At 36.5% G+C, this 72,089-nt stretch overlaps 1 protein-coding gene and 1 long non-coding RNA gene across 4 annotated transcripts; both read right to left on the reverse strand.

The window, feature by feature from the left end:
• Positions 1-119: 119 nt before the first annotated feature.
• LOC310893261 (uncharacterized protein) lies at positions 120-18,160 on the reverse strand. Of its 3 annotated transcripts, none has more exons than XM_083821945.1 (5): positions 17,084-18,160; positions 15,661-15,713; positions 9,108-9,155; positions 3,222-3,339; positions 120-1,003 (listed from the first exon to the last, which is right to left on the reverse strand). In XM_083821945.1, exons 1-5 carry the CDS (start codon positions 17,150-17,152, stop codon positions 983-985), a joined length of 309 nt encoding a protein of 102 aa, XP_083678071.1. In that variant the 5' UTR covers positions 17,153-18,160; the 3' UTR covers positions 120-982. The 3 variants fall into 3 exon arrangements, 2 of the variants coding, with proteins under 2 accessions (XP_083678071.1, XP_083678070.1); XM_083821944.1 differs by lacking the exon at positions 120-1,003 and adding an exon at positions 1,015-1,207 and having other exon boundaries at positions 3,217-3,339; XR_014578853.1 differs by lacking the exons at positions 120-1,003; positions 15,661-15,713 and having other exon boundaries at positions 3,050-3,339.
• A 21,321-nt stretch (positions 18,161-39,481) lies between these two features.
• On the reverse strand, positions 39,482-54,151 carry LOC310895740. The gene is made up of 3 exons (XR_014580920.1): positions 53,495-54,151; positions 42,319-42,479; positions 39,482-41,183 (listed from the first exon to the last, which is right to left on the reverse strand). It is a non-coding gene; the product is annotated as an uncharacterized lncRNA (long non-coding RNA).
• Positions 54,152-72,089: the final 17,938 nt, after the last annotated feature.

A 72,089-nucleotide genomic window follows, 5' to 3' on the forward strand; every position in this document is an offset into this window, starting at 1 on the left:
TGTTCCACCCTCCTGCAGCTGAAAAGTCCTGAGAGTTAGGTTACATTTGCATTCATTTTACCCAACACCTTGGAATTATATAACATTTTCTCAGTTAAATGCTTAAAAGACAACTGAGAACAACATTCCATTTCATAAACAGTAATTTACAAAAACAAATTAAGAGACTTGCTGATCAAGGTCTGAGCAGCGTTCTGTCTAAATAGAAAGCAAAGGCAGAAGGCAGAGGAAGGAGAGAAGGGGAGAATGGTAGGGTAAACGGGCAATGAGGGAAAATGTTGAAGTTAAAAATGAAAGAAAGAAGACTGTCATCATGGCCCTTATCAAAGGAGCAAATTAAACTAGAACACAAAAGCCAAAGCACTGTGTAAGCAAGAGGATGCACTCAAAACACACCTAACTGAAGTTAAAATGAACTTCAGCTCTGGATGCACCAGTGATAACAGCCTCTCAGCAATATTCACCTGAATTAAATGTTTAAGTACTGTACATAAAACATTTCTGTGAAAAGGTAAATTAGATTGTGACCTGGTATAATGGTGGAGCAATAAGTGACAGATACGGGTTTGTATATATATATTTTTCCTAAAATTAGGAACTCAGTTCCACATACTCACTTTAACACCAAAGGTTCTGCAGTGGTAAGCCTTTATAATCTCTTTGACACCAACTTTCATGATACTTTTATTAACTGGTTTCATGACTATGTAAATTCAGCTTCACATCTGTGTACCTAATAGGATCAGATCAATGAATCTGGACAAAAAAAATGGATCGGTAGGTTGTGCTTTTTCCTCTTCTTCTTCTTCTTCTTCTTCTTCTTCTTCTTCTCATCATCATCATCATCATCATCATCATCATCATTATTTTATTTCCACATTAGCACAAGTTTGTAAAGGAGCTTTGCAGTTCAAGAAGTGTTTGGAGTTCAGACTATTGCTGTCAACAGCTGGTATAGTAGCTCTTCACATGCATTGACTTATCAGCAAAATATTTGGAGTGCCTTAATGATAAACAAACATAAAACATTTGGCTTAGTCTCATTTGTTTTAAATGATTGATAAGATAACACCATGTTATGAAGAATCAAACTGAAGATTTGGAATATGTAATTATAATCTCCCAACAGGATCCCAACAGGAGTTCCAGAGTCTTTTTTGAAACAACAGTGTTCTCAGATTACAAGACATTGACAGAAGTCTTAGTTCTGTAAGACACATGAAAAAACAAACAAACAAACAAACAAAACACTTCAAATTAAGAATGATAATTACAAATAAGAGACCTTCCTTCTAAGTCTTTTTCATCAAGAAATGCCAAGTTGCCATTTAAAAGACATGAAACAATTTTATCAGATTTTTTTCCCATGCAAAATATTTGCACAGGAGATGCAAATAGCAACAGCACACAAGTATAACTGTATAGTATGCAAGACCATATAATAATAACCCTATTTGAGGAAGCAGAGGACTGCTTTTAGGACTGATTTTAGAATTGTCCAATATTACAGTATGGTCTTAATTTTCATGAAGAAAAAATCAAAAGACATCTTTTCAATTTTCTTTTACAAATCTTAGGCACTCCTTACAGATGTTCAAATGCTCAAAACAGAATTTGAAACTGTAATGTGAATCCACAAAAGGAAGTTTAAAGTATATTGATCGACCAGTTCCATATTCAAGAAGTCATGTTCTTGTGATTAATAAAGATAGAAATATATATACATATATAAATCCAAACTACGTGTGCTAAAGAGTTCTAAATCCATACATAAACACATGGATAAGAAAAAATTCATAAATAAGGATGTGATATCTCATTGATTACATTGTAATTTGCAAGCATAACCACAAGTCTGTAGGGTCCTCACTGTGCTCGCTGCAAATTTTGGAGCCAAACTTTAGGCATCTAAGTTTATAAAGGGCTGCTACCTTGTGGTAGATTGCAGTTGTATGTGCTTATAGAGATATTTGTAAGGATATGTCTGAAGAGATGGCATTCTTATTTTGATCAGTAAAAAAACTGGTAACCATACTAAAATACTCTCAGACTGAATGCCATAAACCTTAAGTTAGGCATGGAGATACAAGGCCAGCTACTACAATCATTTTAATTTTGGAAAAAACTTAGGGATGTTGGTAGGTCGATTTAAGTGAATGTTCAACAGCTCAGAGTTTGATTGTTTTTGAATTAGAATCTTGGGGTCTCAGCTATAGCTGTTATGTATATAAAAAAGTTAGTAATTTACCACAAAATATTTGTTTTTCACTTTTGATTTTTTACGTATTAAGTAACAACAACAACAAAAATGAATTATAATAATGTAATTTAATAGTATATCAGTGAGATACAAAGAGCAGAGAAATAACTTGAGTTACATACAAATCAAGGTCTGAGATACTACCTGCAAAAATATAACATAAACTGCATACAATGTAAAGCTTTTCCACTGAAGTTGTACAAGCTGTAATAATTCCATGCAACATCCAATAACATCCACATCAACTTGGCTCACAATAGGACAATAAAACTGTTGTTATTTAAATTAAACTATTAATCGTATAATACTTTCTTCATCTTGGTTTGATGATGTTTGAATTATATTTAATACAGATTTAAGGACACCTATACTTAATGCAATGAATAATTCTAGGCTATCATCAACTCTAGTTATTTCAATTTGATTTCCTTTAGTGTAACATAAGTATTGAGTCTTGACTCTGAAAGGACCTGACAGATACACAGTTAGGAGTTTTTTGAGATCTACTTTATTTAAAAAATACTTTTAAATGCTAACACTGCATTGAAATTATAGATTAATATTTCATCTTAACAACCTATATAGGAAAGTCTAATATTGTTATTCTGTCCATACTGATTAATCTGAACCATAAATTTTAAAACTGAGATGCAGGAAACTATGGATATTTATTCTTTTAACAACTGAAAAGCCTGCAAGGAATCTTTACAGAAAATGTATGGCACCACAGTGACACCCCCCTCCCCCCCAACCCGCCCTTTTTTTTTTTTTTTTTTTTTTTTCCCTCACAGTTAATTAAGTGTTCTATTTTGGCTGAGAACTGATTTGCAATACTTCAGATAGGATAGCTTTCTTTACGGCAAAGCAGGATGATGATGTCAAATTCAAACAAAACACTGGGAGTTAAGTTGAGAGTGGTTACTTTTGGGGGGACAGGGGCAGAAGAGTAAGCATACTTTACTTGTGCATGCTGCTGTGTTGTGTTTCCTCCAGAATGTACTTGCTGGGGCTGGGAGCTTCTCTTCCTCTGGGGAGCCACTGGCCTGCCACATCCCAGCACAGGGTGAGCAGCCTCCCCACTGCAGGGACAAACCAGAGCAAATCAGACAGCTTAGTCCCTCTGAGCACAGTAAGGAGCTGAAAAGAGTAGGGAGCAAAAGGGAGCACTGTTGAAAAGAGTAGGGAGCAAACAGGGAGAGCAGGGTGTTGCAGAAGGCATGAAGAAACTCAGGATGAGGACTCAGAGCAGTTTTTTTTACAGGTTTACAAAGGCAACATGCTGGAGCCAAGTCGGAGGACAGCACTGATGTGCATGCAGAGAGAGTTTTAACAGGGTCTTTCACTTCTGTCTTGTCTTACCTTGGCATTTTGAATTGTATCTGCTCTATTCAGGTGGTTGCCATATGTGTCTAAATACAGGCATCATTTATGGCTAAGTACCACCTGACTTCTGAATTTGTAAGACCTCTTGGTCTTAGCAAGGTACTGACAGTTTTACCTCAAAGCTTCTAATGCTTCTGTTTGTGAAGATACTCAGAGTCCTAGTAAGAGTTTACAACCTTATGGAAGGCTTGAGAAATAATATCAGAATATAAATGAAGATCCAAATGAATATTTTCAAGGAGGAAGTGCGCTTACCATCAACTGTCATTATTTTCAGTATTAAGTTTCGTTAATAAGAACCTCTGATGTTTGCTTAGGTTTTATGTATAATGTGAGGTTTGTAAACCAATGCAAGAAACACCCAGTTCCTGGCCTCTATTTTTGTTCTTGTTCTCATAAAATATTTGGTTTATTATTATTATTATTATTTTTAATTTTCACTATTGGGCTTAAAATCTTTTGTAGTTAAGATGTAGTGGATATATGAGTTTCAATTAAACTTCTTATTTTCTTTTAGTCTTATGTCATGACATTTTTCTTTAAAATGGGTTCATGTATAAGTCAACTGACATAATTCATAGGTACAAAATAAAAAAATCACATGAAGTTGAGTTTTACTGTTTTTCTTCTAAGAGGATTTTCTGGTATTTTGCTTGTACAAGCAACTGAACAGTATGTGCCTATCAAATGTGAAAGAAAAAGACAACATTTTAAAGAGTTTAGTTGGCATAAACATTAAGATGGGATTCTACTACACTACACTGTGGTTGCAAAAGAAATAACTGATAAAATGATAGTTCAGTCTGTTCCAGGTATTCCTTCCTGCAGAAGATTTGTTGCACATCATATCTGTGGGTAATCATGCTGCTGGTATAGCAGTTACTGAACTGTACCCCTTGTACAATATTTTACCTGCAGGAGGACTGTAATGTTTTACCTACATTCCTCTACTCACTGCTTTGTAATCTACACAGAAGTAGTAAAATGTTTTAATAGCAGAGTGTTATGATAGGTATCTTGTAACAACATAACCTCATTACTTTATAGTATATCCTGCAGAAAATTTGCAAATAGCATAATTAAAATAAATAAATTTCCCACTAAATTAGAGTGTGTTTTGCGACGTAGAAAAGTTCCATGCCTTCACAGGTCAAATAAACAAGCTAATATGATTTCCACAGATTTCTTTTTGTCCTTTGTACTTACGTGGAAGATTGTGACTGCCTCCCTCAGATATGGGCCCTGTTACAATATTCCATCCCATTGTCACACTGAGATGCAATCTTCACAGGATTTTATGTGATAGTTTGTGTGGATGTCTTTGAATTACTTATTAAATAAATGTGTTTTCAGAGATTGGTGTTTCATGATGAACTCAGCTGCACTCCTGCTGCAAGATAGGCTCTGGGTTTGACCTACTCTAAAGGGGGCAAGGTGAAAGAGTCATCTGTCCATGGCTTTTTACAATGGATTTGCTTTGAAGCATGCTGAAGACCTTAGCTTTTCCCACAGTTTTCTGCAGGATGGTGTGGGATTTTATTATAGTTCAGTGTTGGTCATTACTACATTTCTGTACAAAGTGAGGATTTCTAATATACATGTTCCATGGAGCAGTTAGAAACGTGCCATTTAAATTGACGTAATTAACTTGTGAAAGTACAAATAGATCTAATTTATATGGCTGACAACTAGCACGTGAAATTTCTGTCCCTTTTTTGTATTTTACCAAGCTTTCCTCTCAAATATATCATAGCATTATCAAACGAGGAAAGCATTTTTTGCAAACTCTGATACAGAGGAGGGACTTGTTCAAAGAATATTTGATTTCAAAGAAGCCCAGACAGCTGTCTCTGAACCTCTTAAGAGCCCCAAAGGATTCTCATTAGGGAAAAAGCAACTGACTACAAGCGGAACACTGTTTTTGTAACAGATCTTTGTGCTGAGATACTTACCTGGAGAATATGTTTCTAAGCTATTGGCCAAGACCCAGCAATCACCCTGATATATATTGAGTTTTATTACATAATTTTCAAAGACACACTGCAGATTGCTGTGGGTTGAAACTTTTAGCATAGTTGGTCTGAATTATAAATTATTTCACCTTATTTCAAACATTTCCTGTAAGAACAGAGTCAACGCTAGCCTGGATAGTCTGCTTCCCAGTAGTCTTAGAATTTAAGCAGGTTAATTGTAGCCAAATCAGTTCTGTAAAAGCTCGGTTAAAAGTCATCTGCATACTGACTCCCATATACCACCTCCATCCTTATTGTTCAAACTATTCTGTTATTTATTGATGGCAATCATCCATGCTGATAATTACTGTCCATTTAAGAAAAATGTTCATAAATATTTTTCAAAAACCCCAAATGCCAGTTTGAATTTGATCTTTGTTATTCATGCTGCATAAACACCACTTTGAGCTAAGTTTTGTTGCTGTAAGTGTTCACTATAATTATAGAAAAGCAGCCAGGATGAATTTATTAAAGAAATAAACTTAATTTGATTTTGATGGAAGTAGAAAGAATCTAGCAAGGTTAAATGATCCAATTATTACAAAGAAACAAGACGATGTGGTGAACTATCACTAAACTTTAATAACAAACAGAAAAACGGTTGCTATGAGCATTCCATCAATTCTTCAACCTCAGCGAAACTCATAGATCAAATATTTCAATACAAGTGTTTGTAGAAAACTGCTAGATAGAAAACTGGTCAGTAATGATGATATCCTTGTAGATGATTCATTCTTGGAGAATTCTCAGTAAGTTTCAAGGTGCAGATATTCTCCACTATGGAGAACTCTTCTGAGTGGTTTTCCATGTGCTTTTTATTCACTACTTGGTCTTATTTGGCATTACTTTAAACTATCTGAGGGTAATGTTTGATGGTCTTATCTTAAATGTTAAAACTGTATCACAATAATCTTCCTCATCTTGAATAAAATATGCTGTTTACTAACTTCTTTAGAAGGAACACTTTAGAAAAACTATTTAGAATTTCCATTTGCATTTTTTTAATTATATATATATATTATATATAATTATGTATATTATATGTATTTTTATTTCTTCTACACAATGCTATTTTTAAATAATAAATATAAAAATATAAATAAATAAATATAAATATGATAATATAATATATATAAAAAAATAAAAACGGGGAAATACTTCTTTTTCTTTTTTTTTTTCAAGATCAGAACAGTTGCTAATATGCAAATAATAATAATAATAATAAAAGAAATTATACAATCTTGTCTGTATCATAAAGAAATGTGAAGGAAAAAGAAAAAATAGAGAATTCTAGAAAAGAAACTACTCTAGAACTAGTTTATTATATGGTTTTCATGTTAAAAAAATAATCTTTTGTAAAAGAAAAGAGGAGAATGCTTCGTCACCATTCAGTAATCTTAGAGTTCCTCAACTAGTTGTGATTTTTGTGTATTCAGTAGCTTCAATGTATTTCTGTAGCACAGGCTTGCCTGGGCTTCTGCTGAAGCTTTCAACATTTACCATTTACGTCATTCTGTGGTAAGGCATGCCACCCTAACTACATTGCTTTAAAGAAGATCACCTTTTTTTTTTTTTTTTAACCTTCCTCTTGCTAGCTTTTAATGCTTCCTAGGTCTTCTTTATAGTGCAAGTGATGGTGAACTGGCTACCACTGTCCACCCCTTCTCCCCTTCCATCCTACAGATGGTTTTATCATACCTCTTTATAGTTCTTTTATTTTCCAAACGGAAGAAATTGAAATGTTTCTTTAATAACACATACTCTTGGTTGTTCTTTCCTTCCTCTGAATCTTTCCATTCAATGGAAATGGAAAGATTATCCTCCTGGAGAAGTGGGGACGTTATCTTGTGTCATTCAAGATATATGTCAGCCATCTGTTTACTGAGTGACATAAAATATTCTTTGTTCTCTTGCCCTTCCTTTTTAATTCCTAATGGCTGATTTGCATTTCTGACTGCCACATCAACATCAGGTTGATGTTTTCATGTAATTTTCTGTCATAAACCCAAGATCTTGTACTTCAGCAACTGTGTTCAGCTTAGGGACCATCCTTTCATATGGAAAGATAAGTATCAGTCTAGGTTTATAAAAGCTTAATGTCATCCATGGTTTTATTGCGCAGTCCCTGAATTTCATAAAATACCTTTGCTGCTCTTAAGAGGTTGCGTTTGTTTTACTATCCTGAATATTGTCATCAGAAGTTCTGTCAGCCGGTTATCCTTCTTCCTGTGACATGAAAAACATGGACTCTGGAGTAGATCAATCCATTGGAAACCTCCTTCCATCATAAGAATTGACCATCTCTTCCTATGCTCTTGTTCCAACACACTAGCACAGTACTTATCCATGTTATGGCTATGGATTTTATCCTATAACTACATAGTTTTATTGAAAATATTTAGGATGTTTATGGAAAATATCCTTCTCTTTTATCTACATTCAGTTTTTGAACTCAACAAAGTATCACGACTAATTTTAAAATGTTAATAAGCACTGAAAAGGTAAATGAATTGTCTCCATGTTTCTCCAGAAGAAAATTTAACACTTCTGCCATATGATTCAATATAATTAATGTAAAAATATTATGCTGTTTCAAGTACTTCTCATCATGATTATGTAGGGTACTGGCTTAAATTTAGACAGTTGTAATAATAGGCTGTCTTCTCTCCTCTATGAAAATTTTGTTTGTTCTACTTAAATATTAACTATCTTATTTCTGATCAGTTCTTATCCCATGAAAAAAAATCCCAACTAGAACAATTTGAGATGATTTTTCTGTCTAACTATTAACGAAAGGAAATATGAATCTGTACTGAACATATTTCTTTAGGAGGAACAAGTAAAAAGAAAAAAATATTCATCATAAAAATGAAAGTCTTAGAGCAGAAACATGTAAGCTAGCATCTTTAAGTGTTAGAGACAGCTGCTCACTAGTAGTAGGCAGAAAAGTAATGTCAAATAGAAATGCAACAAATACAGGTGAGTATATTTAAAATTGTAGCTGGAGATAGTTTTCTGTAGGTCATCACTTACTGATGATTTCTAGAGAAAATCATATGTTATTACAGTAATGGTAACATGAGAATGCAGTCTTTTCCAGACTGACCATAACCAATTATGTTGTGCTTAACATTCAGCTGCTTTCCTTTTTGCTACACTTAAAATACAACATCTGGAGGGCCTCATTAAATGAAGGTTAGATAATTTACTAATAAACTATTTAATTAGGAATTTGACAGTAAGAACAAGACTAAAGCTCTAAAGCTTTTTTTTTTTCTCCTTACTTGCATTTATTATTGATAAAAAAGAAACCACAGCAGTTGCTGTAGTTTTTTTTTTTCTTGATCTTTGAAAGACACTTTTAAAACAAACTTACTGTTGTTAGAAAAGACCAAATAGAGAATCCACAGTTATAAATTAAAGTAGCACATTAAAATAGAAGAATGGTTTACCTAGCTTCTTTCTGCTTTTCAGATGATTTTGTCATTTTTTCATCCATTCTAGAAAGTTAGAAAATAATCGGTGAATTGTTTTTACACTATATCATTCTGTTCTCTTTATATCAGCAGCATCAGTAGGGAATTTTTTTTCCTAAGTTTTTACATATGACTATCTGACATAAAATACTCTTCAACAGTGAACCTGTCCTGCACTTGCCTGCTTTAGCATGTATTTCAATCATTTCATCATCAGTCTAGCATGAAATACCTCTTGCTGTAATGAAGCTATCTATTCTGGTAAGAATACGGAAAGGGCATCAGTGATGGGTATCTTTTGAGATGACTGCTCCTGTTTAGTATCAACTGGGTTGAGACCTTCTTAACATGTTTCAATTGTGATCTTTTAAAGCTGTCAGGATGGAATGATTTTCAGTCACTTTGTTCCAGAGTAGATTTAAAATCATGTCCCAAAGGTGGTAGATTAATAGATTAAAACGGTAAAGTATTAATCTAATGCACTGTCCTGTCTCCTTACCCATAACTTATAGTATAACTGTCATATGATTATGGCAGTTCTCCAATGAAACAACATACCAATGTTTTGTTCTTTATAAAGAATTTCACTGACTGGTGAATTTTTTATTTCAATATATTATTCCGTATGGAACAGGAAAGTTAAACAAAGAGATCTTTGCAGAATGAAAGATAATAAGAGAATTTGCTTTGATTATTTGGACACATTTGATATTGATTTAATTATGTGTAGTAAATCTGAGTATTGGTTGGAAAAAACAATTTTTCTGGAAACATTTTTTTTTTGTACAGTTACGATTCTCATGAAGTCAAAGAATATTTTAATGCTAAACACCTTAATCTACTTCAGGTTCTTCTCAATAGCTCAACTGTGTTTACATGTGGAAACAAATCACTGTTTTATGGAACAGAAAAAATATTTTTTTCCTTCCTTCTTTGCTAATTGTGACGGAATATATTCTATGTTCACTTATTTGTTGCTGTGTAAATCTGGGAAATATATATATATATTAATTTCAATTTCATTTTATTGTTTTTTTTTTTTAATGACCGTCATTAGCTAAGGAGTTCCTGAGATAAAACTGTCTCTAAAATGACCAACTTTTGTACCTATTTTTAGAATTTTATTAGAATAGTATTTTAAAAGAAAGACACTCATACGTCTCTCAGGAAACTTCCTACCCTGCATTATGAACCGTCCCAGAAACCAGGTATTTTAGAAGCAATTGGATTTACCTTTTAACTCTGTGGAACAGTGCTTTGAAGTATTATGGGCAAAATGTAGAGCCTTTCCTTGTTTTGAGCATGAATATTGGCTGGAAAGCAAGAAACCTATGACCACAAGGTGCAGTCTGTTTTCAGTCAGTGGCTGAAATCTGCTGGTATATGATTGTATAACTGTCAGCACAGTTTAACTTACATGTTTGGTGAGATAAAGGCAATGTAAGTAGATCTACCAAATGTCAGTTGGCTTAAATTTGTGGGTTTGAATAATTCTCTCCTCTGCTCATACTAGTATTTCTTGTATATGCTTCCACTTTTCAGACATGTGAAGCTGTACAGCAAGATTTCATGCCACACATGTTCACTGATGTTTTTCACATTTAAGCCACCATTCTCCAAAGACATGTCAAGAAATACACACTGTTCTCATCTCTTGGTTCTCATCTCCTACAAGTATCCAAGAATTTGCATTTCTCTGTGTTAGTTCAGGCTATGTAAAGGACTCCTTAATGCAGCAGAACCAAAGCTCAATGCCTTATTCTTAAAGAAAAAAAAAATAGGAGAACTATTGGGTTGAACATTACAATAAACTGGCAAGAAAAAGTCTGAGAAATGATTTACAAATCACTTTTCAAACATATCAGAATTAGGAAGCCTGCCAGGGGATCTAAAGGAACAAAGGATGAAGAGCAGCACAAATAAGATAATTTTATAGTGGATATTTTTTTTTTTCTCTCTCTCTCTCTTTTTTTTTTTTTTTTTTTCAGTTTTGTTCATAATTTCAGTTTCGGGAGGTTCAAAAAGTACAATTCTGTTGGGGTGCAACTCACAGTATCTGCCTCAAAATAAAAAATATCACTAAAAGGGTCAGAGGAATAAATCAATAAATGGAACACTAAAAATTATCAAACAGCTAATATTCACCTACCTCGCAGATTTTATAGGTTCCCTAGGATGTGATAGCTGAAATATAACTGTAGAATATAGTTTCCTTTGTAGAAAAGCCCCAAGAGGCAGATTTCTATGAGATCGTTCAGGGGCTATTAGAAGTATGTAAGGTATGTATGTACGTTCCCAGAAAATTGGTAGAAACTACAGTAAACGATAGAATTAGATAAAATGTGAATAACTATATTAGGGGTTAATGTAACCATGAATATAACATACTAGGAAAGAGTCATTAGTTTGTTTCTTTGTTTGTTTGTGAAAATAGTTCTAGTAAGTTAAAGAACCACAAATTCTTTGAAGAAGTCAACAAGGAGGTGAATAATGAAGATCAGTTGAAGTAGCTATTTGGTTTTCCAAAAACAATTTTATATGCAGGTTTTTCCCAAAAGTTCTTGATTGATCTGTTATGAGATCAATCATTTTGTGCTCACATGGATAAATATTTTTCATAAGATGAGAAAAAACATGCAGAAATAAATATTCACAGTGGAAGCAGATCACCAGTGGAGTCTTATACACATTTATGACATTCAGTTGGACAATGATCTCTGTAGTTCCCTTCCAACTGAACTATTCTATTCTATTATATATATTTGCTGTTCACTATGCTAATACATGATTTAAAAAGAAAGCAAATGGTGAGGTGAAAAATTTCACAGGCAATACTAAGCTAATCAAGGTTATAAAAGGAGAGATGCTTGTAAAGTAATGCAGAAATGTAGTAAACTTATCCAGTAATTCTCATGATGATGAGTGAGTGGTAGATGTAATGTCAAATAAAATTAGGGGTAGAAAAATCTGAAGTGACATTTATGGGGGAAAACACTCCTAACTTTGTAGTTCCATGAAAATTATGCTCAACACTAGCTAAAATAAAATAAAATAAAATAAAATAAAATAAAATAAAATAAAATAAAATAAAATAAAATAAAATAAAATAAAATAAATTATGTAATATGACAACAAATAGAGATCAAAACAGATGATGATACTGTTTTGCTGTATAAATTACTCATCTGCATCATGAGTATTGAATGCAGTTTTATCTTTTTCATTTTAAAAAGAGAACAGTGGATCTGGGAAAGTTAAAGGACAGCAGAGGTAATCAGAGGTGTGAAATTACTCCCATGCAAGTAAAAGTCCTGTGTGACTGGAATTTTTTTGTAATGATTATGCCTTAGGAAAGATGTGACACAAGTCTATAGTTTCCTGATGGGAAGGTGAGAAGAGCGGTTAGCACTGCTTCTTCCTCTGCAAGAACTTTAAAATCATCAAATGAAATGTGTTGTTGGCAGGTCCCAATGAGGAAAGGCAGTTTTTCTTATAATGTGTGGATAGTTGTGGAATTCATTGCCAAAATGTTTTAACTGCTAGAAGTTTACTTGAGATAAAAAGTGATTCATGGAATAAATAAATATTAATATGGAAATGTTATTTCTGTCTCAGAAGTTTGAATTGAAGGGTGACAGATTATCCAGCAAAAACATCAGCACAAGTTTGTCCTGATTCCTAACAGCTCCTGAGGAATCTTCTGACAGGTATTGTCAGAGAAAGGATTATAGGGATCTTTGGTCTGACAAGGTGTTGCCATCCTAGCATTTTCATCTGTTCATTTCCTTCCAGGCACTGGCTGCTGAGAAGCCCATGCCCCAAAAGACACTATCACTCACTGATGTTAGACAAATGGGTGTGGTAACTCAGATGTAAGGTTTGCACCTATTCAGTGTTCAAAGGCAGAGAGGTTGAGCCACATGAAACTGGTTTGCCATAAACTTGGATGTGTCAGTTGCTTTTAGGCTGAGTCTGATATTCATGCTTGTTTTGACTGCCATTCACACATGAAGAGAAGGAGGTACAGAAAGACTGAAGAGTCAATTAGAGCAATGCAGTCTGCTTTAAGGGGGAGATGATGATAGGGAGACCCACACTGATGAGTGCAAGAAGAGAAATACTGTCTCTGGAGTTAGCTTCCTATTTGCATTGGATTGCAGAGACACAAAGAATGAGGGAACTGTGAGCACATGAGCAGTCATGAACAGAGTTACAGTGCATATCTTCAGGCTGTTAACTTAATTCCGTATGCATTTCCTCATGCAGTTTGACTTCTATCCCTAATGCGTGCTTCATTCATAGTGTTGTGAGAGTAGGGAAGGAAGAGGGACAAGAATGGTCTGCATTACTGAAAGATACATACTGTATCTTTTCTGATTTGGCTTAAAAAAAAAAAAAAAAGAAGATATAAGGGAAGGAAGGAAGGAAGGGAGGGAGGGAGGGAGGGAGGGAGGAAAACACTCACAACACCCTAAAAAATTATTTCACTGTAACAAGTTGGAAATTATGACAAATTCATATTGGAGTTTCTGAACAGAGACAAGAGAGAGAGAAACCACAGCTACAGTAATTTCCTGCACTGACTAATATGAAATATAATGGACATGTTTGGAGATGCATTAGTTCATTCAAAATATAAACATGGGCAACAACAACAACAAAGAGAGAGAGAAAAGGAAAGAAAAGAGAGAGAAAGATGAGCAAGATATCTGCCAGTCTGACCTGCAGTTTAATAGGGGAAATAACCTGGTTGAAGGTAGGGAAAGAATTGTTCAAATTGTTCAAACAAGCCTTTATGGTGTCTTCATGTGCTTTCATAGATGCCTGGGGCCAGAGCCCTGCAGGGTACTGTCAGTTTCCAGAGGGGCCTTTTTATATATCTTATTTCAGAATTAAGAAGGTGCTTCTTGATAACTCCAAATGAGCTAAAACATGGTGCAGAAGGAAGGTAACATGTACCAGTGCAGACAACTGGCAAGAGTTGAATGGGAAGAGAATTGAAAGGTTTTTGGTTTTTTTTTTTTTTTCCCTTTGTCAAGGGAGGCCCAAATAGCAGAAAGTCCAATATGTTTTACTGTTTTTTTTCCATGACAACAAATAAGGGTCCAGCAAATGGCAGAAAGCCAAAACGTAGTCCACTATCAAAGTATGATTTCTGTCATGTTAGGGAACTATATTTGATATAGCAATAATCTGACCATCTACTGACTCTGAGAGAACAACAACAACAACAACATTGGCTTGGAGCAGCTAAATATTCAAAAATTTCAACTCTGAATTTGATATACTCAAGACAGAAGTAGTTCTTTCTTTATTAGGCCAGATTTATGTTACATAGCCAGAGGGGATATCACACTGGAAAAAGAAGAATGATAGGTTTCTTTGGTGGCTATTCTGATCTAAAGGACTGGGGAAGGTAGAAAAACAGTCAAAGTATGATTTTTCACACATACAGATATGTTTTGTGCACTAAACAGATCATTTTGGTCTAGGAGACACCTTTTTGTAAATGCTTGTAGTATGGGAAAAATACCCATTTTGTGTGTGTGTGTATATACTTTCTTCCCATCTTGATCATTGCTTAGAAAGGCAGTTTATGCATATCTGTTTTTATTCTTGACCCCAAACCACTTTGTTCCAGGAGCAAATGGCTATTAAAATCCTTAAGGCGAAATTCAATGGGTTGCATAGCTGAGCAGACTTTATTAATTACTTTTTTAGCTACCCTCACATTTCATCTTTCAGATCTTTCAGATCTTTGATGATACTATCAAATTACATAGGGTAAAAAATAGATCCTTTCAGCACAATGCTGAAAATAGATCAGTTAAATGGTGATTGCCCACTTACATTTTTTTATACACAATTTAATATTTTCTCAATTAATATGTTATACCGCTAAGACTTTATTAGTTCTCTATCATATGCTACTCATCATGATTGTGTATGTGTATCACCAGTAGTCCTCACTGCCTTAACCAAACTACATAAAAGAAGCAGACTGTGGTACATGCTTCAACATCAGTTCACCAGAACACATATGTTGGGTATTGGGAGGTGTTGTCTTATGTTTAGTCTTACCTAACATCTTGATAAAAAATCCAATCACTTGTGTACATACAAGACAGACCTGAAATTTTCTGAAGAATCCCTATCAGATTCATTTGGCAAACCCTCTTTTCCATATAACGAATTCTCTGGTAACTTCAAAATGTTCTCACTCTCTGAGCATCTCTTCACCACAGTTTTTACAAGGTTTCCTTTGACCAACAGTTTCTCTTTGCATGTGAGAACTGATGGAAGCTCAGACAGTGGTATCCCCACCCCTCACATTTGTCAGACGAGAGTCCTGAGCCCAGGATCACAAAGAAAAGTGAATTCCTAAGGAGGGAAGTAGGAAGCCAGTTGCATACAGTGGCTTTGTATCACTTCAGATCAGCTAGATGTGGACTAACTCCAGCAGGAAGATATGTAATCACATTAGCACAGTGCTGTGCCTGAAGGAGTAATCCCTGCTAGATTCAAGTACCTGCTCTGTCTGAAGTTATTTGGCTCTTTTGCCTTGCAGCTCCCCCAAGGTCTCTGGAGTGGAAAGCATGTGGGAGAGAAAAGAGTGAGAATGGTCATGACTGACTGATGAGTTCTTTTACTCTTATCAGTGTGGAGCCTAGGTTTATTGCTCTGTGCATTTTGGATGCAATAGTCATTGACTAAAATGCACAGGCAGCTTTGAACTTTGAAGCAAGAGCTTCCTCACTTTTTCTACCCCATATATCTCAGGCAAGTTACCTATTTTCTATACTTTGATTTTTCAAATCTCTGAAAAATCTTACCGTTAGTGTTTATAATGCTGATCCTAAAGTAATAATACTCCCTTATAACATTGACCTTAAAGCAAAGATTAACATAAATTGCTTACATTATTCATAGTATGTTGGTTTAGTTAAGCTTGGGAAGATGAAAATGGTATGATTATAAATAAGTTAATTTGAATGTAACTGTGAAGTATCTTAGAATCTGTTTGCTATTTGTGACTGAAACCAAAACTTATAAAAATATCATCTTGCTCTTACCATCTACTCAAATAAAAAATATCTTTCATTAGTGAAGAAAAAAAAAAAAAGAATAATAACAGGATAACACAGTCTACAAAGTGACACATGAGTTACATTTGCAATTAGAATTTTTAAAGTTTTTCTTTCCAGCAGTGGAACCTGTGTTCATATGCTTGTTGGCTAAAGTCTTGGTATGATCTCCAAACAGGAAAGGCTTTTTAAGACATGCATATTACATTGTCTACTGAAACTGCCTTCCAACCCAATATACAGCTAAGACCCATGGTTTAATGTTCAATAACCTCAGAAACAGCCCATTTTAAAGTGTCTTCTCCTTGATTACTTAACTTTATTTCCATCTAAGAAAATGATTTCTTAAGACTGTAATTATTTAAAAGCACTTAAAAGCTGTGTAAGTTTCATTAGCTATGTAACCCTTGTATAATTTCTGTAGCTATTTGTAATATTATCAATAAAAGATGGTATTTAAATATTCATTGATTGATTTATTTGCTATTCTTTTTGCTAAGTAGTGGAAGCCATTTCCACAGAATAACCATTGTCTTGGCAGCAAGTGTCAAGCAACTGATCTTGTTCCATACAATTTCTGTTTTACCTCTGTTTGTGAATATTGTGCTAGTTTTAATTAGTCTTAAAATAATTTAAGAATGCTTGTTAACTTTCTGGCATTCTTAATAAACAGAAAAATTAAATACTTAAGGTGAGGCAGTGATTAATGTTACTTTTTTTTTTTTTTAAACCATGATTTAAAAATATTTTGTAATTCCAAATAAATATTTATCATCACCAGCCAACTAAAAAAATGATTCTGTTGTAAGTCATTAAAAAATTTCAAGAAGACTGCTTTCCTGTAAGTATTAAGCATCATATACTGACCATTTGCTGAAACAGGTGCCATACTGCCTTCTGCTTGCAACTGGTGGTAAGTTGTTTCTCAATGTACATTACTTCTTATAGAGGTAAGTACTTTGGGCATTAGCAGTGTGAAGGACAAGTAGCTGTTTTATAACCACTTCAAACTGTTCTAGCCACAGATCGGTACAGAGTGTTGCCTTGATTCCTGGACAGTGTTTCTTAGCATCATGTACCACATGCTTAGAGCCACATATTCCAATTTCAGAATTGGTGCACCTGTTTAGACCTGCCCTTTCCCAAACAAACTTTGCCTCAAAATGCTAGGGGCTCTGCAAGGTGAGAGTAACTGTTTATATGAATAATTTTATGGCTTTTCACCCACACCCACACCGACCTCCTTTCAGCTACTGCACTGCCAGATGTATTTAATTATTGCCATAAACTGTAAACACTACTGCATGACCATTTCCCCTTTAGCAAGATTGTGTGTGTGAAAAAAGTAAACAGATTGTATAACAAAGTGTTCTCTAGCTGTCAGCAAGGGCTTTGAAAATAAAACACTTCCCTCCCGACTCACAATTGGCTGACAGTCGGCACATAATGAATAATAGCTCCTGGGGACCAGCAGAAAGATGTGTGGGAAAACTTTAATTAAAAGCTTGTCAGTACAATTTTACCTGGGTGACATCACCTGACTGAAATCCTGCTGCTGGGCTTTGTTGTCTATAGGATCGCAGGTAGCGTACTTGTTTTGCTGACAGCAAACAATTCAAAAAGTACTTAAAAACACCGGGGGGAAGATGCTCTGCTGCCAGTAAAATATAATCCATTTGTGGTGTTCTAATTTTCTAATTAGCAGCTGTAGAAGGCTTTTCGTTATTGTGGGAGGAGGGTGACAAACAGGTTTTTGTAGCTCATTATGTATGATGCCCTCTTGATTATGTATTTTCTTGACATTCCGTTCCAGAAAAGTTTGTTCCAAAATCAAATACATTTCCAAATGTAGACAGCTGGGCTGGAGCCAGAAGTATAGACCTATCATCAAGTTCCCAGCTTGAAGCTCTCTTAAATCATAGCACAGACTCCAAACAGCTTAAAAGTTCACAATGGATCAGACTGTACAATATTCATAAGGAATAGGACCCTGATGATAGTCACACACAATCAAGTCCAGGAGAAAATTCACGATGCCAGAATTGATTCTACCTAACTCAAGACAGTAGTGACCAGTGCAATGAGGTGACACTCATGTTTTCATACGCCTGTTAGCGGAACATGGCAGTGGGAACCCAAAAACCCCAAATTGGTCCTAAAGTCATAGTTAGAAGTATTAATGGAAAGAAACTCTCATATAGCACTGCTGAATTCATTATTAATAGTAAAGCTCGGCTATTTTACAAGTAATTTGTAGTAATGGAGAATAGTTTCTCATAATTTAATGTTAATTAATTCAGTTACATCATGATCTAGTTGAAGTCCTGAGCTGACTTTAATGGGAATTGGCTGGGTCTGATCCAGAAGCCACTGAAGCCAATGGAGTATTTCCATTGATTCTGAGAGAATTTGGTTTGGGTGTGTAGATGGATGAAATTTATTTACCTGACAGAGGAAAGGCTCTCACTGAATTATGTTTTTGCCTCCCTTATGAACATTATCTCAATTTCCTTAATTTTATATAATTATGATTTGCAAAATATTGAGGAAAGTATTATATTTAATTAGTGGTGAACAAAAGTAAACAGGAGTTTATTTTCTTACTGCATGCTAAAATTGGATGATGTTTTTGGGCACCTATACGTGAGTAATAACACAGAGAACAACTACCAGGTAAGACTAAAGACAGGGCATCTAAACTCAAACATTTCTGGTACAAAATTTCTCTGCCAAATAGTTAGTCTGAAGATTAATGAAGAAGGTTTTATCACTTTTTTTTTTTTAATAAGAAGAAGAGGATGGAATTAAGCAAGTGGGAAGGAAAACAATGAGCAATTACTTAAGTATTTTCCATTATCCTTTGCTGCTCTGACATAATGTGCAATAACACTTAATTCTTTAGAAAGAAATATACCTCTCTGAGGCTTTCAGTACATGGATATTACAAGAGAAGCAGGTGCTTTCACACTCCAAGGGAAAAAAAATATATGTGTGTGTTATGTTAAAAGTAAAATAATTGTAATTTGCTAGTCAAAATGATCATCACTTGTTTGATGATGGGTATTATTTATTAATTCAAATTACTGATGCACAACAGGATAATTCTTTAGAGCAACTCTCCAAATTGCCTCAAGATAGAATTTTGTAGTTGCTGAGAATCAGGACTTTCAAGGGAGGCCAGGACTCCTGGTGTTTTGTATGAGTCAGAAGTTTCTGCTTAGGCTAAATGACACCTTGAGAAAAGTCCCCAGAACCTCTGTCTACTTGAGAATCAAGCAGGTATGTGGCCAGACAGTATCTTAACAATCAGGTCACAGAAAATTCACTGACTTCATAGCTTTCCTTCTGGAGGCCTGCCATTTTGCATAGAACAGGTGAATGTGTGTAGAAAGGTCTTCAGGGAATAAAAGACAGACAGGATATGAGGAGTGGTGTTTCAGAACACTCCCCTAAGGAGGGGGTTAGTAGAAATTTAACTTTACATATTTGATGGAGCAGCAACTGGAACTCAGTGTTCAAATACTGAACTGGGGAGCCTTTTTCTGTTTCCATCCCTATTTAAGTATGACATAAAAAGTGAACAAAAAGTGAAAGAACTCTGAAATCAGTGCAAAGAAAAGTGTGTTCCACCCAGCCACTGCAGAAAAGCTTGGAACTTTATATTTAAATCATTTCTCTTAGGAATTTCTGCTGGAAAAGACAGAACCCAAACCCAGATTTCCTATAAACTAGGAAGCAGAGTTTCTATAAACTAGAAGCAGAGGTTCACTCTGCTTTTAGAGCAGGACAGGCAAAAGACTTTCATTTAGTTTATATTTCTCTCAATATACGTGTGCTGTGTGTTGAAAAGGAGGAAATTTTAAGCATGATTCATAACTTTTATCTCATATTCCTTCTTTCTTTCTTTAATACACTTTTGTTGAGTCATCTGAGGAATCCATAGCTTTTTAGAACTAGCTAAAATGAAAATGAGAATTTTCTCACACTACTAGCTTCATGGGACATTTCAGATGGAGGCTCTTTCATGCGTTTGTATTCAGTCTGGCTACCAGAACACTGTCATTGTTTCAATCTTGCTAGTCACTTATTCTTACATTATTATTCAAGAACTGACACAAACAAACAAACAAACAAACAAAACAAAACAAAAAAAGACAACTTTGCCAGCTAACAGTACTATATTTGAAGATCCAGGACAGAGAAATCTGGCAAGTAAGGGAAGCAGGAAGAATATGTTGATTGTCACATGAAACTAACTTGGTTATTGAATTCCAGTTTCTGTTATCAGGAATTCTCATCTCATAGGGATGATCTTTTCTCCCTCAAGAATTCATCCTTCAAGGCATAATATATTAGTGTTAGAGAACAAGAATACTTGCAGCCTTCCTCTCATACATAAATCTAATGTGATACACAACAGTGTATCAATATAGATGTATCAATATAAATAAACTCTTTGATTTTGTTTTTAGTAAATAATTTCCATGCCTGGTAAAGTATGAGAAGACAGGATTTCACTTACTGGCATGAGCTGTCTGTGTGATCATGAGGAAGTCATTTATGGTCTAACGATAATTATGGTCTAATTCATTAAAGTACAAAGTGCTAAGGATTAGATGCCTATATTTCAGGCTATTGGTCTGTGGCATTCAGATTCCTAAATGAAGGGGAATTTTTACCCTGTTTGTGTGTGTGTGTGTGTGTGTGCATGTTGGGTGAGTTGGGAAACAACTATGTGTCAAATAGAACATTTAGATTTCTAGGCTGGGCAACAGGAAAAGCCTGCAGTGAGTGTACAATCAGCCTGTAAGAAATTCCCACATCAATATGGAGAGAAGAACCTTTGTCCTTTAGTGTTTTGAGCTCAGAAAATTTACGGTCATCAGTAAAACACTAATTCTTTTTCTTCCATGCTGGTATTTGAGTTACTAACAGATATTCCTTCTTGTGCTGTCTTTATGTATCTTAAGACTTCTCTCTTCTCAATCTTGCAACTTTCACAAGGCAAAGGAGAGAGGACATATTCTTTTTTTTCTCTTCTCCACCCAAACTGCCTGTAAGCTTAAGTGTTAATGTGCCTCTTTGGGATCTGAGAGATATATATTTGAATCCTCTGGAGAGGAGTGGTGAAGCCTGATTTGCATGTTGTAGGTGATCATACCTCTACAGAAAACAAAGCATCAGTATCACTAGTTCATGCTGTTCTTTTTGCAGAGATAGCGACAGTGGTTGCTGGGTTTTGCTGGTAATATAATGCTTCTGGAGCGCATGGTTCAAATACACCAACTGGATCTAGCGTACCAAGGGTGGCTGAGCCTAGTCAAGGGCCTTGACAGTGTCTAACTTTGTGTTAGTGGTATTATACTGCTATACATGTACAGAGTAACTATGACCTGTAAGGTCATGGATTACAATCAACACTGGTTATAATGGCATCAGAGAAGAAATTTGAAGGTGATGGCAAATTCAGATGTAACTTTCTCTAGAGCAAGGCACAAGTTCTCCTTTAGGTACCTAAATATTTTAGACTTTTTTTTTTCCTTTTTCTGATCTATTCATAGAAAGGAACCGAAATTCTTGTTAATGAGAACAAATATCCTCCAAGTATTCTTCCAATTACAACTTACAAGCCTACTTGTGTAGGTGGGAAATATGCTTTTCTGTTGACATTAGTCATGCCTTTAAGCAGGGCTTCAGAGTTCTTAAAACCATGCCAGTTATGCAAGTTAGCAGATGATAGTAGTTTTCATCACCACAGGGTTGTTACAGAAGCTAGTTAAGAAACATATAAGCAGGCATTTTTATTTATTATTTACATATTATCAAAGTGAAGGAAACCTCTTTTCATTTAAGAAGGCTAAGAAAAAAAAATTTAAAAAAATGGCTTTGCTCTTGTTATTTGATGAACTGTAATCTTTGTACATGATGATAAATTAGATGGCTAGTCTCAGTGTTCGGTCTGATTTACAAGAGATTCTTTTGAAGTGATAAATGCCTATCAGTCTGCAGTGTTACACCGTAAAACAGAAGGATCTGAACATACTTGACCAAACAACACTTTGTTTTGTTTTTAATAGATAAGTCAGATGAGGCAATATAGAGATATTGTAAGTCAGAGTAGTGAAGCCACTGTATTACATACAAGAAAAGGTACTTTATTTTAAGACTGACAAGTCTGAAAACAGAAGTTAACAGAAAGTCACAAGTCATTCTTATGACAAGTGCATGAAATCTAAAGAACAGATTCCATATGGTATCATATTTCAAGCTGTATGTCAATGACTTCATCAGAAAGTTATACCCTTCCAGTAGGAGAAATGATACCTTTGAAAACATGTGTGGCTGCATGTAAAAAGTAAGCTTACCCTGTCTTAACAGAGAGCCAAGACACTTTCTGCAGAACAGGCAGACAGAAGAGAAAGAACAGATGTAATTATCAATCACACACTGTCATTAGCCTAGCTCTCAGGATCTGCAGAAGAGCAGAACATATACTGGTCAGTTACTGGTACACACCATAGATCCCTTCATTATTGATTTCTTGCCTGCTGTGTATAATCTAACATAGTGAAGGCAGGATTAATCTAAATGTCTAACAATGTAGGCATGATGATGGTTGTCAAGTCTGTTTGCATTTGCTGCCACTTACACTAATGGCACAAGTGAGATGGGCTGGGCCACAGAAATTGCACACTTCAGTGTAAACACTCATCCTGTCCAAATTCTTCTGGATTCTATTCTTTGGTGTAGTGGATAGTGGATCTGCATAGTTGAGACCTGCTGCAGAGTTCATATCCACTCTTTCTGTGAACACAAGAGAATGATTACACACAATGTGGAAATAAGACCTCATACCACTCTTCAAAGGAATTCAAACCCGCATCTCTAAGATCCTGGAGGATTGTGCTAACATGAGACGGAGTTACATACAACAAATATTTATTTTTCTCCCCTGAGCTATTTCTACTGTAGGAAAACATTTACATTTATGCTCAGATACTACAATGTTGTGGATAATTATACGTTGCTAAAGATAAAGATGTACCTAAAAAAAAAAAGCTCAAAGCAATTTTCTGCACAAGTGAAAGAAAACAATGTCAGTGTTTTAAGAGGTGCTTAAGTTCAGCATCTGTATTTATTTTCTTTCTGGATGCTAATGAGAGAAGCTGCTAATTAAAGGTACTGAATCTGATTAGATTACTGAGCTCTCTAAATATGGATTAACAAATATGGGGTTTTAATCTCTAAAAATGTGATAAAATTTTCTCATCTAGATTTGAAAATACAGTCTTGGTTCACTTGCTTGAAGTTACCTTTTGTCTCTGTCTTTGTGACTTCTGAATCTAGCTGACTTCCTCTAGGCACTGTAGCTGCCTAATATATTAACAAGGTCATTCCTATATATATATATATTAATTAGAAACAATATTTATTATGACATTTATATATATAGCTTGCAGAACTTGCACAGAACTGTTAAATATTTGAACCAAAAAAAAAAAAAAAAGCCAAAATAGCCCTGCTTAACTAAAGAACAACTTCTGTATAAGCATTGTTTACTAGTCAGAGCAATCCTGACTGCCAGAGGCCTAAATTTTATCTTGAGGGCAGTACTTAAAGGATGTAATGCCCTAAATTTCTTCTTTAATCAGAGGGATATTTCCAAAGTTTAAATCCTGACAAAAATGAATGGTGAACACTGGTTCCTGTTAAAAGATAATTCCTCCTGGAGATTCTTTAGAAGTGGAACCAACAAAGATATTTAAGGCAAATGAAATAGACAAGACCTTTCATTTTATTTTAAATTGGCCTGACTTGTTTCATAGCATTCATTTCAGTGGTTCCAAACCACAGCCTGAAATGCCTCTTAAATTTATCAGACAGGATTCTTTTCCATTAAGTTTTTAATCCATATGTATCAAATGCACAAATTCTTAATGCCAAAAGACATCAGGAACTGGACATAAAGTAAATCTGGTCACTAGTAAATGTCTGTTTTATTGCTGAATGTTAATTTTAATATATAAAGTTATATAAAATATATGTATAAGTAAAATGCATATTTTATATACATGCACAAATATTTAAAGACACATGATATATATATATATATGTATATAATAAACATTAGGTTAATGTTGATATGAATCATCATGTGTTTGTAGCAGAAGCTGCCTACAAACATCTGTGAAAGTTCCAAGGCACAATTTTCAGTAAAACAAAATCAAAGAAAGTCTGTAAGCATAACTGTTTTTTTTTTTTTAAACACTGTTCTGAAATTTATGCTTTCTAGTACGACTGCTATTGAGAAGTGCTTCAATTCTGCAGTGCTTCATCTTTTGCCTCCTTTCCTTTGGAATGAGCATAGCAAAGACATCCAGTGTCTCAAATGGAGTTTTAGTAGAACAGAAGAGCATAACCTAGAAAATAGTTTTCTGAAGGTGAGAATGCAGTCTGTCAGGTGTGAAGGAGGTCTAGAGCACTGCATACATATGCTGCAGGTCCCATCCAAGAACAATCTCTCTGTCCCTTGATTGGGAAAACTCTCAATATTCCTAGGGACTGCTGGAAAGTCATCTACTTTCTGTCACCCTTGATGCCTGGCTCCTTGTGCTCTTCACAGGGTGTCTTTCCACTCTTTCTTCAGGTTTGCTGCTTGCTGCATTTCTCTCCCATTACCAGTTACACCAGGTGCTACAAAAGCATCACCCAGCTGCATGTGTTTTATGGGGGTGTTTTTTTTGATGCCCATCTATAAGAAGGGTCATAAGGAGGACCTGGGGAACTACAGGCCTATCAGCCTGACCTCGGTGCCAGGAAAGGTGATGGAACAGGTCATCTTGAAAACAATCATGCAATGTATGCGGGACCACTGGGGGATCAGGCCCAGTCAGCATGGGTTCATGAAAGGCAAGTCCTGCATGAACAATCTCATCTCCTTCTATGACTGGGTGACCACCTGGTTGATGAAGGAAAGGCTGTTAATGTAGTCTACCTAGACTTCAGCAAGGCCTTTGACATGGTCTCCCATAGTGTTCTCCAGGAGAAACTGGCAGCCCATGGCTTGGACATGTACACTCTTTGCTGGGTTAGAAACTGGCTCGATGGTCAGGCCCCGAGAGTAGCGGTGAACGGAGTGAAATCCAGAGGGTGACCAGTCACCAGTAGTGCTCCCCAGGGGTTGGTGTTTGGGCCCATTCACTTTAATATCTTTATTGATGATTTGGATGAGGGAATTGAGTGCACCCTCAGTAAGTTTGCAGATGATACCAAGTTGGGGGGGAAGTGTTGATCTGCTGGAGGGTAGGAAGACCCTGCAGAGGGACCTGGACAGGACGGGTTGATGGGAAGAGCCCAATGGGATGAGGTTCAATGTGGCTAAGTGCTGGGTCTTGCACTTTGGCCACAACAACCTCATGCAACGCTACAGGTTTGGGGCAGAGTGGCTGGAAAGCTGTGCAGAGGAAAAGGATCTGGGGGTGCTGATTGTTGCTTTCCTGAACATGAGCTGGCAGTGTGCCCAGGTGGCCAAGAAGGCCAACAGCATCCTGGCTTGTATAAGGAATAGTGTAGCCAGCAGGACTAGGGAGGTGATTGTCCCTCTCTGCTCTGGTGAGGCCACACCTTGAGTACTGTGTTCAGTTTTGGGCCCCTCACTACAACAAGGACATTGAGGCCCTGGAATATGCCCTGTGAAGCTGGTGAAGGGCCTGAAACACAAGTCCTATGAGGAGCAGCTGAGGGAACTGGGGCTGTTTATTCTGTAGAAGAGGATGCTCAGGAGAGACCTTATTGCTCTCTACAGCTACCTGAAAGGAAGTTGTGGAGAACTGGGTGTCAGCCGCTTCTTGCGGATAACTAGTGATAAGACAGGAGGGAATATCTTCAAGTTGCAGCAGGGGAGGTTTAGGTTGGAAATTAGGAGAAATTTTTTCTCGGATAGAGTGGTTTTGGTGTTGGAACAGGTTGCCCAGGGAGGCGGTGGAGTCTGTCCCTGGGGGTGTTTAAGGAAAGGTTGGACGTGGTGCTTAGGGACATGTTTTTGTGAGTGATAGTGGTGGTAGGGTGGTGGTTGGACCAGGTGATCTTGGAAGTCTTTACCAATCTTTATGATTCTGTGGGCCTCTGGAGAGTAGCAATCTTCCCTCCAGCCACTAGTTCCCTACCATCAGGTTGCAGAGGAGCTGGGACAAATCAGAGAGGCAAATATGACCTGACTGCTTAGCTACAGCTTTTCTTAAAAAAAAAAATAAAAAATCCAGCCTCCCTCTTTCCCAGCAGCAAAAGCAGGGAAAAACTTTTTTCTTTTGATTTTGTTCAAGTTACTTTTGGAAGTATTGTGTTTTATTTCATGATCACTGTTCTTTCTTTATTTTAGTTGGGATATCTCTCTTTTTTTTTTTTTTTTAAATTTCTTTTATGGTTCAGTGGTACTACTTGTGTTCCTAGATCCACAGTACCTTTTTGTGTTTGTAGAGTTGAGGTCCAGCAGTTTGAATAGTTGGTTATAATAGAAAACAAAAAACAAATAGAGAAGGGTGTAACAATTTCAAAAATTGTCCTTGTATTAAGAAAACTTTCCAAAAACATATTTATTTCCTTATATTTAATATTATTTTATTTAATTAATTAATTTGTGAGAAAACTTAATAAGGCATGATTAAATTCAAGCTTCCGAGTAGGGAAACTTCTGAAACATCCTACAGGTTTTTGGTGTCTGTCTGAATTTTAAAGTGATCTTTAAAATTTTTAAAGTGATTTGTCATTCCCAAGATATTTTAAAGATCTTATCTACTATTCCACTATTCCTCATAAGAAGTATCGTTCACTCTTTTGTGTTGCACCCTCCCCTACGCAGAGGTTTTTCATATCTGTCCAAGAAGATGGTTAACATGTCAGGAAAGCATGGGGATAGTTTTTAGCGAGTATTAGTAAGCAGTAGAAAAGTTAGCTTTAAAAAACAATGCTGTATTTTTTCTAAGTTTTAGAAACTGTAGACCAAAAATCAAGTCCCGGATCTCAAGAATGAAGTATGATTGTGTATTAAGCATGGAATTCAGTTGCTCTACACACAGAGATGGCTACCATCAGTATTCTTCTGTGATCGAAGTGACCACCTGCCATTGGATTGTATTGGGTTGTTAGTAGAGTCAAGACAAGTCAAGAGTCAAGTCAGGGTTCAGCCAGGCATTTCTTGAATCATGCAGTGAAAGAGTTTTGAGTACTAGTATCCTTTATTATTATTTTCTTTTTCAGCATACTGATAAAAGTGTAGTTTAATGTCTGTTATTAAGACAAAACCTCTCCTTCAACAAATTCTGCAGAAAATTAGGGAAATAAATTTGTATCCAGGATTAACTAAATAGTTCAGTCCAGTTCTCATTCTTGTGGTCAGAAGATGATCTATCTAATTTATATATATATATATATATTTAAAGAATCAATTCCACCATTTTTTTACAAATAAAGGAATAACATTGTAAATACAGTATTTCCTATTACAAATTTAACTTTTATCAGACTATGAGCATTTTAAAGGGACTGTATGAAAGTAATACTTCACATTGCTGGTGTAGTGCTCATCAGCCATACATAAATAAGAATTAAGCCTTGACTAGAATCAGTAATTAGTAAATAGCTAAAATAATATTTTCTAATTCTGTTGGACAGAGAAAATTAAATGTCCAACTTTGTACACGCGAAAATGAATTTAAGTATTTTATCCAGACTGAGGAAATTATCCCTAGTAAGAAAGAGCTAAATAATTGCCAGTTAAACTGGGAATAAATCCAAGAATTTAGAAATATGTTTTAGTTGAATCATTTATTTTATTCTATGGATATACCTACTATATGAAAGGAAGTTCTTTTTTTCATTTATTTGATTGCCTTTGTGAAGTCTCAAAAGCAGTGCCCAGTGATCAATATGGTAATACTTAGTAATACCTCCTCTGAATTTTATCATAGTGCAATCCATTGCATGTACGAAATATTCTACATTTTGTAATTTCTTCTAGAAAAATTTAATTTACTGAGTTACAGAATGGGCGAAAACACACATAAAGAGCACATGAATCCAATAATAAACAAATGTGAAAGACCAAGTTGATTTTACTCTCCATCATAGTTATTATTATATTTAATTCCACAATAACTGAATCAGTAATATTTGCTTTTCAAGGAAAAAAGAAAAATATGTTCAGTTGCAAACAAGATCTTCATACTTCAGTTTTGATCTGCATTTAACCAGAACGTGAAATATTGTCTAGTACTTTTCCACTTAACTTTAGATTTTCTTCCTTTCTAATCTGTTATACTTTACATATTGACTTTCTCCTAACTACATTTGTAGGGATAAGTCTCCCATTCCATAAAAAACAAATGTTAATGTAGTGCAGTTTAGTTATATTGGCATTTCAGAAATCATTTTTGAGAAATCTGTACAGCGCCGAAGATCCTGGACTTCAAGCGGGCTCATGAGATTCTGATAAGTCAGTGCCCTTATTTAAAAAAAATAAAATAAAATAAAATAAAAAAATAAAATGAATCAACACAAAATTGAAATCTCAGGTAAACCTCTGTCACTTAACAGGAACTATATGGGATCATTTTCCCCCTCTAAAATAAAATAATGATTAAAAATTAAAAAAAGAAATCAAGAGATCAAGAGAATAAGGAATTATTACACCTGCCAAATATTAAGAATGATAGAAGACTTTAATATTGTAAATGCAGTGGCATAGGTGTATATGTTAATGCAAAGTTAAAGTGTAACTTATCCATGAGTAATAATCCTGAGGTTCAAAATGCAAAACAGAAACAGATCTTTAATTATTTTGATTAGGCAGTCTCTTCATATAGCAAGAAGATTTAGCATGTACATAGCAAGAAGAAAGCTGAGGTGAAGATTTTAGTAGTTTAATAAGGAAGAGGAATGACTAAAAATCAATGACTGTATCAACTTTTTTCTTGAAAATAGGCAATAGATATGCGGTCTGTTTAGAGTCCCAGGATTCTGTCCCCTTTTTTAGGGGTATCCATCTTCACGTACAGAAGGCAGTTCAACACAGTGAATAGGATTATTGTCTCTTTCTCCATTTTGAAATGTGATCAAAGTGCAAAAAAAAGTTCTTGAGAACTACAAGCCTCTTAATTAGATAGTCAAAATATATACCACTACTTTATATCTGCATGAGAAAAAAAAATTACTTTTGATTTTTTTTTAGTTACTCTTTTTAATAAGCTAACTGTTCCAGTGAAAATGTAACTGCAAATCAGAAAGGTTTAATACTGAAATTGTTACATTTTGAAAGCAAAGGCTATACATCTATCAGTAAACTGAGTTCATTATTAAACATGGTTCATTATTTTGTATGCAATTTTTAGCTCTGCAATAGTATACTTGACTGAGCATAGTGTTATGCATAGTCTTATCCTTAAATAATATAAATACCTTTAGCCTCGTTTAAATTAAGATTTCTGCATATTACTTTTACAATTTAAAGTAGACAGAATAAGTTAAATGTAAGCTTGCACTAAGTTACTAACTTTTACTGAAAAGAACAATTATAGTTTGAAATATGACATTCTCTATACGTGTGTTTTATTTTCATTCAATGGATTCTTTTTTTCATCTCAAAGAGAAAGCAAATCAATTCTGAAGAGAGTATATTAAAGGAACCTCACAGCCAAAGTTGTGAAACTGGTGAAAGCTTGATAGCGTCAACTCAACCAGAGTTCTTGCAGTCTAGCAAGAACTACACCATGCTAGAAATCACAGAAGTAAAAGTCAAAGGAAAAAAAAAAAAAGTTAATTTTGAACGGAGAAGTTAAGTCTTTTCCCAAGGTTGAATAACTAGTTTTCCTTCACAATTAGGATCATGCAAAAAAGCTCTATGCTGTAAATGGAAGGAAGAGCTACATTTTACTAACAGTTCACCACTTGAGTACAACAGTTAAATAACAGATTTTATAAGAGGTGGACTCTCAGCAAAATATCCTTGACAGATAACTGTTCCTAAGAAAGGTGGCTATAAATCATTTATTCAAAACAGTAACTGGAAGTTTTGCTTGACAGATTTTTAAAAGCAGAGAAGTGTTTCCTTGAACTTTTGCCTGACTTTGGCTGCCAATATATTACTAGCACCTGGGAGAAGCCTCAGGCTCAAACAGTCAAAAACACATGAAGTTCCATTTTGTTTTAATAAGGGTCTCCTTCCTGCATTAGACTTTGTTGTATTATTTAATTTATTCTACTATTAAAGCTAAAAAAATGAAAATCTGGCTTACTGTCAGAAGACACTTGAACTTAGGTTTACAGTAAAAATTTTTTTCCATTATAAAAGCCAGACCAGAATTTACTAGCTTTTCTAATGCTTGTTGAGCCATCCTCAGCTCCACAAATGTTGTGAGTAAAACAAATAAAGTGGCTTGTGTTAGGAAGAGCTGTGTTTGTGAATGTTACTATGAGTAGACAGCATTTATATTTTTTTGATTTGTTATGAATCTGCTTATTATACATGGCTATGCAAGTGATCCTGGAGGAAAAATGTCTCCTCAGTAAAAGGAGGCAGGAAGCCTGATGTACCATCTCTATACTGAGTTGTATTCCTGACTTGCAGGAATAATGAGGTAAGGTAGTTCATTCCTGAGGTCAAGAAGGTCATGGTGTCAGGTGTGATGATGTCGTAATATTCTGTGTACTGATGCTTTATGGAAGTGCTTTTGGACTAATAAAAAAGAGGAATAATACAGTTAATCCATAGCATGCATACATAGAAAAGTTCAGTTAAATTAATATTCCAGTATCTGAAAAGAAAAAAAAAATCAACAAAGAAGTTCACTAGAACATGTTTTTTATTTGCTTCCTTTGAGAACTTTAGGAAGGAGCTGAAACAGGAGGAACTAAAGGAAAAAATATGAGCTCATTATTGCAGTACTTCTGACTTAAGGTTTCATTTAATTTTCCATTTCATTTAATTTTCCGTTTCATTTTCTTTGTGCAGAGTGTAGCTTCTGTTTTACAGGAATAATTTAGCACATATCTTCAAGTCTTATGAGTTCAAATTTGAAGGCAAAATTCCTGAAGATATCATTTGAGAAGTAATTTTAATTTTTGTAACCCTCCTACTAATAAATGACTCTTGAACAACCTTTTGGCTTCTCCAAAAATCTTATAGTTACTGGCTCACTAACTTTCAAATATATATTGCAAGAAATTAAATTGTGGCTATAAAATTCATTGCCTTTTGCTTGTTCTGTTTTGTTTTCCCCAATGTTATTTCAATAACCCTTTACCAAAATGGCCACTATTTCCAACAACTCACAAAGGTATTTTAGCCAATCAACAGAGTGGAACTGCTTATGTTCAGACAGTTGTAGCATCAGTAGTGGTCTGACTGGCCAATGATTCTCATTTTTCCAATGACATTCAAGTTACAGGCTGCCGCAGGGAAATGGCAGACCTCTTTCTTAAAATTTGCAGTTATATATTTGAACTTTCAAGTCTGCCAAAATATGACACAATCACAGTGTACTCTAAGTTCTCAAAATATATAACAACTGTGTTTTCTTTTGTGGCAGGCTATAACTGAAAGATTGCAATGACTTTTCCGTTATAAAGCTTGTAAGAGAATTTTGCATCATGTGAATGTCACAAGCCTTTAAAAGAAGGAAAAAAACACCCTGTAATGCTATTGTAGGCAGCCATAGGTATCACCACTGAGGTTGCTAGAATGTAAACTTTCTGTACCCTACTTCAGTCAACAACTGAGTTACTGTTTGCCTCCATGCAGACCCAACTGCATAAAAAAGATGTTAAACTACACATAAGGATCAGAATAAAATATCATCTGTGATGAATATAGTCTCTTGACAGCTGAGAGTCAGTACGTCATCTAGTGGTTAATATGGATGTTTGGAAGTCAAGTCTTCCTAGTTAATACTTTGTATTCACTTGCTTATAGCATGAGGCAGTTGGTTTCCAAGAATTCAGGGATGCAAACTTTCATGGGAAGAAGAGGTAAGAGATAAGACATGACTTGACTGGCTGCATAATCAAGTTTGAAAACTTGAGATAAAGAATCAACTGCTGGGATAATACAAGTATGCCATAGTGCTCCTGTCTTTGCTAAATCTTACTTACAAAACTAAAGTTGTTTCTAAAATGGCAGAAGAGGAGAGAAGAGAATGATGCCTACATGACTGACACTTGGGTAAGAGGAGCACATCTTCTCTTTAATGTTTTTGTATATGACTTGGATGCAGGACTTGAAGATAAACTGAGTTTGAGAATGATACTAAATTAGGAGAAGCTGTTGACTCCCTTAAGGGTAGAAAGGCCTTGCAGAGAGATCTTGACAAATTAGAGGGTTGGGCAATCACCAACCATATAATGTTTAACAAGAGCAAGTGCTCAATTCAGCACGTGGGACAGGGTAACCCTGGAAGTATGTGCGGACTGGGAGATGAGAAGCTAGAGAGCAGCCCCAGGGAAATGTATCTGGGGGTTCTGGTTGTTGACAAGTTGAATATGAGTTAACAGTGTGCCCCGGTGGCCAAAAGGGCCAGCCGTATTCTGGGGTGCATGAAGCAAGCATTGCTAGCTGGTCAAGGGATGTGACTATCGTGCTTCACTCTGCACTGGTGTGATCTCACCTCAAGTACTTTGTGCAGTTTTGGGCACCACAGTATAAGAAGGACTTAAAACTGTTAGTGTCCAAAGGAGAGCTACAAAGATGGTGAAGAGTCTAGAAGGTAAGACACATGAGGAGCTGCTGAAGTTACTTGTATTGTTCAGTCTAGAAAAGAAAAGACTGAGGGGAGACCTCATTGTGGCCTACAGCTTCCTCATGAGGGGGAGCGGAAGGGAAGGTTCTCATCTCTTCGCTCTCATGACTAGTGATGGGACCTGAGGGAACAGCTTGAGGCTGTGATAGGGGAGGTTCAGGTTAGGTATTAGGAAGAGATTATTCACTAAGAGGGTAGTTGGGCACTTGAACAGGCTCCCCAGGGATCTGGTCACAGCACCACTCAAGAAGTATTTGATCAATGCTCTCAAGACATATGGTCTTATTTTTGGGTGGTCCTGTATGGAGCCAGGAACTGTATTTGATGATCCTCGTGGGTCCCTTCTGACTCAGAATATTGTGTGATTGGTCTCATTGGCTTTGTTTTCACTGTATGCAAGAACAATTTCTGTATTTTCTTGAACTGGATGCCACTTCATCTTCATAGACCACTTGACCATGAGAAAAGAACAGCACTGTGAGTAGGGTTCTGGATGTTGAAAGAAACTGCAATAAAGTACAGTCATTTGAGATAAACCACTGAAGTGTTTTGCCTTTTTTTTTTTTTTTTTTCTTCATCCGAATATCAGTACAATAACTTTGTGGAATACTAGATTGGAAGCCTTTTAGGTCTTTCAAGCATTTTATGTTTCCTTGGGAATTTGCCCAACCTGACACTTGTAAGGAATTTTTGGGTAACCTGCTGTAGTTTATGCTGGATAAAACAATTGCTTCCATACACTAAGTTAACACTACATCTGAATGTTACTAAAGGACAGTAATTCATATAGTTGAGGCTGCAAAATTTCATGTAAAAATTACACTGCAGTTTTTAACTAGAATTCATTTCTGTAATGGTATGAAAAAAGCAGACTACATAATCAAAAAAAAAAATCACAGTTTTTATCTGTGTCTCAGCATGATTGTTGTCAGACTTAACAGCAGCAAATACACAAGTTCTAGCCAGGATTTGATTTATTCCTACAACCAGCTAAGTAGGCCTGTTCTGCAGCATGCCTACATGTAACAGTCTTAGTAGTGACTAGGACACCGTTTTGTTACACCCTTTCATAGTTTCAAGCCTAAGGCCTCAGATGTGGGTGTACTAGACAGTAACTACAACTCTCCGTGTACTATTTCATTGCTAGATATTCTCTGATTTCAGAAAAATGGGGAAAAAATATGTTGTTTACTCCAACTGAAGTGTTTTATTCTGTTGGATTACTCACTTCTCACTGTGGCAAACAACAGTTTTTTACTAATATTTCTCCTAGCAGTAGAGACAAGTAACATACTTTTTAATATAATTTTCAAAGATTATGTAATAATAATAATAATAAAAAAAACCCTGAAATACCGAAAGTTAAACTAATTTCTGTGAAGAAGCTTATTTTTTTTTTCCCTCTTAATGTGGTGGTTTTACCGTGCTAGGCACCTGAACACCACAACCGTTCTCTCACTCCCCCTCCTTAGATGAGGAGGGGAACAAGTAAAGGAAAGAACAACTCACAGGTTGAGATAAAGATGATTTAATTAAAGGGAAGAAAAAAAATAATTATTAAGGAAAGATTATTATTAATTAAACAATTTAACTAAACAATTAACAACTTAAAGGGGAAAAAAGAAAGGGGAAAGGGAGGGGGAAAGGGAAAACTAAACAAAACAAGTAAAGGCTATGTGGAAGTGCAGAGGAAAGATATTACTCTCTACTTCCCACAAATGAGCGATGCTTGACCATGTCCTTGAAGCAGGGCCTCAACGCACATAGCCGGTGTTCGGGAGGAGGACAGACGTTTTCACAACGAGAGCCCACCCCTCCCCTCTTCCTCCTTTTTCCACCTTTTATTGCTGAGTGTGATATCATATGGTATGGAATATCCCTTTGGTTGGTTTAGGTCAGCTGCCCTGGTGATGTTTCTTTTCTCACTTCTTTGCCCACCTCCAGGGGGGTTAGAGAGGGTCCTGATGCTGTGCCAGTGCTGCTCAGCAGCAGACACAACACTGGTGTGATACCATTGCAGTTTTAGCTATGAGTGCAGAGCACAGCACTGTATGGGCTGCTGCAGGGAAAGTTAACATCCCAGCCCGACCCAGTACACTTAACCATAAATTGCCCTCAAGTTCAGTTATTTCTCCACAAGGTCTAGCTCTATCATATGTAGTCCATTGCAAATTATAGCTGTAGCTAATCTGACAGATAAACAGACAGATTTTATCTTTAGAATAGTGAAAATGAAGAGAATCAAAGATCTAAAACAGCTTGTCAATCCCAAAGCAGTAACAAATGTTCACAAACCCTACCAGAGGCCCTTTCCTGGTTGGTCAAAACAAGAGTTTACTGTAAAAATATAGTGGCGGGAATGCAGGTGTCATCTGACAGCCAGTCCTCACAGGTAAGAGGAGGCTCGCCCTTGAGTGTGTGGTGCTTTTACCCTGCCATACAGCTGACCTCCACCACAACCACTCTCTCACTCCCAGTCCTCAAAGGGAAAGGGGGAGAAAATATGATGAAAAGGTCTCAAGGGTTGAGATAAGGACAGGGAGATTGCTCAACATTTATCGTCGTGGGCAAAATAGACATGGAGTAGGGAGATTAATATAATTTATTTCCCATCACTGGCAGACTAGAACAGTGAGAGTTAAAAGCAAACTAAAAATATGTTCTCCTCCATACACCCTATTCTATGTCCTTCCCCTGAGCAGCGCAAGACAATGGGGAATGGGGGGTGCAGTCAGTCCATGATGCTTCATCTCTGCTGATCCTTCACCATCATTCTCTGCCCCTGCTCCACTGGGGGCTCCTCCGTGAGCTGGAGTGTGGAGATCCGCTCCACTGTGGTACCCATGAGTTGCAGGGGGACAGCCTGCTCCACCATAGGCCTTCCTGCAGGCCACAGGGGTACTTTGCTCCAGCAGCTGGAGCACCTTCTGCCCTCCTTCTGCACTGACCTTTGGTGTCAGCAGGGCTGTTTCTCACTCCTCTCTCCAAGATGCTGCTGCACAGCAGACTTTTCTTCCTTCAGTTGGCTCTCCCAGAGGCCCAACCAGCATCACTCACTGGCTCGGCTCTGGCCCGTGGCAGGTCCCTTTTGGAGCTGGCTGGAACTGACTCTTATCTGACATGGGACAGCTTCTTGAGTTTTCTCACAGAGGTCAACCCTGCAGCCCCCTGCTCCTAAATTCTTGCCACACAAGCACAATACAGAGTGTCATGTGAAAGTTTCAAACTCTGTTACTACAAGAGGGCTAAAGATCGTGCCTATGGGGTACTGTAAGGAGCATCTTTGGAGGTAAATTCTCACTGATTTTTGTGAGGCAAATCTAAACATCTTTCTCTTCACAGCTTGTTGGCCATGGTTTATACATCCCATGCGGTCAACATAGTAGTCCTACTCATTGTGGCTGTTGATGGTCATTCATGAGGAAACAGAGAAACTTTAACACTAAAAGAGGCATTTGGTAGACAGTATGAGTTGAATATAACTCCTGAAGAGTAAATCTTGAAAAGCAGATGAATATTCTTGATATTCAGCCTATATATTCTTAGATGGAGGTGAAACAAAGAAAGGAAAAAGAAGAAAATTTCCACACAAGCAGTTTTGCATCAGCTTGCAGAGGAGCCTCTGGACACCCTGCAGAAGGGATCCTGTATTATCTGTAGGACTCTTGCCTGTTAACTTTCTCTCTCATATTGTTCATATATCATGAGCACATAAGTGCAGCTACGTACTAGGATAAACCCTATCATGTCCATGTGATTTTGACAACAATCCCTGTAAGTTTTGAATAAGTGGCTGAAGCACAGCCAAAAAGTTTCAGAATCTGCTTCTCTGCTGTCAAAATTGTGAGAAGTTTTTGTCCTAAATCCATAGCTAGGAAGGGGTTATATTAGTTAGGATAACTATTCCTAGTAGTACAGTTTTTAGTCTGTGTGCATGGGTGATCTTTGTCACTGCTCTCATTCGACTTTGTTGAAAAGTAGTGAGGCAGCACATTGGAAAAGATGGGCATCTGGTGGCTGTCTTCAGACTCTCAGAGAAGTCCACAGTTTAAGAAGAGAAATATCATCTCTGCTCTCTGCTTAATGAAGCCTCAGTCTGCTTTCTGCTTCATTCTCCTTTGCCTCCACCATACAGGTATAGAAGACAACACAGATCCATCTGAAGTCAGCATGAAGTTTCCCTTGCTACCACCACAAAAATGTGGTGCCATGGCTATTAGAAGAAAGGATGGAGCCCTGCATACTCAAGGACCCATACCTAGCACAGATTTTGGGATGAAGTTTCCTTATCTAAACACATACATATATGAGTGATGAAATTAAGAACCATTGTGTGATCCAACACAGAAAGATTCAGGCATCTGTGGAAATAAATATTCATAGTCTCAACTTAAGGAAACTATATAAATTTGAAGGGGTTGAACCAAACCAATGTATATCTTCTAATAAGCACGGCATTCCGGGAAATTTATGAGCTTCAAAGATTACCAGAAAGGCAACAATAAGAACTAAAAGGATCTGAAATGCTTTTCTTGCAGGCCTTCATTATGTTCCCTGCCTTCCACTCATCACCACACATTTTGAAACCTGTTAAACCATTCCTGCCCCACAAAGCACCTCTTGGGAAAGCAGCAGCCGGGGCAGTAGACAATCATCATTGCCTTGGGGCAGCACCTCAGACTGCCACTTTCTCCAGAAGGTAGCTTGAGGCTGTTTCCCTCCTGTCCAGACCTCCACCAGAGCTTTTCTCATTCCAAGCTCCTTCGCTGCACAGTAGGTACACACAGCTAGGGTGAACTGTACCTGAGGTAGACCGCGTAACCATGATGAGGGTTGGCTTCAGGCAGCAAGAGTAGGAGAGCTGGAGGGGATCTGACCTGAATGGCTGGCTATGCCTAAACTAATTCAGAGCTCTCTGATGTGGGTGTGTTCCCAGGCTATATCTGGGTAAGAGCAGATAAAGGTGAGCTTTTCCCTTCCTTCTGCTCCTGTCTTCCTGCCCCAAGTCTCTCTCTCTCAAAATCAACACCCTCACTCCCCCCAAAGCAAAGCAAAGCAAAACAAAGCAAAAAAAAAAAAAAAACAAACCATGAAATGTTGGTAGGAAAGAGAGAGGGATGTCATCCAGAAGAAAGCTGTATTAACTGTGGCTGGGCCCCACCTCTCAGTCTGGCTGTGGGGATGCTCTTTACACAAGATGGGGAGATGGCTCTCTGATCCTCTGTCTTTGAATGCTTATGTCACTCGACTCTATAGTAAAGACCAAAACTTCAAGACTGTTTTTGAGGCTACCAAGCTCTGAAAGCCTCTCTGCACTGTGTGACATGGGATCACATCTGTTGAGCTGCCAGCAGCTGTTAAGCTGACACAGAAATCACTACTTAACCACTAATGGTAACAGCAAGAAAAGAAAGTTTAGGTGAGTCCTCCCTGTTGAGGTTTTGGTTATCCCCTTATGAGTTTCAGTGCTTAACATGAAAGCAGGTTTGGAGATTTTGAAATTTCACACTTAGGTTCCTAGGAAAACTTTTCATAAAGCCCATCTACAACTTCGCAGAAGGTTTTTTTTTTCTTTTTTTTTTTTAACAGCTAGCACTTCTATTCTACTTATTTATTTTTCTTAAACAAAGGTTTTATTTTACAGAACTAATTCATGCTTCATCTACACCCATTGTAGACTCTTAAAAATGTCTAATTGTTTTCTGAGATTCTCTGGTCTCTTTTTTCATTAATCTACTTTTTGTGTTCCTGTTGAGCAGAAATTTTCTCCTACATGCAGAGTTATCATAAGCCTTGTACTTATCCAGTACTTTATCTGTTTGTAAAAGGTCTCTCTCTTTTTTTTTTTCTTTCCTGGAAATTTTAGAATTATACATGTACTTTGATTGGAAAGTCCAAAGAAAAAAATGTCTGCCTGTGAAAAAAAATAATCTGTGAGTAGTAATGAGGAAGGAATGAATAATCATTTCAAATCACAAATTGCTTGGGCAACCAAGAATCTAGAGAAATGTAAAGTGTGAAGATACAGTGAAATGAAAACTTTTTGTCCTTTCTCTTTGGTTCTCTATGGGACTGATATTTCTACAGCACTATTAAAAGATCCTACCACCACTCTTAAAAGAACACTAAGATTCAGAAAAGCTAAACATTGTAGTCTTGATTTTTTTTTCATTTAAGAAAGAAATGAAACAATTATATATGAATATAAATTGTAAGGTTGTCATAGTGATGTCATGTAAAAGCTGCATGCATCAACAGCTTTTACACAACCATATACTCAAGTATGCACTGAAACTGAGTTGTTGTCATGGAAACTGTCACATCAAATATATCTTTTCAATGCAGATACTTAAAAATCAAGCATTTTTGCCATCCTTAATACTACTTTGAGATTATAACAATAGTTTGATTTTAGATTCTTTTTAATCAAGAATAAATATGATGTAGAAAAATATTTTTCTTTGCACTATCATTTTAATTTTAATTTTAATTTCTTCACTATATTACAACAACAAAACTTTGTGTTGGGACTCAGAATCATATCACTGGTTCACTGACAATGAGCTGTAGTTGTTTAGGTTTATGTGAGGGAACTACATACAAAGTGAAGATGAGAGCGCACATTGCTTTTAAAATCCTGTTTCCATTCTGGAAAGACAATGACTTTTCCAGTTCTATATTTGAATAATATTGTCATCTAGTTCAGTCTGATTGCAATTAAAGCAGGTATAATGACTAGTTATTTGCACTCCAGCGCAGGTAGGAAAATTTGACAACATTCCCGTCATGTTTAAGTATAATTTTTCCAGTTTTTAAATTGCTAACAACATTGCTTTATTAAATTTCCTTTTTAAAAATAAGCTATTAATTTGCAATACATACTATCTTTACATATTTTATGTTCAGTTTGTTTTATTTAAATCATGTAACTTTTGTTGGAACAAATAAACCCTACAAAAACTTTTTTTCTTTCCTCTAATAACCTTTCCCGTGATCATAACAGGGCACTTATTGCAAACTGAAAAAAAAAACCAAAAAAAAAAAACAACCAAATAAACATCAAACCAAGCAGAAATTAACATTAAACAGCTTTGCTTTTTTTTTTTTTTTCTTCCCCTGAGAAATCATGCTTTCAACTGCTCTCACGTTTCCTTATGCTCTTAATTCTAAATAAAAGTTCCAAGATAGTTAATTGGTTGAACTCACTTGTACTAATGAATAGTAGTTTGGAGTAGTTTGCTAACTTACTGCAACATGATTACATTATAAATTAATGCAAACATATGTTACAAATATATGATTGAAAAAAACTGTGGAATCACATTAGCTGGCTTAACAAGCCACTAAGAAAAATGGCATAATTCTATTTGATTCACAAAATATTTTGTCTGTCTAGCTAGTCTTTTAAAAGTAATATTTATTTATAATTGCTCCTAAGTTTTATTGGATGCTTTCTGAACTGTAAGGAAAATGTGCTTTATAAGCCATTTCAGATATAAACATAAGAAAATAAGACAGCATAATTAAATGGTCTGTTATGAATCCAGTCACACAGTCTTCGTATAGTTAAAGTTCCAGCTGAATGTGTAGCAATGAGGTGACTGGACTTCTACCTAGGCTGTAAATGACTGTTTCACTTGGTTTGTATGGCTGTGTGCCTTAGTGACCAGGGGATATGTAAAAGATTTGAAAGACATGGCGTCCATTTACGGCTAGTCTACTGGATTGTTGGGTTAATTAGCTTCTCATTCTTGGCCTCCACTTTGTGAAATAGCTTAATAAACTTTGTGTACTGTCCTGACATCTATTGATGAAAATATAGAACTAAGGGTTTTATTATGTTTTGTATAAAGTGGGATGAGTATTTCACAGCAGCCAAAAGCTGTTTCTATAATACATGATGTTAAGGCAAGAAAGCCCTTGGAACATGCTATCAATATGTAAAAGTGTGAAGGAACAAGGTAGAATGGTAAGTGGAGATTCTCATGGCAACAGATATTTATGCTTGGTGTCAGTCAGAGTAGTGTACAAAAAAATATGTGCTGAAAGCTTCAGAGCAGTCATAATTTTTCTAATTGAGGTGCTGTCTTACAATACAGTTACTTCATTTTCTCTTTCTCTCCTTCTCCCAAGATTTCTTTTTTCTTTTTTTTTTTTTTCTCTTTCTTTCATATGTTGCACTGGAAAAAAGAAAAAAAAAAAGAAATATAAGTGTGAGACAAACAAAGAAAGGTACTAAAGTTCTGAAATTCATGAAAGAAGGAAGGCCAACTTGCAAGTTTAGGTATGGGTGCAGAAAGGAATTATCAATGGGCAGCATGGAGATGAATGAAGAATGGCATTTGATGGGACAGGTTAGGAAACAGAGAAAGGCAGCCAAGTAGGGAGTACTCCTCAGTGCAGCAGCATTGATGTAACACTGATTCCCTGTCCACGTCAAAGCACTGATAGTGCTGGGATAATGATGTCTGACAACCATTTGGCACAAAAGAGAAGATCTGTAGAATCACCTGGCAATAAGAACAGATGACTTCTGTGAGATAACAATTGCAGCAGTGGGATGGATTTTTACATTTTTCTAAAGCATTTTTAAACTAGTGAACTTGCACAGTGTGTAATACATTTGTCACTATTCTCTGCTTTCGCTAGTGGAGCTTTTGCCTTTGCGAAAGGGTGATGATTGAGTTTAATACACAGTATCAGTGCATCCGAGTTCTTAATTTTTCCCTCTTTGGTAACCTTACTATGCACAGTCAGTTCACTTATCCAAATTATGATAACTCTGTGATTAAAATGAATGTCATAAAAAAATGCATTTGACTAACTGGTCTCTCATCAGAAGCCAACTCTGCAGTGTTTACAAAGCATTTAGCAAAGTAATTTCAATTACCAAATGCTAGTCAGTAATATACTAGGCTATACATCTTGCTGTGTCTTCTTTTTCACAACATTTCTGAGAAATTATTAATTTTTAAGGGGATAGAAGAGACAGAAAAGTCTGCATGTGTGCCCAATGACACATGCCTGTTTGTGCTTAATTCATTGGAAAAATTGCTCAAGAATTGTTCATCCATGTTTGAATATGCTGCCAAGGTCAACGGGACCTTTCCAAATGTGCTGGTTATACGAGGTAAAAGTGCTTGAGGCAACTTCAACTTAAGCATTTTTGTACATTTGCTTGTTTTATCTGGGGAACAGATAATCTGATGGTTTTGGAAGATCAATCTTTGATCATTTTTGACAGCGTACCCTGGAAGGCTGAGAAGAGGGGTTTGGTTTGACTAAGTGTCTAGAACCCAGCACTGTTGTACCGACCTGCATAGTATGGATCCACCAAGGGTCCTGAATATGTATTCAGACATTGCAGACTTTTAAGTCAAATTCCATTTTTATGACAGTAGCAATCCAGACACAGAAAAGATGTATGTAAATACATGTATCCCATCAGCACTATTTTGTATATTTCCAGGAAACATCTAAAAAAAAATGTGGAAGAGTTGATTTCCATTCTGAAATGGTCAATATGCAATGTATAAAAACATTTTAAAAGTAAGTTAAAGAGAACAATAGTATCATGCACGAAATGGTGCTAAATGCACTATAATAAATACACTAAATACACTGAATACACTACAGTGTGGTTTGGTTCTGGCTTCTGCCCATTGCAGACAAACTTCTTCAACAGAGTTAAACTTTGAAATTTAATATAATCCAAGAAAAGAGAGAGATCCTGCTCCCATAAGATTGAGTGTAAACAGAATTAGACATAAAAAATACTTTGCTTTCCATATTTCTCTTAATCATTAAGTTTGGAATAAGAAAGTCTCATATATAAGCAAGGCTGCATTGGGTGTGGCATGGTTTCCAACAAGCTTTGCTGCCCTGGTTTTTGGGAGTTGCAATGTCAGTGCTTGGCTTAGCAGGAGTTTCCTTTGCCCACAACTTCTGGCTCCCTGAGGCTTGGACCTGGAACACCTCATGTGCAGCCCCACCTCCATCCTTGGCTGTTCTTGGAATTGGCTGATATTCCTTTGGCAGGAAAATCCCTGAGGCAAAGCTTGGCAATGATACAAGTTCACCTCGTTTATTGGAATGTCATTTGTACCATCCACTGCTTTTTGCATTGTAATTATTTCCTGGGGGTAATTGCATGCTTTTTAGACTTTCTTTTGCGCTCCCATGATCACTGCAAAAAGGGCTAGAGGGCATTGCTGAGCTGTTCCCAAGGAGAACAGTAAAATTTACCTTCTACTTTGACATTATTGTTATTTATAAATCCTAGACAAAAGAAAATACTGCTAACCTCAATCCTTCCGTTTGGAGTAGGGACTTGGTCTTACAGTTGACAGTCATTTCCATGGTCTTATTAGATTTACATTAATGATGCGCTCTGTTGTGTGAAAAGCGAGGCTGTGTACTAATACTCTTCCAAAAGTAAATGGGTTGAGTATGAGTCGATGTGTTAAAAAAAAAACAAAAAACAAATATTGCCATGGGCCTCCCTCTGCATGTATCAGCTGGGAAACTAACCCAAATGGAGAATTATGTGTTTATACCCACAAACATGTGAGGAAATATGCTGTTTCATCTAGAAGAAGTTTGGGGTTCAAGGGAGGAACTTTGAAGTGCAATTCTTAGATGGTGCTGCTCCCTGGTGCTGAAGTTCAGTACCACCATTTCCTCTTTCCTCTCTCTGGCTTTAAATTAAAGGTTTAAAACTTTTAAATATTTTTTTTAATAATTAAAAGTAAAACTTTTAATTATTAATTCTTTTCATTATTTATTGTGAGTAGTTTACTGTAGCAAAATAACATTGGTGCACCCAAACATTTCTCATATTTAAAAAATGATTTAAATGCCTACTTATAAAGAAAGAAATGCAGAACACGGGATGTCTAAAGTTCAGCTACTTTGAAGGGGTAGAAGAAATGTCCATTTTGCAAGTAGTGCAAAGCATCTTACACATATACAGGAGCAAGTAATAAAGCTCAGCTAGTTATAGCATACAAGTAAGAACTAAAAAAAAGAAAAAAAATGTAGTACCTTTTCTGTGTTATTTTTACATACTAAATTAAATAATTATTTTTAGTTTCAAGAAATTACCAGTTTATTACCAATTCATTTATCTCAGTTCAATTCATCCTAAATAATTCAGGTACTTCCTATTTAATAAGAACTACCACAAATTACTCAGAGAATGATTCTTTTACTGTTTCTAAAAAAATTAAAAGTATTAATTTAATTTACTAGCCTTGCTAAAAGACTCCACATTTAAGGGTAATCTCTGCATATTAAAACCCAACATAGTCAGACACAGAGAATTAGCCACAACACTGCAAAACTTCACAGTCGTAAGTATTGTGAAACTTGCATTATAATCTTATGAGTAAGCAATGGAAACTTCAGCTTAATCGCGTGTTAGCAGCAGAAGCTTACTTCCACATTGAGAAAACTCAGTATAGCTATAGTCATTCATCTCCTTTTTTGCTCCTTGAGGGAAGTTTTTATAAGTCTTCCCTAGTGTTTCATAATGTAACAGCAGATTTTGTAGAGAAAAGCTTACTTTCCTTCTAAGGAACAGTCTTTAATCTTGCAGGAGGAAACTCATTTTTCAGTCTTGTTCTATGCACAGTTTTACCTTGTCAAGTTTTGTACAGGAAAGCACCCTGAATTCATATGTTTTTTTTGTGACTGAAAATTTTGTATGTTCATTTCTGGAATCTATACAGGCTGATCTTAGAATCAGTTGTTTATAACTTTCTATAAAATAGTTATTTATATATATTAAATATATAATATTATATATTATATATTATACTATATATAACACACATATATATTATATATATATAATATTATTTATAATATAGGAAAGTTTCAGGGCAGTCAACTTCTAACACTTCAGTTATATAGGATCAGGGAGGGTTATAAAGAAAACAAGAAAATAAAAATTTTGAAAGTTCTGGGGAAACAAGAAAGAGATTTTGAAGGAGCATAAGAGGTAACTAACAGGAAAGGAATTTTGGTCCTTGTTGAGTGAAGCAACCTCTCTTCACTTATAGAGCCTGTGATATACAGAGAGAGATGTGTGGAAGCCTATCCACCAGCTTCTGCTATCTGCTTGCAGTATAATGCCACCCCACGTGCTGCCATATTTGATTTAAAAAACACAGAATCTGTCATAGACAAAGCAGTGTATTCTGCAGATAGGGGAAAACCATGAAGCTGAAAGGGATTTAAGAATGTACCCACACACTTTGCCTAACTGAGGGCTGGATTTTCCCCCTGGCTTCAAAATGGCTAAGTACTATAGACTTCCCTTTGATTTATGGTGGGCCAATGTACCTATTTCAGACCTCCAGGGCAAAACTTGTGCTATTTTTTTAGCCATACTCTTTAATAAATAACGGACAAGATAGCAGAATTAGAAGTGTGTCAGACTGACTGAAAACAGTGAAAGAGATACTCTAGGGAAACCCAGCCACCTGCCTGACATACTGCTGTTTTAGAACAGTCCATTCACTGTATCCAAAATAGTATTATAATTTAAAGTCTGTCACATATGGAAAATGTTAGCAGTTTCCATTGCCTCGTTCCACTTGGTAGACTGACCCACTGAACCTATACAAGGTCCATTCCAAAGTAGGTGATTTGTGAAAAGTTTTCATGCTTCTTGTTCTTATAAAAACTAGTATATAACCAATATTTGACTTTCCTTTTCCTTTTCCTTTCCTTTTCCTTTCCCTTTCCTTTTTCCTTTTCCTTTTCTTTTTCCTTTTCCTTTTCCTTTTCTTTTTCTTTTCTTTTTCTTTTCTTTTTCTTTTTCTTTTTCTTTTCTTTTTCTTTTTCTTTTTCTTTTTCTTTTCTTTTTCTTTTTCTTTTTCTTTTTCTTTTTCTTTTTCTTTTTCTTTTTCTTTTTCTTTTTCTTTTTCTTTTTCTTTTTCTTTTTCTCTTTTTCTTTTTCTTTTTCTTTTTCTTTTTCTTTTTCTTTTCCCTTTCCCTTTCCCTTTCCCTTTCCCTTTCCCTTTCCCTTTCCCTTTCCTTTTTCCTTTTTCCTTTTTCCTTTTTCCTTTTTCCTTTTTCCTTCCCTTCCCTTCCCTCCCCTCCCCTCCCCTCCCCTCCCCTCCCCTCCCCTCCCCTCCCCTTCTCCTCCTCTCCCCTCCCCTCCCCTCCCCTCCCCTCCCCCTCCCCCTCCCCCCTCCCCTCCCCTCCCCCTCCCCCCCTCCCCCTCCCCCTCCCCCTCCCCCTCCCCCTCCCCCTCCCCCTCCCCCTCCCCCTCCCCCTCCCCCTCCCCCTCCCCCTCCCCCTCCCCCTCCCCCTCCCCCTTTCCCTCCCCCTCCCCCTCCCCCTCCCCCTCCCCCTCCCCCTCCCCCTTTCCCTTTCCCTTTCCCTTTCCCTTTCCCTTTCCCTTTCCCTTTCCCTTTCCCTTTCCCTTTCCCTTTCCCTTTCCCTTTCCCTTTCCCTTTCCCTTTCCCTTTCCCTTTCCCTTTCCCTTTCCCTTTTTCTCTCTTTTTTTTCCTTTTTTTTTTTTTTTGTACTGTGCAAGCATTTTACTTTAGAGAAATCTGATTATAGCATTACTCTTAAGAAGTTCTAACATCAGGAGGTGGAGATCTCCTGATTAAAGTCTATTTAGTCATTAGTACTATCTGCATGACAAAATGAAAGCTTATTTCTAATACAGAGTATTTACATGATCTTTATCACCTGTAACTATTACAGAAAAACAATAAATTAGGCATATACTTTCAAAATAACACCTGGATCAGAACTCCCTCTGTAAACTTGTTTAACCTTTTATTTTTTAGTGACAGATTGGAATTTATTATTTTGAAAGTCTTGGAGCACCTGGTCTGTGATTTTATCAGAGTTATAAGAAATGCCTTGGAGGCGAGTGTGGGGGAATGGGTAGAACAAGAACCGTGATTCTTTAAGAAGGGCTTTTTATCTTAAGAACAAATTTAGTTTGCATACTCGGAGCACTCTGGACTGCAATTCATTCTGACAAATCAGTTCCTAAGGTGTTATATTGCAGTTAAATAATCCTAACATCTCCGCTGGCTTTCTAAGTTTAACCTCTCACCCCAGGAAATCTGATTAAGAGAGAAACGTAGATGGAAAAATACACAAAGTATTTGTTGCTTTTTTGTCCCCTCTGTAACCACTGTTGGTACAATACTTCCAGCATCCAATAAGTGATGACGTGAACAGTACACTTTTTTTTTTTTTTTTTTTTCAGATGTGCTTCCATGGCTAGCACATCACACATCATGGCAGCTAGCCATGGCTAGCCCCAATTCTGCGTGGCACCAGTTTCACTGTCTTCCTCACTGGGATTGTTCCTATTTGTGAAGAGGAGAGGAAGCCATTTCAGGACAGGGGCTTAGGTCTAGGCCTAGAAAGCCTGCTTGTCTGTTAAACAAGACTGTTACCATTTGACAGTCTCATTAGTCGGACTTTGTCAAAGCTAAGCTTGGGTGATCATTTTCATTTGAAACCTGTCCTCAAAATTGGACTAAATCTGTTACTAATGCAACTGGAGACAGTGTTTCTGTGCTAAGTTAGATATTAGGCTTGCTGCTTAGCATGTCTAAAGTTAGGTTGGCATGAAAGTTCAAGAATGCAAATCAGCACTAAACTCAAGGTCAGCATAAAACACGCAGATCACTCCACAAAGGAAAAAGGGAAGAGAGATAATTTAATTTAAAAAACACATTTCCGTGTCTGCAAAGAAGCAAGTGCACAATGTGGGTAGCAAAGGAAAGATGGATTTTTGCTCTAGCACAGATCAACTAATTTTGTTTTCTTTCCCATCTGTCCTCCATGTGAGTCTGTCCACATGAAAAATCCTGCTTGGTGAAGCCCCACAGGGATGGCATCCATATCACAGCAAATGCTGGGACCATTCATCACTTTGGTGCCTGGGATAATTTTACAATAACCTTGGCAGGCACACTTTACAAAAGATGATTTTCAGCTGTAGGCCTGAAACCAGATTAGATATTGTTGTTTAATCACCATCATAGTCATATTCCCAATGCTTTTTAGTGAAGTTGCTTTGTGCTATGTATTTCTTCATTTCAGTGTAATACTTTGGATGCATAAAAATACTGTCTATGAACTTATCTGAGGTATTCTAATATTAGTCTTGGACAAAATCAAATGGGGTAAAATTCATGTCATGTAATTAGTCAAACTGTAATTGAGTTGAGATTAGAGTTTGTAAAAAATTTAAATTTTCTGCCCTTTATAAAAGTGATAAAGAATGAAAAGTACAGGGTTAGGGTAATCCCAGACAGAATAGATGAGAAAAATGAAACTTTCAAAAGAAAGTTCACATATGTCTGTATGACAGTGAGATTTATGATTTTTCTGGGATGTTCACTTCAAAGTATCTTTAAGGATGGTTATTGTAAAACAGAACAAGGCAGAGTGAATTTCACACTGTGAACAAAGAAAAATTATCACCAAAATTATCTACAAAAGAAAGTGGAAAAATGAGCTAAATTCATTCAGATTGGCTCCTGGTTTAAAACTAATGGCATACAGAGACTTCTGAAAAAGGAATGTAAAGGTAAAAGGGGGAGAATTTCTTCCTTTATGTTATTTGTCTCTACTTGGTGTCATAATAACATATTGCTTCTAATCTCCCACAGATCTGCATTCCCTGTCCAGTGTTCCCTGATGTTGCTGAAACCCTCTGATCAGCCTCTAATGAGAACCGGATCAGGGATCATGTGAGTGTACTAGAATCCCATTGCATTTTGTCTTTTGTTTGTTTTGTTGGTTGGTTTTGTTCTTGTTTGTTTTAATCATAGGCTTAAAAATGCCTCAGCTCTTTCCAAAAGACATTGAAACACAAGTGTGAAAGATATGTGGACTAGAAACGTATTTTGCAAAGAATTGCTTTGAGTACCACTCTGCAAAATTTTCTCTATGAAATCTGTAACCGTTGGAAACATGCTAGAAGCTCGTTCCCTCTTTTTTTGAAGCATTCAGGAAACCATAGCCCATTCTTGATGAATGTAGGCTGATTTATGTGGGTGAAGACAAATGGTTCTCAGTAAGCAATCATCAAATTCAAAGCGAAACTCTAGAGCTTTGAACCCACATGACCTGAAGCAGAAAGTAGTGTTCACACCAACACTTGCAAGGCAAAATTGCTGAGTTTGGGAGAAATATCAGCTATTCATCTGAATATGCAGGAAGAAAAATGTTTCATGAATATCAGCAAAACAAACTCATTATTTTTAATTTATGAAATTTACTGCTGAATTATTTGGCACCTTCCCATCCTTTGAATTAATTAAGTTGTAGTAAGTTTTGTGAGAAATAAAGTAATAGACCAATACCTATTCACCTAGGTAACAGGAGCAAAATTTTGAATAGAGTGCATGTGTGCTTGCATTTCCTTACAAAAGTATAATAAGAGGGTATGTGGGAATGCAAATATTTCTTATTATGCACATATATGGTAACAACTAGAATAATTTCTGTGCATGGATTCCATGAGAAACTTTTTCCAAAACTGAAGCCACCTGTTCAGAGACTGGAAACTCAATGATGATCACTGATCTGTGGGAAGTAGGCTGGTCAAATAAAGCTAGTGTTACTTTTCAGTGGAATTATAAACTTGCTTACAGAGATACACCTTCCTCTAGGTGTGTCTGACACAGATATATGTAGGGCTCACCATTCTGATAAGGGGTTTGATCACTTCTTGCTTCTCTATGTCAAATGTATTATATTGCCACGTCTTATGTACAAAGTCACTATATGCCACTTTCCCATCTCCCTGATCCTCAGCTGCTTCAATAATCCTGTTATTGGTTTCTCCATTCCAGGAGACCATCACTATCCTTGAAGCTGCATAAACAGCAACTGCCTATTTTCCATGATTCCCAAATTCCTGCTGTTGTTTCTTTTCCCTTTGTTTGGGAAAGGATGTAATTCAGGGCATCAACACAATAACCTTTCCTGAGATAGAGCTTATTTGGTTTCAAAGTTATGATCTTACTTCCTCCCTCCCTCCCTCCCTCCCTCCCTCCCTCCCTCCCTCCCTCTCTTCTTTCCTCCCTCCCTCTCATCCTCCCTCCCTCTCTCCCTTCCTCCCTCCTTCCCTCCCTCTCTTCTTCCCTCCCTCCCTCCCTCCCTCCCTTCCTTCCCTTCCTCCCTTCCCTCCTTCCAAGTTGGAAGGTTCTAATGAATGTTACTTCACAGAGTAAAAAATTAGTCCTGTGTGAAATCATTGCAGAAATGTAAAATGGATTAAATCCAGACTCACTGATTTTAAAATAGAACTGCTAAAATGAGTCACCGTTGTTCGCAGTTTTATGCAGTCATTTGCAAGAAAGAGAGATTTCTGTTATACTCTGTAATTTCCAATGGCTTGGAATAAATAGAATAAAACTTTTACTAGTAAAATTTGTACATGGTGCAAAGACTGTACATATGAAGTGCTTCTACAGGGAGTAATCAAGACTTTTTGGCAAATTACATGCCAGGAAAAAAAAAAAAGTGGCATTTTAAGGTGGGAGTACAAGACTGACAGAACCTTCTTAGTGACTAAATTAGGTCACATGTAAGTATCTCCTGCACTTCTTATATGATGATCTAGCTCAAGGAAAAAGCTTTAAGGCTGGCTGTGATTTATAAATTCATTTCCCATATTTGAGCTGTTGATTTCAGTTGAGCTGCTACCATTATTACTGGTTGGAAAGGCAGGTGTAGTGAATCGTATTCCTAGCTTGTATGGACAGTTGGGGTGACCCTGGCTTCACTGTTTATAAATGTTAGTGCTCTTTTTCTACCTGCTTTTTTTGGGGGGGGAACCAAAGCACTTTCTTCACTGGATAAAGAGCTATTCTGTGTTCTGAAACTTTAGTCCTGTCAGGGCTCTATAAACACATTTCCTAACAAAGTCAGCACTTCATTCCTGCTGCCCCTTATCCTCAGTGTACCAAAGTCTTAGCATCTTACCACTGTGGTCATCCTCAGTAGTCCAAAACCCTTAAGAGTCTGGCATAAAACTCATGAAAATTTAGAATAGCAACATTTATCTCTGTAGAGTTTGAGTGCATATGGCCAGGAACACGGAGAGAGGGTGGTTTCTTCCAGCTCTGGCAACCCATCAGTGTTACACAGAATGCCTTGGGCTGCTGAGTGAATAAAAATGCCCCTCCAGAAGAATACAGTTTATTTTCTCAGGTGAGAACTGGGTGTTAAATGTTGGAAGACAATATTTCTGTAACTATTGAGATATATGTTACATGAAATTTGGGACCCCTTCCCCTGAAAGAAGATTTAGGAAAGTTAAAAGTTGGAATTTGAAGCCATATAAAATTAAGTCTTAAATAAGATGCACATTTAAATCAGTGCTAATAACTAATTATAGAAGTGGCTTATCAATGAATGTGCTGTATTTTCTACCACCTGAAATCCTTCAGCAAAGATTGGGTATATTAGTGATAAACTCTTGTTCAGCCAGAGGTTATAAGCAGTGTTAGAAGAAAATCAAGTTAGAAACTCATAATGGGCCCTTATGGCCATAAAGATACATGAAAGTCCATAGCACAAATTTGCAAAATTCAGTGATTTGATTCAAGTCTGAGACTTTTAAATTCATGTTTCTGTTTTCAGTTCTGAATGATGGGATGTCTAATTCATCAGGAGCTGAATTCTGGCTGCAGTTAGATTGATTCCAATAACTTCAGTGGAACTGCAGGATTTGATACAAGGACCTTTCAAACCTGTCTGTTTTGGCAGAAGCATTATTGCCACTTAATCAAAAGATTTTACCTCAAGAAGCTTGTTACCACAAGCATTTCTTTTGATGGGTGGGCATTTTTTCTCTAAGGAAGAAAAAATAGTAAATAAAGGAAAGGAGTATTTTAAACATAAATGCAGCCATGTGGTTTTACTATGCCTAACAGGGAATATGGGGGGAATATGTTTTGAAAGGCTATAAATATCTGATTCAGAAGTCAAAAATGAATACCTGATTCCTAATAATCTAGCCCAAATTCATTGGCTAAAAACCCTGATATATTCTAAAATGTGTTTTGTTTGAGAAGGAGTTTGGATACCTCACTCTCATTCTTTTAAGTTGCTATCCACCATACTGAGCAGAATCCCACAACTTTACAGGTGGAGCCACATTACAGCTAGTGACACAGACAGATGACATATTTATTAGCTTGTCAAAGCTTCCTCTGTTTATGGAAGACTCACCCAGCTAAACAAAACAGTCTGCTTCCCATTGGCTAATTGAGCTGGCCCCTGTTGAGAGTCTCAGCAAAGTGCCTGATGAGGCATAAAATGATGATTAATTAATTTACTGCTCAGTTGATCATCAAACTGAGAGGTTTATGATTCTCACAGCGGTCAACACTCTTTCTTCAATGTGCAACAGCATGAACAGCCTTCACTCTGGCCTGCTGCTGCCTTTGCTATGACCTGAGATATGGTGGCTTAACACAGGGGAAAATGGGAAAAAATAAGCAAAAAGTTTCAAAAGATATGTACTCAGCAGCCTCTTTCAGAGAGGCTTGTGTGTACCAGAACACTTAAAAAGGAGTTTTTCATACCTTAACATTAATAAAAGCTACTTTGCTGGACATTAGTTTGGTTCAATGTATGACATAAGAACACACCTAAAAATAACAGTTTCTTCTCTGATCACATGGCTAAATATCAGAATTAGAATGAAGTTATATAGAGATGGGGCTTTGCAGTTGCAGGTATAGGTCTGTTAGAAGAAATCAAAATGCCAGTACAAATACTGAGCAGGGTTCTCTTTTTTATTCTTAGAGGTGAACTTTAGTAATTTTAAACTCCTTAAATCCTTAACGAACTATTATGAATTATGAAGATTTGAAGGTTTAGCAAGACACATTCTGTGTATGGTAGGCACTACATTTAAAAACACTATTGAAAACATGTTTTTGCATTTGTGTGCATTTTCAACTTGTGTGCAGTCACCAAGAGTTTTGCATATTTGTTTTTGTATAAAAACTTTAAAATATTTGCATTTATGGTAATATACTAACTTTCCTCTGATTTTATGTAGTATCCACTGTTTATTCCCAATGTGAAAACAACTACATTCTTCATAGTTACAGTCATCTAACTCAAGAATAATGTCAGGTGAATCAATATATATATATAAAATCAATTGAATCCAGTTGTCAGACCAGTATGTTTTATTCCAGTCATTTGGCCTAAATCTTTACATTATCTAGGTGGTGGGACACTTATGTTGGTTTAAGTACCTACATGCCTATGCATACACATTTAGAAATTAATTTTCTCTCTTTTTTGTAAAACTGTACCAGAGTTACCAAATGTACTGAAAGCCACGAGGAAAGGTCTTCTAAATGTCTACATGCCTGAGCATCTGTGTGGGAAATAGTTTGTGTGTGTAATAGGAGAGAAGAGAGTGTCAGTTTGTGAAATAAGCTTTTATCCGAGTAAGTGTATGTGGTATTCTTACCTTGCTGAGCAGCTAAACTCCACCACAACTGCTCTCTCACTCCTCCTCTTCAAAGAAAGCTGGGGGGAGGAGGGGAAGAAAGTATTCTGGAAAGAAAAGAAGGCTCATGGGTTGAGGTAAGGATGACCTAATTAAAGGGAAAAGAAAGAGAGAAAAACAAAACAAAACAAAGAAAAACAACATCATCAACAACAAAACAAATGACCAAAACAGGCAAAGGCTGTGTGTAGAGAGGGAAGAAAAACATTATTCTCTACTTCTCATCAATGAGTGATGTTCAGCCACAGACTGGGAAGCAGGGCCTCAGTATGTGTAATGGTTATTTGGGAGGGTCTATGATGAGAGCCCCCCTTTCCTTCCTCTTTCCCAATTATTGCTTAGCATGACATTGTATAGTATGGAATATCCCTTTAGTCAGTTTAGGTCAGCTGCCCTGATGATGTCCCCTCCCCACTTCTTGCTCACCCCCTGGGCACCCTACTGTCTCTGGAGGGTTTGGAGAGTGCCTTGATGCTGCGCCAGCACTGTTCAGCAATATACAAAACATTGTTGTGATACCAGTGCTGTTCTTGCTACAAGTGCAGAGCATAGCACTGTATGGGCTGCTGCAGGAAAAGTTACCTCCATCTTAGCCAGACCCAGTACAGTATAACCCCATATTAGAAGGGATTCTGGTTAGGAAGAACCCAGACAGAGAATTAAGCTGTTTAATATAACTTCAGTCCTTAATTTGTATCTTAATAGCAATGAGAACAATAACCAAGTACAAAATGGAATTGAGTTAGTACAGTCAGTAGGTCCTTTGTATATGAAATACATTTGTTCTTTGATTGGCCTTTAGGAAACTGTCTGCTTTAGATAAAACAAGGGAAACAGTCTGTTTTTCTCAGCAAAGTAATGCATAGAAACCTAAGCTTGTATATTTACAAAGAACATGCTATAATGTAGAAAAAAGAGCTCAGAAACAGGGTATAAAACCAATCAAATCTGATAGAACAACTTAACATCAAGAAAAAAAAAAAAGGGAGGAAATCAGGGAAGGAAGATAAGATGACTTATCAACATGTCCCAAGAACTTGCACCTTAATTGAGGAATGGAAGAAGTCTCAGTGAGCAGTGCAAACCACTAGATTACATGTACCTATTTAAATAACATGCTGTTTTCACATACCTCAAATGCAACTCATCTATCTTTGGGAAAGGGTGCACCACCAACATTTATAGACAAGAAATGATTTTCAAGGGGTTTAGGAGGAACAGTGGACAAATATTTAGTGTGAACATCTGTGACATGATGTGACAGTAAGTTGATGTTGACTCTTGGGTGTATAAATGGGGAGTAGTCATTAGGTGACGGAAGTGTTTTGCCTCTAAAATGGGACTGTTGATGCTACACAGGTTGTATAAAAAGGAGCTCAGAAAACAAATTTCGAAATCACATTCCAGTAAATCAGATAGATCTACAGTCATCTGATGCAAACTTCTGATATTTTCAGATTTGTTAAACTGCCACTGATTTCTGAGGAAGGATAATAAATTTAAGTAACATGTTCACACAAGAGTATAAGCAGCAGAAAAGGTAGACTTGACTTTACCATGGTAAGATACTGATTGTTGGAAAGCTATATTTCTTTCGGGTATCTCTTATCCTACTTTTATTTTTCCACTCTCAGTGTGGAACAACTGCATAATAGAAGCTCTGCAGCTCTCTCTACAGTGGACTTTTTGTATAAAAACTTGTCCATCTTTGGTCTGTCTGATTTTTCCCCACCATTTTATGTATTGCCATGGTCTAAAATTCATCATTCTGTAACCATGTCTGCTTTCTCTCATACTATTTTTTATGATCCTCTTCTGAAGGTTTGCATAGAAATGCATAGTGCTTTATTTTTATAGCTTCATAAAATGTAATGGCAAAAAAGCCATTAGCTAATCTGGTTGACTACCTTTGAAACATGGGCTGTAGAATTTCACCTGGTTATTCCTGCACTGAGCTGAATAATGTGTATTTGACTAAAGCATATCTTCCAGATGGATATCTAGTTTTGATTTGAAGACATCAAAGGCCACTTCCCTGACAGTTCTGAAAACATCAAAGAGTACTGAGCTTGTGGAAGATAAAAGAAAAATGAGCTAATTACCTGGATGGTAAAGGGAAATTTACAGCAAATATTTTGGTCTTATTCTGGCTTTTAAAAATCTGGATTACTGGAAAGACTGCAAGCCATTATTACATAAGTAAGTAAAATTGGCTTTCTTTTTTTAGATCTAGGCCTCAGTTGGTAGACAAATAACTATTGAGAAAATGAAAAAAGAAAGAAAGAAAGAAAGAAAGAAAGAAAGAAAGAAAGAAAGAAAGAAAGAAAGAAAGGAAAGAAAGAGAAAGAAAGAAAGAAAAAGAAAGAAAGAAAGAAAGAAAGAAAGAAAGAAAGAAAGAAAGAAAGAAAGAAAGAAAGAAAGAAAGAAAGGAAAGAAAGAGAAAGAAAGAAAGAAAGAAAGAAAGAAAGAAAGAAAGAAAAAAGAAAGAAAGAAAAAGAAAGAAAAAGAAAAAGAAAGAAAGAAAAAGAAAAAGAAAAAGAAAGAAAGAAAGAAAGAAAGAAAGAAAGAAAGAAAGAAAGAAAGAAAGAAAGAAAGAAAGAAAGAAAGAAAGAGAAAGAAAGAAAGAGAAATGGAACATAATATCTACCATAGTTTACCATTGGTAGTGTTTGCAAATGACAGGCTGAAGCAAAAGAAAATGACCTGGGCCACTGTAAATGCTGCTTACATTGAAACCTTTTAGTTAAGTTGTAAGCTAGGAAAAAAAAAACAACAATTTGAAAAAACAATTGAAAAAAGAGGAAGGAAGGAAGGAAGGAAGGAAGGAAGGAAGGAAGGAAGGAAGGAAGGAAGGAAGGAAGGAAGGAAGGAAGGAGGGAAGGAGGGAGGGAGGGAGGGAGGGAGGGAGGGAGGGAGGGAGGGAGGGAGAGAGGGAGAGAGGGAGAGAGGGAAGAAGGAGATGCAGAAAAGGAAGAGAAAGAGGAAGAAGAGGAAGAAGGGAAGAGAAGGGGTGAAAGGGAAGGAGAAGGAGGGGGATGGAGAAAATTTTAAATTAGAATTTTCTAATGAAGTGTCATGTCAGGCCAAAAGAGATTCCAAAAATTGGCATGGATTCTTTAGACCCAAATCTTGAGAACCAGTACTTTGCAGAGCACTGAATATTTTATTCCCTGAGCCCTGCCTCCTCCAGTTTCTGGTCCTGCAATAGAAGATATGATATTGTGGAATCATCTGGAAAATCTGATGGATCATATCAAACCAATCCAAACTGTGGCTGAAATGGAAGCTCAGGATACACCTGTAGACATAGCTTAAGATATTTTGGAGTTGCATACTTCTAAATTAATATTTCCTGAAAAACAAAACAACAACAACAACAACAAAACTACACATTTGAAACTAGAAGGTTATGCATGATATGAAGCATAGAAGTTTGATGTTTCAAAAATTACAGAACACTATTTCTACTATGAATGTATCACTGAAGAATATTTATAGTTTTAAAAGATTTTTTAAAGATGTGCCATAAAAATAAATATGTACTCTGGTTAGCAAAACAATTAGTTTTTAGTGGTGGGGGTCTAACCATAGTTCCCTGTCTCAAAGGGAATTGTTATGTTCCTTTAAAGACTTGTTCCTGTTCCCTTTCTATACTTTTCCCTTTCTATACGTTTTCATAGCAAAATCAAAGTTTTTATGATCTCCTACTGAGAAGTGTTTTTTGTTGTTGTTTGTTTTGTTTTGATAACATCACATTAATTAATTAATTAATCTATTTATTTATTTATTTTAGATCACATTCTACTTTCTAACTTGTGGAAATGAATGTTAAGAACAAATTTCTGACAGATTAAATTACTTAGTAGCATTGTAGTGCAGAAAAAAAAAGAAATAGAAATATAGAAAAAAATAAATTACACTTAAATGAAGTCTTTGCATCATATTTTAGGCCTTTTTTGAGAACATTCAGATTTGTGTTTGGATAATCAACTAACACATTTTTTTTTCATTCTAGGACTGAAGTGTCCATAAGAACTATACATCCTTCAGTAGTAACTTCAGCTGTTACCTGTTAGCTGGCATGGACAGAGAGAACACTTGATACCTTGGAAATGACTGAAAGCAATAATTTTGAGAATGGGCTGAATTATAGTGTTGAAAGAATTCTCTCAATTGTTGAAAGCACAATCAAGCTTAATAAAGGTATGTATGAAATGACATTTCACAGAATGAAAACAGATGGCACTTCAGACAAAATGAGAAGAATGTCTTAAATGCACGGTTGAAAAGAGTGTAAAATATTTTTCTAACACACTTATCTTATAGAATTACCCCAATGAACTATTACTCACTGTAAATGTTTTGAATAAATAAAATAAATGAAGACGTTGCCTGGTTTTGCTCACACACTTGTGAAATTTTATCTTCATGGAATGTAACTGTTGCTCAGCAAGGAAAGACTCATGACATTCTAATAGTTCACCATAATGGTCTTGTGAGCGTTCACATTAATTACAAACATCCTTTGGCTAATCACATTCTTCTGGCAGTAGGTTCAGCTGTGGACCCTGGACAGCTCCTAGTAGAATAAACTGCCTTCTGACCTTTCCCAGGCTATGTTCCTATGACATTGCCATGTGGTTGTGCATAGTGGGTTTACACGGTAAGGTTTTGGTAGCAGGGGACTACAGGGGTGGCTTTTGTGAGAAGAATTCATAAGCTGCCTCCTGCTAGATAAGGGCTAGTTTCAGCTGGTTCCAAAGGGACCTGTCGCTGCCCAGAGCTGAGCCAATAAGCAGTGTTGTTTACGCCTCTGGGAGAGCATATATTAAAAAAGGGAAAAAACAACAAGAAACAAACAAACAAAAAAAAAACCTGCTGCATAACATCAGCTAGGAGAGTGAGGATTGAGAACCAGCCCTGCAGACACCAAGGTCAGTGCAGAAGGAGGACAGAAGGTGCTTCAGGTGCTGGAGCAGAAGTTCCCCTGCAGCCTGTGGAGAGGTCCCTGGTGCAGCAGGCTGTCCCCCTGCAGCCCATGGGTCCCACATGGAGTAGATCTCCATGCCACAGCCCGTGGAGGATCTCTCAGTGGAGCAGGTGGATGTGGCCTGGAGGAGGCTGCGGCCCATGGAAAGCCCCCACAGGAGCAGGGAGTCTGGGGGGAGCTGCCACCCGTGGGGGACCAGTGCTGGAGCAGTTTGCTCCTGATGGATGGACCCTGTGGTACGGACCCATGTGGGAGCAGTTCTTGAAGAGCTGCTGCCTGTGGGAAGCCCCTGCAGGATCAGTTTGGGAAGGATGGCATCCTGTGGGAGGGACCACATGTGGAGCAGGGGCAGAGAGTGACCGTGAAGGAGCGGCAGTGACAAAGCGTTAGGGACTGACCGCAGCCCCCATTCCCTGTTCCCCTGTGATGCTCAGGGGGAGGAGGTGGAAGAGGTTGGATGAGTGGAAGGTGTTTGTAGTTTGTTTTCTTTGTTTCTCACTTCTCTAGCTTGCTAGTAATAGGTAATAAATTTCTCTAATCTCCCTACGCTGAGTCTGTTTTGCCCATCACGAAAATTATTGAATGATCTCCCTGTCCTTATCTCAGCCCTTAAGCCCTTGTCATATTTTCTTCCCCTTTCCCTTTGAGGATGGGGAGTGACAGAGCAGTTGTGGTGGAGCTCAGCTGCCCATCTGAATAAAACCATCACAGTGTGGCAAAAACTCTACATTTTATCATGTAGCTTTAACAACTGATGGATTTGCCACTGAATGTTCTCTTCAAATGTAACATTTAATGGGTTGAAAAAATCTTTCTTGTTCAATGAATGGAACCACTTAGCTTTTAAGAAACTTTGCCTCTTTCTGATTGGTCTGTTAAAGCTGCTACTTTACGAAGTGACAGGGAAGAAAAGGAAGCATAGAACACGTGGTTCTGTCTGTCTTGGCAAGTACTGTGGTTAAATCCACAAGGACATAGTATATATCCTATGGGAAAGGAATGAGTAGCTGGACAGAAAGAAACTATAAGGGAAAAATATTGCTCTTATGAATAACTGATCATATGAACATCTGGAGAAAAAGGCTGGGAATACAGGTGATCCTGTGTAGTATTTATCAAGCTGAATTTTTTTCATCGTATACTTATGAATTGACCTGCTGAATCTGTCACATTCCTTTCTATCCCTGTAGTAATATTGAATCAACAATAAAATCAGTCAATGAAACTAAAATCAGGGTGTACAAAAATGATGTAAAATAATATTAAAAAAAAAAAGTTAACTCTATTAATTTAAATAGATTTAAGGTTGGCAGTGGATATGTCTACTTGCTCTAAGTACCATTTCATTCTGCATGGATTTTCCTGGTCTTATTATTTACTTTCAGTAAGTTATCAGAATAGGAATGATATAACGCAAAGTAGATCACAAGACTACTTAATCAATTTCTATCCTTATTTTTACAAAACAATATCAGTCCTTGGACCAAGACACCACTTTAGAAAGGCACAATGCAGTACAAAGTTTTGTTTTGGCAGTCATAAAAGAAGGATGCATTCTAAGTAAAATATAACATCAGATCTTCCCAGCAATGTATGCAGAGCTAGTTTAACATGAGAACTATTGCTTTAAGGTGATGAGCAGCTTACTGTGACAGATCAGGGTTGATGCATTACCAGTTTGGATGTTTGACACATTTTCATAATATTTCATAATTGAGATTTGTTTGTTTGTTTCTCTTGTAGTTATTTAGTTACTTAGCTATTAAACACATATTCCCCCCCCCCCCCCTTTTATTTGTATTTATTTATTTATTTATTTTTTAGGGTGAGAACCCAAACTTCTGGCACAAAATCACACATATTTTGTTTTTATTCAAACATGTTGTTGTCAGTGTTGTCAGTGTTTGAATACACTAAAATACACTCGTTATCAGCAACAGTAGAAAACATTTAAAAACACCTATATAATTAGGTTTAGTTTCAGGAAACCAGCAAACTTCCTCATACTTCCAGAATGAGAATTATATTTGTATAACTGAAAAACAAACAAACAAACAAACAAAAATGCAACCCACCTCTGTTTTCTAACAAAAAGTCTTTCACTTTGAAACATTCCCCAAAGATAAGCTAGTTCCTCATGCCCTAAAATGCCTTCATGTTTAAATTTTCTTGTAGATCTGTATTTTTCTTTGTTTATACTTTTTCCTTTTTTGTTTTTGTTTTTGTTTTTAACTGCAACTAAAACAAAAATTGTTGTAGTTTTTGGTAGTGTCACTGGCTTTTGGGAAGTGACTTTGGTGGAATTTACCAAAACTAAACGTCAATACTTGTACAGTGTAAGTGATTATAAACATCAAACCAATTTATGTGAATTAAATTTTGTATTTGGTTGGGTTGCCATGTTTTATAAACAAGGAATATACAGAAACTATAATTCAAAGTTAAAAGGTCAAAATATTACATTTAAACTTAACACTTGCAAATAATATTGTCTTCCACCATAAATGCTTATGTACTGTGATTGCCTTTTCTTTGAACCATTGAAGTAGGGGAAAAAAAAAAAGCCTCAATAATCCCAGTTAAAATTCATCAGGTGATTGTGCAAACAATCACCATAAGTTTCAGGAGAGTGAGTAGATATTGCAAATTATACTGCATGAAGTAGAGCTTGGCTATGCTCTGCTATCAAAGGCACTAATACTTTTGCATAAATAACTCTTAAATGGCTTATCAAAGCTGATAAAATAAGAAAACAAATAAAACTGTAAATTGAAAAGAATAAGTGTAGTGTTTAATGAACACTTATTGACCAATAACCTGCAACTAATGTAACTATAGACTTTTAATTTGGTTATTCATAGCTCTAAAAAGCAGTCATTTGAAGCTGTACAGACAATAGATTGAAGTGATAGTTAACAGAAATATATTTTATTAAAAGATAAATTAAATAAGACTAAATTGGAAATAGATGAAGAAGTCTGCTTAGCTTAATATACCTTGTTGTATATATGGTTGTTCACACTGTTCAGTCTTGATGGCCCTTTAACATGTAATATAGAGAGGCAAAATTTGAGCTTTTCTTTCAGTCATTGCTAACAGACTATGAAATGCCAGCCTTTCTAACAGAAATCACAGTTTTAGCTGTCTTCTTACAAATAACCTGTAACCTAGAAAATCCTTACAAGAAGTAAGCAGCTGAGCTTCTAAAGCCGTCCAATAACAAGCATTGTACATTGGAAAGTGTATACACTTTATATGGACTAAATTGGACAATCTGTATTTACGTTGAGTTCTAATCTCACCTCATGGATAAGATAACTTGTTTTAAATAAAAGGTATATAGAACTGATGGCTTCCTTTCATTTATAACAGAATACAAAAAATCTTTAGTAGTTTAGTTTCTGCCAGGATTTAGGGCAGATTTAGCTATAGGACAGATCTATTAGACCACATAGTCCAAGAATGGCTTTTCTAGTAAGACGATCTTCCGAGTTACACAAGAGATATTACAAAGTTACGAGATCAAATTGAATTGTTTTTAACTGTCTGGGTAATAAACTTGATTCAGATGTAGAGCTGAATAATTCTCTATTATAAATGTATAAACTCATTTGGATGTGCTAGCCATGAAGTAAAACCATCATATGTGTTACCAAGTGTCTCAGCACCAATGAAGTAATAATCTAATGATGGAGCCACATGTTGAAAGAAGTGGCATTTTCAATGCACTTTACATTTAACATATTTCAGCTACATTGCTTATTTGTCGGCAATAAAAGCCAGAAGCTGAAGACAGAGAGTTCATAGGATCATTTATTTTACATTAGCAACAAAAAAATATTGTTTGACAGTCAGGCCTAGATCCAGAAAAAGATTTTTTTTTCCCCTAAGCAGGTCTGGCCCATAAATGGAATACACTTCCTTGAGTAACACATTTGGGATTTCACCCTAGTGAAAGAGACTTTTTTTTTTCTTTTTTTTTTTTCTTATTTACTTTCTGTGTACATTAATGATGTGTGGAATATTTCTGTAAGCCTGCCAGGTGTATGTGGCTGACAAACCAACCATCCTTGGTCCTGCAGGGCTCTGGCATACTTAGAAGGGCATGATCTAGAGGGCATTTTGTCCCTAAACTTGCAAGACTGCAATACGGAAAGCAGCTTGAATTTTACAGATCGTATAAACTCTGTCTTCACTATGAGAAAGAGGCGTCTCTGTTGATTTCAACAAAGGAGGAATTTGTGTTGAATACATAGAGGCAGAGAGACTTAGCCTGCCAATAGGAAAGTCAAGTTATAACTTACCAGCAACAGAACAATTGATCTGGGCACCTTCTTTTGGACTCCTGGGACTTTTGTGGTTTGGAACTTGCACTGTTGATGAACGAAATAACCTTTCTTACTCCTCACTAACATTTGGAAACAAAAATGGCAAAGAACAGGCAAAGCCCTGCTCTGCTCTGAATTCCCTTGTTATTGGTGTTGTTCTCCCTTATAATAGAGAGATGACAATTAATGTATGTTCATATAGCACGTTAGGCTGTAGCAAAAGGCATTTATTCACACCAATCACAACGTCTTCCTGAGGACATTAAAATAAGACTTAAAAAAGGACATTAAAAGAAGACCTAGGATTTGGATAAACCATAATACTACAGCTGAGTTTTATTTTCATGTGGTGGTGGCATTGCCTTGGACTAGGCAGTGAATATTTGATGCACAGCTGCTCTAGGGAGGTGCTTTGGGCATCCTAGCCCAAACCAGAATTCCTGGGGCACATCCTCACAGCAACTCTTTTAGAAGAAAAATAATGAACCGCATAGCTTTCCCTGCTGTAGCTACTGTACCTTGTTTGCATTTTCTGAAGGTGAAGAAAGAGGCAGGATTTCAAAGGTACTTAAAGAGGTTGACTCCTGGTACCCACTTACACTATGAAGGAGGAAAAGCAGAGTAAGTGCTTATGGAATTCCCATAAGGCTTTATCTGCCTTTTGGAATTTTATCCATGGAAACCAGAAACATATAAAAAAACTGTATATGAACTGGAGTGCATAATTACATTTTTCAAATACACCACTGTTTTAATAAAACGGTTATTTGTCCTTTTTTTTTTTTTCATCAGCACATACAATAGAACACAGCTTAGCTAACAAAACAATGCAGTAATGCTATATTTGTGCATTTTCAATTCAGTGTTGGTTTTCATCTACAAAAAAATAATCCTGAGGGGGAAGGGAAAAGAAGAAACAATCATCTAATCATTGAAAAATGGGCCATTCATCATCCTTAATATAATAATGCAAAAGTTAGGAATCAAAAAATATTTTAAGCTGTGTTACCACATGAACAAAAATTAATTGACACAGTTAAACAAAGAAATGTTACATTTTGTATGAAGGCTATATTTGGTGAAGAAGCAACATGTTTTGAAGGATAAATCATCAAATGAACTTTTATTTGGGGAAAAAAAAAAAAAACACCACACCAACAACATAAAAAAGAGGAACAAAAACCAAGAAGGAATTCCATGCTTCAAACAATGCTCTTTGTATTCTGATTTAAAGTATCATGAAAACTGTCGATCTCTTTAATTAAATCTATTTTCACCACTTGCTATCTTAGGTACAGTTCTCTCAAAAAGAGTGGAGCTGCTGCCCTGGTTTTGGCTGGGATAGAGTTAATTTTCCTCCCAGTAGCTGGTATGTTGCTGTGTTTTGGATTTTGGATGAGAATAATGCTGATAACTCCCTGATGGTTTAGTTGTGACTGTGCAGTGCATACCCAGAGCCAAGGACTTTTTGGCTCCTCGTGCTGCCCTGCCAGTGAAGAGGCTGGGGGTGCAGCAGGAGCTGGGAGGGGATAGACCCGGGACAGGTGACCCAGACTGGCCAAAGGGATATTCCAGACCATATGGCATCATGCTGCACAATAAATATGGGTGGAGTCGTCCAGGGAGGTGGGGCTGCTGCTTGGGGTCTGGCTGGGCATCAGTCAGCAGGTGGTGAGGAATTGCATTGGGCATCACTTGCTTTGTTCATATTATTATTATTATTACCATCATCAACATCATCATTTGTTCCTTCCTTTTCTGTCCTATTAAAGCATCTTTATGACAACTCATGAGCTTTATCATTTTTTTTTTTTTCATGATTCTGTCCCCCACCCCACTGCGGGGAGGTGAGAAGGAGAGGTGGCAAGGGAGGGAGGTGGAAAGAAGTGAGTGAACAGCTGTGTGCTGCTAAGCTGCCTGCCAGGTTAAACCACAACACCTGCCCAGATTGTTCCTCATTGCCACACAGTCTGCCATAGGGAATGGGCAGCCAATACACCTCTAAGAACTATCATGGCAGGCACACTGTTATTTGTCCAGAGGGCAGCGCAGGAGATCTGCATGACTTCAGTGCCTAAGTCCCATTTTAATGCCCCCTAACTTCAAGGTCAAGGGTGCAGTATAATTCAAGATTCATTGGATCAGGAACAAGAACTCAGGTGTCCTTTTTCAGGTAAGTGTTTTCTCCAGTAGGTTACAGTCATTTTATTATTTTTCCCTTCAGCCCAACTAATTTTGATTTGTCTGTACAAACAAAGCTTCTACAAGCATGATAACAAAACACCAGCGAACCCCATAAGTAAGTGATCATGGCTTTCACTTGAGAAACCTGTATTATGAGCTGAAAAGTGGTTGGGCAGAAACTGGCAGTAAAAACTTGCAAGTTGGCTGACTATTGTTGACTTGCTACATAACAGATGACTGCTACATTTACACCCATGAAACCTTGTGTAAATAAGCTCTCTTAAATGCCTACGTGTTTAAGAAGATTCTGGGAAGTGATTGATGATAGATCAAACCCCAGAGAAGGGTGGGTTATCACTCATTTATAGTTTGATCTCCTGTATTACAGGCTCTCTCTTCAATATCTAATATAACCAGTTTCTGATGCAGGGCAAGGTGGAAAAATTTCCATGAATAACTCTCCTCCTCAGAAACCAAATTCTATTAAGGAGAGAAATAGTTTCCTGGCCCCACAGGTAAAGCAGAGAAAAAAAAACATTATAAATCTACTTGGGTCTCAAGACTGATTGTGTCTCATAAGCATAACCTGCATTCTTCTTTCCAAACACATTCTACTATAATATCACTGAGTACTCCATACTCTTTTGCATTGGTTTCTGTAAGTAGCTAGTTTTAGCAGCTCCTCAAGCAACATGCTAACACTTTGTATCCTGTTCTTAGGTATATATTTCTCCATTTTAACCAAATCATGGACTCTGGGAGCTGGATTTCACAGCCTGACAAGTAGCTAGATATTTGGCAACCCTGGTGTTGTGATATTGTTCTTATTGCTCTATGTGCCTTGCAAGCAATTCTCAAGGTGGTGAAGCTTGGAATAGCTCCCCTCAGAGCCAAATCCAGAAGACACAATTAACTTGTAAAGCAGGAAGCTGGGAGAAATTTAATAGCCTTTTCACAAAATGTTCTTTTTAATGCACAATCTTCTTTCATGGGGTATTTTCCTGTAGTGTAATCTTATTTGACAATAATTCCTATAGTGAAAAAGAGAGTTTTCAAGAAAAAAAGAAAGAGCAAACAGCTTTTAAAATTCAATACACATAGATATAAATACACATAGATATAAGAACAATGAAATTAAAACTCAAGGTGAGCTTCAAAGCACTAGTGGGGGGGGAGGAAAGGGAAGCAGTGAGCAATGGCAGTGATTGAAGAAGGGAAACCCAAAAGAATCATAGGGCATAGACTTCCACGCGAGCTTCTCCATAAGGCTTCACAAAGCAGGTGTTGGCCTGCCCTCTTCCCACCAGCCCTTCTCAGTCACGATTACTTTTCTATAGCTTGTCCTTTAAACATTCAGAAGGGTACAAGTCTGACATTTTGACACCATTTCTGAATGTGCAGATGATGGAAGCACATGAATTATAGATTTTGCTAGCATTTGAAACTTAAAGTGAGATAAACGTTAAACCACAGTTTGTAAAGGTTTAATTTCCTTTTAACATAAGCAGTGTAATTATGCATAACTGTCAATATACACTTGTTCTATTATGTCCATATGGTCACAAAGGAGTCAGTCCAACACCATCCTCACTCAGACAAAACTTTCACAAGAAATTTATTCTTAGTATTGTACAATTTTACAATACCATTACCTGAAGTGTGAACTTAATATTCAGAAAAATAAAATGGGCAATAAAATGTACTCCAGGTAAAGTTTATTCTAATACTTAAAATGCCAAAGGGCAGTTTGGTTTCTAGAAGTAACTCTCATGCTTTCTTGTTTAATAACTGCAGTCAAAAATGACTTTCCACAACAAAACAATGTTGCCCAAACACCATGGTACCCTAAAAGCTTTGTTACTGCTAAAAGTATGTCTCAAAAAAAAAAAAAAAATGCTTTGCAGCATACTGCAGAGATCTGTGATGACAGCATTAAAAAACAGCTATGGTAATACAAAAGGAAGTAAGCCTAGAGATAAGGAAAACTATTAATGGAAAACACACTAGTAATGTTTCTTTCTCATCTTCTCCAAAGAGAATTCTACCTTGAATGCCTTCAAAGAACAAATGTAATGTAATGTAATGTACAGAGAGAAACACTTAGCACAAATCAAGCCACTTAGGACTTCATAGTTCTGTCTTAAATTCCTCCAGGGAATTAAGCAACAACTGGTACAGATTTCTGCAGTATACTGTCTATTTTCATCTTCTTTTCAGACAGAGAGAGCAGCAATTTCATCATGTTGAATATTACTAAGGTGCAACCTTATAAAATGCAATCAAAACAGGGATATTGATCACAGATTTCTCCAAAACAAGCTTTATTCCAGGTCCGAACTGGGCAAGATTAATTTCTACACCAGTGAGTCTTCTGCTGCTATGATGTCACAGTCTGACAATCAATATTTTGGTCTTCTAAAAGGCTAGGAACATTTCATTTCTAAAGTGGATATAAAATATCTTTCTGATGTGTAAATATTTGTAGTGATTTTTTTGAATATTTTATTTATTTTTATTTGTTTTCCAAAATAACCATGTGTGTGCATGTGTGTATGACTGTATTTAAAGTTCAATAGGACAGAAGCAGAATAAGATATATTTTATGAACAAAATCCATCTTTTTGTATAAGCTAGCTAGAAGAATACATTCTGTATTGTGATATGTGTATTACTGCATTTTTCAGTCTGTTTTTCTTTTCCCTTACCTTCTTCAAAATGTTATTTTTTTGTTTTTTAAACTGAGGATAATATGGAAAAAATATTGTTCTTGGTTTGATATCTGGATCATCCATAAAGACTAAGCTTTGCCCCTTCTCTGTCTAAATAAGTGAGTTCTGCTTGAGTTAAGGATAAGGCACCTCTCTCATAAGGGAGGCTGTGATCCTCCTTACCAATGGACGTTCAGACTCTATTTTCTGTAGGTATCCACCAGAGGGAGACAAAGAGATTTACTGTAATAACTGATGGCACAAATCATAGACAAAAAAAATGCGGAGCAAGTAAAGCACCTCTAAAATACCCAACTACTTGTAGAAGCATAAATGTTCAATGTCACCCTCTACTGTAATTACTGCTTTTGTTGTTTGTTTGTTTGTTTTTGTAAGCTTTAAAAATATCACAGAAGTTTATGTATATTTTATGTACAAATACTTATGCCTACGTACATCTACATAGATATACGAAATACGGAAGTATAGCTCTTGCTATATATTTTTGCCTCTTTCAAGCACTTCAGAAAATACAGTAACTAGCAAGAGCATTTAGCAAGGCAGAAAACCCACAAGTACTGCTGAATACAGAGACTGGGTGCTTAATTGCAGTTATGCAGCTTGACAATCTGATTCCGACTTTTACGCATGCACAATTAACTAACAGCAGGATCATCTCATCCTCCAGCCAGTCTGGTCAGTTGCCCAGAGATGCTAAATCAGAGGGGTGGTGTGCCTGGAGCACTTTCCAGCACAGTTTCTGTTTCATTGGCTGTTAGCTACTCACATGCAAGGAAGAGGACTGGTGGCATTTTTTTTTTTCCCAGTAGCAATCAAACCAACATGGGACAGGGCTGGGTAACCATGCTGGTACACTGGGATAGTTACATGTCAGATAGTCAATGCTGACTAAAACAAAACAGAACGAAACAAAACAAAACAACAAAACAAAACAAACAAATTTCATATCAATGAAAAACAGGCCTAAGTAATAATGGGAAAGACAAAGAAATTAATGGAAGGATTATTATTGCTGGGGACGGGAAATCTAACGTAGAAAGCAGCCTGAGGATGCATCACAAAAGCTAATATAGACATTCTCAGAGGTTTTATTTGACAGGACAAAAATCATGACACAGTACTGGCAGCAAAACTGACCAGAATGCAGTTTTTCTTATAACTAATCCTGAAGATTAGTCACGAGGTTATCCTTGTCATTTTGTTTTAGAGGTATGTTAAAATATGTTGAGCTGATTACTTGGGTAGACATTGGTTCTTATTAAGTGACTGAAAACAAAAAGTCAAAGGGAAGTAGACTGATCCATTTGTGAATTACAACGAGGCTGGTATCCAAAAGACTTTGGAGGGGAATAATTATGAAATGCCTGTCATTTCGTCATAACGGTCTGTCTTCAATCAAAGCATGTTGTAAACAGAAGTGTTCAGAAATTATCAAAGGAAACAAAGTTTTGTCAAAAAATGCTACTTCATCCAGTCTGAAGTTTTTCATTTAAAACATCTTGGGTTCAATGAGGTTTTAGCAAACTCAAGGCAGAGTTCAAAGAGAACCCTGCCTGGATTCCTGCAGAGTCTGCCTGGGCTACGGACATTGGAAACAGCCACTACAGGTCAGATCAAAACTAAATTAAAAAGCAACTTCCAGTGAACTTGGAATCCCAGTTTTGGGCCAGTTTTGCTTTATGAGGTATTTTTACTGCTATTTAAAAAATAAAACTTTGTATCTAACATCTACAACTCAGGAGAGTGTTTTTTATAGAAGAGATTTTTAGATTTAAGAACCACATAAACCATTTAAAATAAGAAGAATGTGTTTAAAAATGCACATTGTTCTTCAGCACTAACCTCTAAACAGGCTCCAAAATTGAAACAAATTAGTCCATCATTGACTTTTTAGGAATATATACACTAAAAATATATAATAAAAATAAATTTATTAATGATACAGATGTCTTACAGCACTTAATTATCTGTATTTGGTGACTTCTGAAAAAAAAAAAATCAGACATAGTATTCATCACCAAAGTGTAAAGTGAAAAAACTAAATGCAGGTATGCATAAAATGTGAGTAAAGTTGTTGAATATGTTCAGGGTCAGGATCTATTCAAGACAGAAATGTCTGAAAACTTAAAAGATAATTTTGCATATCTCAGTTCCTTTAGAATGATTTCATCTATCACTTGCTGCCGATAGCAAAGTAGCTTAAAGTTGAAATATATACAGGCTATGTATATCATCTACATAAATATGTTCATTTAAGTATCCAAATTGCTAGGTAGATTTTCAGAAATACAGAACACATGGTAATGGTAACAATATTGAAATACACAAAGAATGACATTGCATTTTTTTACAGTGAAGTAACTACATCAAGCAAAAAGTATTTACATATCATGTTTACATGTTTCCTCCCTCAGATTATGATGACATAGCAAATGTGTTAGCATATACAAAGAGGTAGTAGACTATCAGAGGTGCACATACCTAGGCAGAAATTTTAACATTATCATAATTGTGCAAGATATTTAACACAACACAATGTTGTCCTTAAAGCTCAGAAAAGTTTTAAAGTAATTTTTGAAATCCAGAGTTTTTTCCAAGCCCTTCTGTCTGTACTAAAAATAAGAAATAATTGTGTTTCTTATCAACTTATTTGAAAGAAGACTCCTATTGAAAACCAAACTCATTTCAGTTACATGCTGAAGTGATTGTGCTAAAGGGTCTTACTGTATAAATGGAGCACACAAGCCAAAAACAATACAAACGTTTAGCTGCTGGCTTTAGCCAGTCTCTTTCAGTGCAAATCATAATTGCTTTAGGACTTTCTGAATCCACTTTTGAATTCAAAGCTTCAGACAAATAATTGGATTTCCTGAAAACATGCTGAGCTATGTTGCTCTCCCTGTCTTGCTTTATGTCCTCAGGGCTCCAGTCTCTGCTTTATATCAAGCTGCACCTAGTAGGCTAATTGGAGGGATGGGTAGATCACTCTGCATTAACATGTCCATCTGTATTAAATAAAATCTCTTCAACAGTCTTTATCATCTTCAACAGAATTATCACTTCAGAGCTGAAGAAACAGGAAATCAAGCAAAAATGGCTGTATAATTTACTAGTGGCTTGGGTGCCTTAGCCCTTGTAGACCTATGATCCAAACCAATTATATTCTAGCTGACTTACTTTTACAGTACTTTGACATTGTATACTCACTTCATGTGTCTCAGTGACTGCAGGGCAGCTCTAAATATGCTCTGGGCTATCTGCCTAGACATTTCTTGCTCTAGGTAAAGTACAGTTGAAATACCATTTGAGTTTGATCTGCAAGGCTTGTAAATATGTAATATCAAAGATTAATCCCTTCAGTTTCCCAGTATTGTGACAAGTGTACAAAAGACATCATATTAAAAAATGAGGTATTGCTTTTCTATTGTGGTTGTTTAATATTAATGGCATGTAATAAGACAGTGAGTTTTTTTTTTTCTTTTTTTTTTCCCTCCCCTCATGTGTAGAAAAGAAATAACCAAGATACAGTGGCTGCTGAGAGAACGACAACAAAATAACCCTCAATTGCCTATGAAATCTCTGGGGTCAACTTTGAACTAAGAGTTCTCCTGGCATAGCCATGTTTGTTCAGCATCTGAAAAATTCACACCTTCTTGTTGACCTTGCTGTGTCTCAAAACACTAAAGCCCAGCACTGTGAGGACACAGCACTGCTCTAAGAGAGGTTCGGATGGCTTAACTTAAGACATCCAAGGAAATGGCACAATAATGCTGACAGAAAACTTTTTCTTGTGTTTCAGAAATAATTTGATGGTACATTTCACCTCCTTAGTATGCTATTTGCATTCTTCTTTGCCACTATGACCATTTCTGTGTTTTTTTCTCTACCTCTGTCCCAAGCACCGCAGAAGATGACTGATTTTGGAGATAGTTGTCCTGTCTTCATAGTAAGCTATTGACAATCTTTGTCAGATACCTTGATGGATTTTGACTTACAATTCTGTAGTGATTTTGTTTGTTTGTTTGTTTGTTTGTTTTTTGATAAGTTGACTGCATTAAGAGATAGTTACTATGTTCTTGGTTTCTATTAGTTTGTCCATGCTGTCAAGAAAAGACATTTTGTTTAGATAAATTAGAAAGCCAGTACTGCAAAGAAGCATGCATTAAAGTGTTACTGTGCAGAAGCGTACTTACCTGACCATCTTTTCCATTTTATTGCTGTTCTGGTCTGGCTCTGCATGAGTTTAAAATCGTTTTTCTCCTAGAGATTGCACCTTTGTGTAATACATCAAAAAAACTTTATTGGATAAATAAGATGATCACTGC

This window comes from Anser anser, assembly GCF_964211835.1.
Source record: "Anser anser genome assembly, chromosome: 2".
NCBI classification, from domain to species: domain Eukaryota; kingdom Metazoa; phylum Chordata; class Aves; order Anseriformes; family Anatidae; genus Anser; species Anser anser.

Coding starts and splice junctions, on each gene's coding strand:
- LOC310893261 (XM_083821944.1), bottom strand. CDS start 17,152: ATGTACATTGAGAAACAACTTACCACCAGTTGCAAGCAGAAGGCAGTA. Junction 3,340..9,107: donor GAAAAGCAGAAAGAAGCTAG/GTAAACCATTCT, acceptor TTGTCCCTGCAG/TGGGGAGGCTGCTCACCCTG. Junction 1,208..3,216: donor CAGCAGCATGCACAAGTAAA/GTATGCTTACTC, acceptor TGTGTCTTACAG/AACTAAGACTTCTGTCAATG.